Below are 72,089 nucleotides of genomic sequence, written 5' to 3'. Positions count from 1 at the left end.
CCCTCAAGTTCAAGTTTTCAAGTTTCTAGTTTCTTTATTAGTTTAGTTGTCACACAAAAATACAGAATACTTTTATATGAAATTCTTCTTTCTCTTTTGCTCCTGAGAGTGTGCTAGATAAAAATAGATAAGTATAAAATAGAAAGTCAAAAGTACATAAACGAGTGTAAACAAAAGTGTTCAATATACATATATACAATATGCAATGCAGAGTAGAGAAAGGGTAACTGAGTTACAATACATTATACAACGGCATGCAAATTTCTCGATTCTGATTGGCCATTTACACGTCTTTATTGGCAACAATCCACGGTCCTGGGCTCAGGACCCGCCCACAACCGAATCACATAATCACTCCGCCGGCTCACTCCGGGAGAATGTTGATAGCGCCAGAATGTTGATAGCGCCATAAGCCCATAACGACTAAATATGAAGCGATTCTGTCAAGGGGAATGTGTTAGTCCTTTAAACAATGTTGGATGATGTAATTGATGGGTCTTGAGTCAATCTAGAACAAAAGAAAAATCGCGGATTGATTGATAGATTAATTGATTGATTTAAATTTCTACTTCCTTCCCACTGACTGCAGCGTTCACTCTCACACTGTCCGACGCTGGCGTACCCACAAACACACACACACACACACACACACACACACACACACACACACGCACACACACGCACACACACACACACACACACACTCCTGTCTGCAACAGCGGGGGAGTCAGACTGAGAGAGAAGCAGCGCTGTTTTAAGTGAGCATGGTCTATTGAATTGATTGATTGGTTGATTGCTAATTTTATTACTGTACCCCTGGTTTCCAACTGGTTAAGTTTAGGCTAAAAGAAATAAATAAAAAAATAGGGCGAAGAAAACGTTTTTTTTCCTATAGGGCAAAGAAAACCTTTTAATTTGTTTTACCTACTTTATATAGAAGCATCTAAGAATGAAGTTCTATGGAAAGTAGGTCTGCATTCCCTTAACAATTGTGTGTATTGAGCCGTACTGTATTGTACCCATTCTGCATCTGGTAATAAAATTTTCAATCAATCATTCCAATAATACACAGTTGGATGTGTTAGTTGGTTGGATGCACTTCAAGCTGCTTCCACATGAGGCAACTTCTCTAAATCATTCCAATAATACACAGTTGGATGTGTTAGTTTGGTTGGATGCACTTCAAGCTGCTTCCACATGGAGGCAACTTGTCTTTTTTGTAGTTGTGGGAACTACTTTTTCTGGCGGATGGTTTTTTCAATAAATCTTCGATTAATGTGTGTTTATTGTATAGAAATAAGGTTGGATGAATCTGGCAGTTGTATAAAAGCTTTACACCACGTGCAGTCGTGATTTGTGACCAATAAACCATGCCTAGGGGGGTCTAACGACCACCCCTAGGCATGGTTTATTGGTCACAAACCACTCCTGCGCGTGATGTAATGCTTAAATATACAGTACAATCCCCCAAGCTGCTATGATGCCCGGATTTCCCCCAGGGGATCATCAATAAAGGAATATCTTATCTCATCTTATCTTATCTTAACATTCTGGTTGTCCAACACCTTGACATCATTCATTCTAATGAGCCCTGTAGGGTTTCTAAACCTCTCCTGCACCTTTCCACTCACTCCGTTAATTTGTACTTGCTGTAAATCTATATATTTTCTTTGTGTGCAGAAATGCATCTCGTATAATGCTCTGGAACCCTTTTGGAATGTTGGGATAGGCCAAATCTGGCCTGTGGGCCAAAAAACTAAAATACGGGTCTAGACGTGGTTGTTTCTTGGACAACAATACGGTAATTCGGTGCCCAGAGGACAGTGCTGGGACAGAGGACGGTGCCGTGACAGCACTGGCACCAGGATTCTATTTAAGTCAATGAAAGAATTAGATTAGAACGCTGGAGCCAGTCAGGGTGCCGGTGGTTGTTTACTTCCGTATCAGTGACCAGAACCTCGTTACATAGAAACCCAGCCCTGTTATAAGCCCTGCTTTCGAAAAACACCAACTCTATGATTCAACAAGCTTGTTTGATGTTTCTGGAAAATTAACTGGTGTTTTAAATCACAGTTTGACTGTGAACACCCCTGTAATTAAGTTTACTGCTCGAATTCCTCCTCGAGGTCGTTCTGCTTTTTTTTTTGGTCTTCAAAGCACAGTGCTTTTCAAGCCAACTCTCGATTCTCTCGGTTGGATCGGTGACGCCGATAACACACCTCTTCTCTTGGATGGCGTTTAGTGTTCGGTGACGTGTGGAGACGGCCAGCAGTCCCGGGAGGTGTTCTGCAAGGGATCCAGAGGGGAGCGCCTGGCCGAACACGCCTGCAGCGGCCTGGCGCGTCCCGCTTCGGTCCGGGACTGCCGTAGGCCTGCCTGCCAAACACACATCACCTGGCATGTGACCGAATATGGCCTGGTAAGTGTCGGGAAGAGAGAGAGAGAGGGCGATATGGGATGAGAGAGAGACTATGAGAAATGATGAGAAAAATAAAGTTGAAATCTCCATATCCCTTTCTTTATTTATACCTCATAGACTGGCAATGTCACTAAACTCACTCATTCAGACAATCAGTCGCTCACGTTTAGCTACTCTGACTGCAACCCAGTGTAGTGTACCTACACACTGTGATCATAGTAATCATAATAATCCTAACTACCCACCCCACTATGATAGCATGTACAACTGTGCTGTACCGCATATATACATTATATATTTATTTTACAGCATATATATATACATATCCATATCCGTCTGCATAATCCTCCTATACATCTGTTGTTTATACTGTATAATATGCATTTATTCTTACTGTATATATACCTATCCACCTGTCTGTAAATACCTGCACACAATCCTTTTGCATATCTGTGTAGATACTATATATATCTGTACATATCTCTTACCTACTCTTACTAGTTACGCTGACGGCCAGTATGACTACGACCATACCTGTATCACTGTACATATTGGTATTACAACTCTGTACATACATCTGATTAGCACTACACCCAGAAGTACTAATTCATATATTTTATACCCAGTTTAATCACCAGTACATTGTATATTACTATTGCACTTTGCTGTTACATTTGCACTCTTGTTGGATGCCAAACCTATTGTCGTTGTACTGTACTTGTGCAGGCTGAAAATGTACTTGAATCTAATCTAATCTAATCATATTTAATGCGAAGCACCTCATAGACCGACAATGTCACTAAACTCACTGATTCACACACCAGTCAGGTCGATCAGTCGCTCACGTTTAGCTACTCTGCACCCCAGTGGCGTTTCACATGCATTGCACTTCATGTAGGACCGGATCACTTTCTCTATTGAGACCGTACCCTTCATGTGTATTCCTCTTCTCTCCTCCGTGCAGTGCACCAGGAGCTGCGGGGGAGGGGTGAGGGAGAGGAGGGTTTCCTGTATGGACACAGATCTGAACCTCTACACGGAGGACCGGTGTGGACCCCAGACAAGACCTCTCAGCGTGGAGACGTGCAACCAACAGCACTGCCCCGGGGCGCAAAGTGAGACCAATCACACATCTGTACTCGCACGCACTCATAAACCTTTATTTACATACAGTGTACTCAGTGGCGCCTTTCAATACTGTTGAGTAAAGTGTGTGTGTGAGAGTGAGTGAGTGAGTGAGTGAGTGAGTGAGTGAGTGAGTGAGTGAGTGAGTGAGTGAGTGAGTGATTGTATGTAGTATGAGTGAGTGAGTGAATGAGTGTGTGATTGTATGTATGAGTGAGTGAGTGAGTGAGTGAGTGAGTGAGTGAGTGAATGAGTGAGTGATTGTATGTATGAGTGAGTGATTGTATGAATGAGTGAGTGAGTGAGTGAGTGAATGAGTGAGTGAGTAATTGTATGAGTGAGTGAGTGAGTGAGTGAGTGATTGTATGAGTGAGTGAGTGAGTGAGTGAGTGAGTGAGTGAGTGAGTGAGTGCGTGAGTGAGTGAGTGAGTGAGTGAGTGAGTGAGTGAGTGAGTGAGTGAGTGAGTGAGTGATTGTATGTAGTATGAGTGAGTGAGTGAATGAGTGTGTGATTGTATGTATGAGTGAGTGAGTGAGTGAGTGAGTGAATGAGTGAGTGATTGTATGTATGAGTGAGTGATTGTATGAATGAGTGAGTGAGTGAGTGAGTGAATGAGTGAGTGAGTAATTGTATGAGTGAGTGAGTGAGTGAGTGATTGTATGAGTGAGTGAGTGAGTGAGTGAGTGAGTGAGTGAGTGAGTGAGTGAGTGAGTGAGTGAGTGAGTGCGTGAGTGAGTGAGTGAGTGAGTGAGTGAGTGAGTGAGTGATTGTATGTAGTATGAGTGAGTGAGTGAATGAGTGTGTGATTGTATGTATGAGTGAGTGAGTGAGTGAGTGAATGAGTGAGTGATAGTATGTATGAGTGAGTGATTGTATGAATGAGTGAGTGAGTAATTGTATGAGTGAGTGAGTGAGTGAGTGATTGTATGAGTGAGTGAGTGAGTGAGTGAGTGAGTGAGTGAGTGAGTGCGTGAGTGAGTGAGTGAGTGAGTGAGTGAGTGAGTGAGTGCGTGAGTGAGTGAGTCATAGAGTTATAAATAAGACATACACGTTTCCATTCACTTGACCGTGTCTCTTTCCAGGCGTCCCAAGCGCGCAAGACCCCAGAGGACACGAACTCACCACGAGAATATACATACCCTACGTCCCGGGACCGGCACCAGGTACGAGACACCAGGCAACGTTCACATGAGGGGACGTTTACTCCATTCGCATGTTTGAACCTGCATCGCCGTGCGTGTGCAATCATACATGTGTGTGTGTAATCAATCATACATGTGTGTCTAGTCATACATGTGTGTTTAATCATACATGTGTGTGTGTAATCATACATGCGTGTCTAGTCATACATGTGTGTAATCCTACATGTGTGTAGTCATACATGTGTGTGTAATCATACATGTGTGTGTAGTCATACATGCGTGTCTAGTCATACATGTGTGTGTAATCCTACATGCGTGTGCGTGTTCTGCTGAGTCGGCAGAGTCGCAGGATTGAAAACACGAGGAAACAAACACAGAGCTAAGAATTTGAGAAATTAAATGTACTAGTTGCACCTCTATAGCGCAAACTAACGAGGAGGTTTTGACAGGATCCGTCCTCAGGCTAAGAGACAGGCAGCATGTGTTCTAATTTTCACGGTCTAGACTCTAGACCATGATTACACGGATTTAAGCGCTTTGAGTGTCTAGAAAAACAGAAAAGCGCTATATAAATGCAATTAATTATTATTATTATTATTATTATTACCCCCACCGTCGTGATCTATCGTTTACAGACGAGCCCCAACACTGCCTCTTTTACCCTATATGTGAATAAATAGTTATATCCAAACATAACCGCCAAATACGATCCCAGATAAACACATAAAAAGCTAAGCTAAACATACATGTATGTCTATGGTAAGTAGCCTATGTATGTATATATAGTAGCTTACAGTATGTACAGCACCAGTAGTCTGACCGTGTCTCTGTCTATGTTTGCTCTGACCAGCCCCCTACGACCCGTACCCGGCGGTGACTGGTTCCCTGTGTGTACAGTCGTACTACGGCTGCTGTCCTGACGGGCAGACCTCCTCCGGTGGGCCCAGGAATGAAGGGTGCCCGCAGGAAGACTGTGTTCGCTCCAGGTATGACAACAGTCTGGTCTCCCTCGCAGCATCTCATATGATCAAGGATGGCCTGGAAGTGTCTTCTTCACTGATGATACCGATTCAGAGTTTAATTTAATTAAGGTGTTGTAAGTGATATATTTTTTGTTGAAATATATGTTACGGTGCTATAGATCAGGGGTTCCCAAACTTTTTAGGCCGCGACCCAAAAATAACGGGGTCAGAGAGCTGCGACCCCCACTATTATACGAGTAAAAAAAAAACGTGTTTACATTTTATTTTTATTTTTTTTAAATGGAAATGTATGGTTGAAACATGCACACATTCAAACGCACACACACTAATAAGCATTGGAGGCTTTTAACCAGGGCCGGACTGGGGAAATCATTCAGGCCAGGAAATATAGTGCAAAATATAGCCCCAGTCAGTGAGTTGCAGTGATCTCCTGGTTGTTCCCCACCTAGGTTATCTAACTATTGCGCTGCTGCAACTAGAAACACTGTCCTGGCCTGCTTCTAAGTTCAGTGGCCGCTCGCGACCCTCCTGTGGGTCGCGACCCCGACTTTGGGAACCCCTGCCGATAACATACTACTAGATCCCTACTTCCCACTAGATGTCGCACTAGAGCACCAGCATGCCATTTATCCAATCAGGTGCATTCCACATGGGGAAATGGGAAGTAGGGAGGGGATACATGCATGTAACATGTAAACAACAACATACATTTTGGACCTGCCAAAATCTTTTAAATTATAAATTAATTATTCAATCATATTAGTGTGGGGGAAAGCAATACTTATTCTGCACCTTTCTGAAAGCTTTATTTTTTTAATAATGACTCTACATAGAACATTTTATCTATATAGCACCTTTAAGTAGCTCTACATTCTGACAGCCATCGCTGATATAGAGTGTCTGGTCAGTAACATGGGTCTCCCAGTCCCTCCGCTCCGCAGTAAACAGAAGATAAATGTTCTGATATCCCATTACAACTTTATCCAATCAGGAAAGAGAACTTCACCAAATGGGGGCGTGGGTAGCACGGAAAACATGGCGGCCTGCTCCACATCAATACTGCCTGAAGTGAACTGAAACTGAGGGGAATAAAGGGAGTAGGGGCAGATTGTGATTGGAGAACTAAGAAGGTGAGAGTGGTTAGTACTCTGGGGGTGTGAATCTCTGGAAAGAGGGCGTGGTCGTGGTCGTGGGTGTGACAACTAAAACATGTTCCTGACAACATTTCAGACGGAGAAATAGAATATGCAATTGCTGGATCTTAATTCATATTTGATCTGCAACGCCCAGTTTGACAGGAAGTTAGCCAAAATGATGATATCACTTACTGCACCTTTAAGTATTTTCTGATAATAAAAAAAATAAATGACTTAAATAGAATAGAAAGTCAATTTAAAGGAAGGAGGTATAGTTTAGATACATTAACACTTTCAGTGCCCACCACATGATAACACGTGTTAAGATAAGATAAGATATTCCTTTATTGATCCCCTTGGGGAAATTCAGGAATCAGCCCAATGCCTGAATGCCCACCACGACAATTAGCGTTTAATTTTTTTATTAGCGATCTGAATTCATATTTAATCAACCGAGTCTCCCGTTGGTATGCAGCCCCTGTAGGAGCTCAGATGTGGAAAATACCGCCCCCTATCGTCTCCCAGATGGTAATGCACCCTTTTGGAATGGACTCAATGAAAATGGAATCCACATTTTACTTCTCAGGCATGTAACCCGAGCCGATCGGATTCATTGTGGCCCATCAGAAGAGCGTGGAATACATATGTACAGTATGTAGCGTTGGATCAATAAAAGCGATCGATTTTTGGAATGGCGATCAGGAATTGGAATGATCTTTTTGGAGAACATCTGATCTGAGGTAAGGAATCTATTTTACAAGTCTTGGGATAATCAGAGTTGTATTCGCTGAGATCTCAGCGTTTGCCCTATGTGCGATGTGGCTGTTTGTGTGCGATCGCTTTGAGGAAATCAGAGAATAGTTTTTTCAGATTGCCTATATAGCGCGCATACGTACACATATACTATCGATAATCTAGCGTTTATTTGAAAACGATTCATAAATAGGCCGAAAAATTACAACGTTTTTATGTATTCTAGAATATTCCAGAAAAGAGCGATTATCATGGAATATTTATATTTTCCTTGAAAACGAGGGCTTTTCAAAATGCTATAAAACAAAAATGAACCGATAAAAAAACAATCCGCTTCGACAATGTTGACTGGAAAACGAGTCATTGATAAGCGACGGGCAGATTAGACACATAGCCATAATTTAAAACATAGATTAGGCGTTATTAACGCTAACATTGAAGTGGATGGTGGGCATTCAAGCACTAAATCGTGCGCCCCCTGCTGGCACTGAAAGTGTTAAGAGTTAAAATTGTAAATTGTATATTGTATAGTAGTGTATATAATTAGGAACCAGTTTCTCAGGAACTTAGCATGTCTTTTTTACCATGCATAATCTTGTTTCTTATCTATTTTATTTATTTCTATGCCTATTTTTATTATTGTATTTTGCACAATCAATGCAGGCATGACCACCCGCATTTCACTGTATGCCCTGGTATGTATGTGACAAATAAACCCCTTGATGCTTGATTCTGATTCTTGATACAGAGTATAGATCTGATCCATTCTTTTTACTGAACAGAATACTTAGACCATTGGTTTGGGGGTCATTGATTGACATGTAAGTTCCATAAGTCAATTAGTTCATTGTTCATCCACGTCTATGTTTCAGATATGCAGAAAGTCCAGTAGGCTACCACGTGGCTCTTGGTATTGGTTATTAATATTTAGGGAAAATCTCTTGATTCCAAAACCATCTTTTAGACTGGCATCAGCTCGATATCACACACCAATATCAGATATAAGATAAGATAAGATAGGGAAGGTCCAGGTATGGGCAGGGTAATAGTAAAAATACATAAATATAGGCAATAAAATATCAAAATAAACAGTGTAAAGAATTAACTCTGAATATAAGAATATGAGAAAGTATCAGACACCAATATTGGTATCATCAGCACATCCCTATGTATAACAATGCAGTTGCAGTTCCTCTTGATCACCTCAGTCTGGGGCCTTTGTTTGCCACTTGATTCAGTCTGAGGGGTTTCTGTTCAACAGGTTCGGCTGCTGTCTGGACGGGGAGACGTCAGCCCCAGGCTTTGGGAGAGCAGGGTGTCCTGAATATGTAACACCTGCCATAACGGTAAGAATCGCATGGCAGTACTCCATGGCATAATCCGTGGCGGTCATCTTGATGGTGGGCAAACAAAAGGTGACCGTAATCAAACCGCTTATTATCATCAAATGACGACCCCGGGCCAATGAGCTGTGGCCATATCGGTATAGGCGTGACAACGTGTCGTCAGTGGTGGAAAGTAAATACGTATTTTTTTTTACTCAAGTACTGTACTTAAGTACAATTTCTAGCTACTTTACGTGAGTATTTTCAATTTAGGGAACTTTATACTTTTACTCCACCACATTTCAAAATAAATATTGTACTTTTTACTCCACTACATTTATCTGAACCAATCGGTTATCTACTTTGAAGAAATATATTTTGCATAGAAAACATGGCAGAAATGTATGAAGATTAGAGCAGGATAACTAAATGACTACCACTTTAACATAACATTAATCAGAGCACTATAACTGGACCACATACCACTTTAACATAACATTAATCAGAGCAGCATAACTGGACCACATACCACTTTAACATAACCTTTAATCAGAGCAGCATAACTGGACCACATACCACTTTAACATAACCTATAATCAGAGCAACATAACTGGACCACATACCACTTTAACATAACCTTTAATTAGAGCAGCATAACTGGACCACATACCACTTTAACATAACCTTTAATCAGAGCAGCATAACTGGACCACATACCACTTTAACATAACCTTTAATCAAAGCAGCATAACTGGACCACATACCACTTTAACACAACCTTTAATCAGAACAGCATAACTGGACCACATACCACTTTAACATAACCTTTAATCAGAGCAGCATAACTGGACCACATACCACTTTAACATAACCTTTAACCAGAGCAGCATAACTGGACCACATACCACTTTAATATAACCTATAATCAGAGCAGCATAACTGGACTACATACCACTTTAACATAACATTTAATCATAGCAACATAACTGGACCATATACCACTTTAATATAACCTATAATCAGAGCAACATAACTGGAAAACATACCACTTTAACATAACCTTTAACCAGAGCAACATAACTGGACCACATACCACTTTAACATAACCTTTCATCAGAGCAACATAACTGGACCATATTCCACTTTAATATAACCTATAATCAGAGCAACATAACTGGAAAACATACCACTTTAACATAACATTTAATCAGAGCAACATAACTGGACCACATACCACTTTAACATAACATTTAATCATAGCAACATAACTGGACCATATACCACTTTAATATAACCTTTAATCAGAGCAACATAACTGGAAAACATACCACTTTAACATAACCTTTAATCAGAGCAGCATAACTGGACCACATACCACTTTAACATAACCATTAATCAGAGCAGCATAACTGGACCACATACCACTTTCATATAACCTATAATCAGAGCAACATAACTGGACCACATACCACTTTAACATTTAATCAGAGCAGCATAACTGGACCACATACCACTTTAACGTAACATGTAGAGGTAAATGGGCAGAGGCTCCCACGCACTGGAATACAGAAACCTCATGTAGAATGCATACTTTTACTTTAGATACTTACGTACATTCAATGGCAAATACTTCTCTACTTTTACTTAAGTAGAATTAGAATGGAGGACTTTTACTTTTACCAGAGTACTCATTTATCTGGGTATTTCTACTTGTACTTAAGTAAAGGAATTGTGTACTTCTTCCACCACTGCATGTCATAAGAATACTATGAATTCCCAGTGGAATTTCCATCTCTCTCAAACTCTGTCCACATTTCTCTCTCTCTCTTTTTTTTTCTCTCTCTCTCTCTCTCTCTCTCTCTCTCTCTCTCTCTCTCTCTCTCTCTCTCTCTCTCTCTCTCTCTCTCTCTCTCTCTGTCCCTCTGCAGGACCCAGCACCCACAGATTATCCACAGTCTCTTGACGTGTGCTCGATGCCCCGCGACGACGGTCCTTGCGACACCTGGAAGGTCCGCTTCTACTACAACTCGGCCACCGCCAAATGTACCGAGTACTGGTACGGGGGTTGCCAGGGCAACGGCAACAACTTTATGTCCCTGGAGGCGTGCCAGCAGGAGTGTGTGAATGTGGTGAGAGGGTCAACCCCCGCACGAAGGGGGTCCCCAAGGAGAGGGGATACACCCAGAAGAGTTCAAGAGAGGTCAAGGGCCTAACCGTACTAACTGTTACAATACCTCGTTCAATGAGCCATAATACCTTTTCGCACGCACACACACAAACAAAAACACACCGAATGGATAAATAAAAAGAAAATATACCTGTATCTCCATCTATGTACTTTCTTAAATGATGTCTGTAGTTTTTCTAAAAGTTGTATTGTTTTAATAATCGTCTTATATTGTTGTCTTGTGTTGTTCTATGTTTTTCATTCTTGGCCTGTAACTTGGAGTGCAGGTATACTGTCATCTTGGTCAACAACAAAAGATAAATATATGTGGCTACCGCTGTATGGTAAACAAAACAAATGGAATCAATAAAGTGAACTCAATAACACAGCCTGCTATGAGCAACTGTTTCTTTTTGGATGATTAAATGTCCAGTCCAAGATTTCTAAGGTATTCCAAATAAATGTATTTACATTATGTGTGGTTTATAATCAGACGTAACCATGAAGTCCAAGGGTCGCAAATAATGGAACAGTGTTAGGAGAGTGGTGGACAGGGACGCGGAAAGTCAGTCAGAGTTGGGGGTGCGGAGAGAAGTCTTATATAGAAGATTCTCCACTACAACAGACAGCAAACATGAACACCAACATGTGGACAGTTCACACACGAAATACAGCAGGTTTTTTCCTAATCAGAAGACGCAGCCGGGTAGCAACAAGGCACTTGAAATTTATAGCGTGCACAGTGCACAGGATCGTAGAACAGATGGACTTACTAAATGGTAGTAAGTGGTATAATCAATCATATAATAAGATTAATTGATTTAACCATGCAATTGTCTCAGAAAGACTGCCTCATGGCTTCTTTTGACCAACACACAGGCAAATACTGCGGCATGGCCATGATGGACCTCCAAAAGGCCTCAATCACTCCATTCTGATTGAAAAGCTAAAAGCAATTGGTTTTGAGTTTATCAGTGAGCTGGATGCAATCCTACCTGGAGGGGAGAGAACAGATGGTGGAGGTAAACGGTACACTACCCCCCCCTCCCAGTGAGCTGTGGTGTTCCAAATGTAAATGTATGTAAATGTAATGTAATGTAAATGTAAAAAGAAGGCATACTAGGACCGTTACTGTTCCTAATTCATGCAAATGGTATGTCATCAGCTTGTGACTGCAACTTGTTCCTGTTCGCGGACAACTCAGCCCTGCTGGTCTCTGACAGGAACAAGTTGCAGGTTTGAAAAAGCCCTCAGCTCTGAACTCGGCAGAATCTGCACCTGGCTCGCTGATAACAAACTCTTTGGATCAAATATGTCCAGACTAAAACGATTTTGATCTGTTTCGTTTTCGTTTCGTTTTAAGGTTTCCGTAAAAACGAAAACGTCTCAAGATAATAAGTGCATGCCACAAATTTACAAAATAAATGTCTTTCCTGTTTCTTTTATTTTGAAAACCCCCGACCGGAAGTGTTATAGTGTCTGTTGCTAGCTTAACTTGTGTCGGCCGGTTCTGTGCTTTTCGAGCTAACGTAATGTCATTAGTTTGCAAAGGAGAGGAGAGAAAGACCGCGGCTCACATGCAGCTCAAACTACCTGTTGGAATAAATAAATTGATTGATGTTTAACTTGTCCCTGTGTGTGTCCAGTCATTTCGACTGAATTGATTGATTGATTGATTGAAAACTTTATTAACAGATTGCAGAATGGGTACAATACAGTACAGCTCAATACACACAATTGTTAAGGGGATGCAGAAAGACTTTCGTCTTGTTTACATCAGGGTCCCCCATTTTCAATTCATCAGACGCAAACGTTGTCTGTATTTAGCGTTACCTCAGGATGCCACTGTCTATTGTATTTAGTTGGTTAGCTATTTAGCTAATGAGTGTGTGTACAGCAGAACCCCGCTCTGCTTCAGACAGATAGAGAGAGCACAGCGCGTGTGTGAGCATGTGTGTGCGCCTCGTCGGGATTGTGTGTAAAGCACAGCAGAGCCCCACTCCGCTTCAGACAGATAGAGAGAGCACAGGCCGGACTGGGGAAATAATTCATACCGGGAGATATAGCGCGAAATATAGCCCCAATCAGGCCACTTTTTAAGCGGGGGGTCTGGGGGTCCCCCACCAGGATTTTTTTTTGTTACAAAGACTTAATTTCCTGCATTCTGGTGAATTTTAATGCATGTGAATCACAAACTAATGAGCCAACAATTGCTTAGTACAATGTACTGTTATGGACCTCAAATAAAACTGTTGTGGAACTAGCAATGCTACTCTCTCCACCTTCAAAAAGAAAAAAGCAAGAGCACAACATATTTTTCTATTTACTATTATAATACAGTTAGCCACTCTCTCCTGTAAGGGCCTTTCTTTTTCTTTGTTTTATCCCTCTCTCCTCCACCCTTTCTCTTTCTTCCACTGTCCATCTTGACATCAACGTTAATTGACTTTCGCTCTACTGTATCTCTCCCGAGTCCCTCACTACCTGGCTCATTGCCTGGCTGTTATTCTGCATCTGAGTGCCGTCTGCCATTCCATTCGCCGCCTCCGCTGTCAATCAGTTGTATTGCCTGGTCCCGCCTCCACCAATCACAAGCGGCAGCACGGCTCCATTGTGTGTGTGTGGGAGAGAGTCAGATAGTTCTCCAACTCTGTTGAAATCCTGGTTGTTCCCCACCCACCTAGGTTATCTAACTATCGCGCCGCGCCGCCGCCACAACTAGAAACAATGGCCTGGCAAAAAAAAAATATAATAATAATATATATATATATATATATTTTTTTTTTATATAATATTTTTTTTTTAATCTGTGCAGGCCAGGCCACCGGGAAAACTCCCGGTGCTCCCGATGGCCAGTCCGGGCCTGAGCACAGCATATGTAAAGCTGTAAAAGCCCGATCAAGCTCAATAGCTGTACATGCCATTGTTGTGATGTTTTCACACGCGGGGTAAGGGAGAGGTCGGCTATCGCGTCATCGGTTCAGGAGAAGACGCGTATCGCTTGTAAAGATGGTGACGCAACGGGGGGCATCTTCAGGCGTCTTCAGAATTGCGTACTCTGGGAGCTGGTATCAGAAAATATCGTCTTCAGGCTGCCAGAACGCAGTTCCGTGTGGCAGAACGGTGCAAACGATCAAATACTTTGCCTAAAACGACCAAAATCGTTTTAGTCTGGACATGGCCTCAGCAAGACCAACGGCTTCTCTGTTACAGTGGGTGACAATATTGTCACAAGGAAAGATGAAATTACATAGTTCCATCCTAGAGGCAAATCTTTCCTGTGACAAAATGGCAACCAATGTAATCAAAAATGTCAACCAACGAACAAGATTCTTGTACCGGATCTTAGGGCTGGGCAATAAAACGATAACGATAATTATCGCAATATATTTTAATAATCGATATCGATTGATAATTAAAAAAATATCAATAATAATTTTTTATTTTTTTGACCTGCAACAGGGAAGCTTTAAAACCAGAGACAGTGGACAGACTTGTCTTTCCTTGCCTGCAACTTAAAGTAATGGCTTTGCTTGTCCAAATGACAATACTGACCAAATTGAGATTTATTTTTCTCTTTCCATTTATTTTGTTTGCTTTCTAATTTAATACAGTTTGAAACCGTCTGTATACACAGTAGGCTATGTGTGCTAGCAGAGCTAGTCTCCAGTCACAACGAGTCACGGTGCATGTGTTTATCCACCAAAAAAACGCCAAAAGATAGAAAAGAAACTAGCAGAGCCAGAACTGTTCAACTCCCCTGGAGCCACAGCCAGCAGAGAAGCCTGTTTACTTTCGCTTTCAAACCAGCTGCAGCCTGAGAACTGGAGTGTGAGGGGCTGTAACACTAAAAATGGCGGCAATGACAAATAATTGCATTTGTTGTATTTCAGTGCCCACAACGACAAATATCGCTTTATTTTTTTATTAGCAATCTGAATTCATATTTCATCAACCGAGTCTCCCGTTGGTACACCAGCCCCTACAGGAGCTCAGATTGGAAGAAAGCGCCCCCTATCGTCTATCCCTGTGTAACTGCAGGTCAGTCGCTTAGACTGACCTGGGATCTGTAGATCTCTGGGGGGGAGCCAACTCGCTCCTTGTGCTTGCGAGCAGTCTGCTCAAGAGGGTTCTGCTCGCGGGATGGAAATCAGCCTGGAATATATATTTACAGCAGCCAATAATCAATCAATAAGCATGATCGATATTTGGAATGGCGATCAGGAATTGGAATATTTTTTGGACAACATCTGATCTCAGGTAAGGAATCTATTTTACCAGTCTTAGGATAATCAGACCTGTTTTCACGGAGATATAAGCTTTTGCCCTATGTGTGATGTGGCTGTTTCAATCAATCGTTCAATCAAATTTATTTATATAGCACATTTAAACATGACACTTGTCAACCAAAGTGCTTCACAAAGGATGCTTGGTTCATACACATACAGCTCATTATAGTAATATTCCACAATTATTACATTGATTGTAATAATGGCACACAGTCATAAATTCACCAACATGCGCATTTGTTATACATGCAGGACTCTTTGAGACAGACGTATGCGTATTACCGCTGCCATGTTTGGCGCGGAGCACCCGGGGGGGGGGGGGTTGACGAGACAGCCTTAGCTCCCCCCTCCTGCACGCATATGAGTTAGCTGCCATCACCAACGTGAGGTGCTGGGCCATACACGTAGGAAGGGGGGTGGGGGGGAGGGGGGTGGGGGGGAGGGGGGTGGGGGGGAGGGGGGTGGGGGGGCCGCATGCCACTCTTATCTCCAAGAGGGCCTTCGACTCCAGCAGCTCTCAGTTCGACCTTGGAGTCGTCTGGGAATTTGTTTTGGCTGACTGACTGGCAACATTTCCCCAGTCACGTCGATTTAAATTTGATTTTGAGTAGAGTGAATTATAACTCTATTGGTTTGAGTGGAGTGAGTTTTAACAACTCCGTCCAAATGACTGAATGCATTAGTCCAAGTGTCCAAGTGTCTTAATCAGTTAATTTTGGTAGGTCCTGTGCGCGGTAAACAGATCCAAAATCTTCTTATTGCAATCCCAAAAGCGTCAATAATCCAAATGTCCACGACTTCAAGTTGGTAGCCCGATTGAAATGTCGCAGAGGCAGAGAGGGTTAGCCTTATTCTGCTTCCTTGACAAAATTTGCAGTCCACTGATTAGATCCATTTCGAGTTGATTTGAGTATAGTCCGACAACCGGCACAAAGCACACAGCACAGCAGCGTCAGGCTTCATGGAGGCAGTAGAGGCGGCGGTAGGAACGGCCTTGAGGAGCCTGGGGAGAGGAGAGAAATGCGACTGTCTCTGGGAAGGCTGGGAACATAATGTTTGGCTGTGATCGCTGATGAGGAAATAAGAGAATCGATTTTTCAGCTCACGTCTATAGCGTGCATACGTACACATATACTATCGATAATCTAGCGTTTATTTGAAAACGATTCATAAATAGGCCGAAAAATTACAACGTTTTTGTGTATTCTAGAATATTCCAGTAAATGTCTTTTATCATGGAATCTTTATATTTTCCTTGAAAACGAGGGCTTTTCAAAATGCTATAAAAAGAAAATGAACCGATAAAAAAACAATCCGTTTCGACAATGTTGACTGCAAACGAGTCATTGATAAGCGACGGGCAGATTAGACACATAGCCATAATTTAAAACATAGATTAGGCGTTTTTAACGCTAACATTGAAGTGGATGGTGGCATTCAACGGGGTAAATCAACGTTAATCAAAGGCACTGAAAGTGTTAAAAATGTGTTGTTAAAAAAAAAAAAAAATTTAATACTGATCAATATCGATAATTATCGATATCGAGTGATATGATTATGCCAGATCAATGTGGAACGCCCTACCCACAGCCGTGGGCTAAGAACTTCACAGACCGAAAGGCTCCAAAATAGTCTGTGCAGTATTTTGGTGTTTGCCAACAGCTTGTGAGAGCGGCGCATAAATCGTGTTAGTTTTAATGCTTCCAGTTTGTTGATGGTCTCTGTGTGTTGATGGGAACATTTCCCCCTGCCTTTCATCAGTTGTTGAAGCCTCCTTTCACAAAACTCCCATCCCTGGTTCTGTCTGCACTGATGAGCTTATTCTCTATAGCAGAGCAACACAAGAAGCACACTGCCTTATCACTCTCTCTTAGATAGTGGAGCCATCAACCATGTTCACTGACTAAACCAGCCTGAGTTGATGGATCGGGTGAATGATTCCTTTCCAAACCGCCTGGCAGGAAATGTAAACTCCTTGGGCTGGAAAGGCTCTTCACCAACGCCAACAGAGTTGTTGTTAGCTGCTTCCATAGAAGCACCATCCGGATGGGGGCGAAATCATTGACAACATTGACCTTATTAGCTAGCTGCTGGTGCTGAGCCTTTGATGTAATCGTAATGATTATGTAAAACCGTAATCATGAAAAGTACATTCCCTTAACTCATTAATTCGACATGCTTCCCCCCCCCCCCCCCCCCCCACCTACCCAACCTCCTCCAATGTCAATCTATGTCATATAATTATGTTATGATGAATTGAAAATGGGGGACCCTGATGTAAACAAGACGAAAGACTTTCTCTGGTCTGCATCCCCTTAACAATTGTGTGTATTGAGCCGTACTGTATTGTACCCATTCTGCAATCTGTTAATAAAATGTTCAATCAATCAATCATGTTCTCACAAATTCTTTTCTGAGACATTTTTGATATATTCTTATCTGAGACACAAGTAGCAGTAGGCCTACCATTACTGGTCTGATTGATTGATTGATTGATTTAAAATGTTATTAACAGATTGCAGAATGGGTACAATACAGTATCGGCTCAATACACACAATTGTTAAGGGGATGCAGACCAGAGAAAGACTTTCGTCTTGTTTACATCAGGGTATGTTGGAGGGGGTTGGGCGGGGGGGGGGGGGTATTTACAGGGGCCAGTTTCGAATTGCAGCCTCCCGTCGGTCAACCTCAACCGTGGTCTTTCGTGCCCAGTGCACTGCGTTTGTGTGTCAGGTCAGATATCATATATCAAATATAATTAAAAACAAACCAGAGGGTGGATTTCAACCATTTAAAAAGAACAGTGTTCACTGCTTAACTAGGCATTGCAGTTACAACTACCCGCTAATAGGGGGGGGGGGTGCTGCAGCTCCTTCAGCACCCCCCCTTCCTGTGTCCCTGGTGGTGGAGAGGGTGTGTTGAGCTGGGATATTCTGAGGGAGGATGTGTATTGTAGTTTGACTCTTTCTTATCTGTGACCTTGAATAAAGTCTGAGAGTAGAGTGAAACTCGTCTGTACTCTTGCATCTGCTTTCACTTGAATAATGTTGCCGGGCTCCTCCCATTCTTAGACAGAAAGGGTTGGAAGTGGAACAAACCAATCATTCTGCTGTTGCCTTCTGATGTCAGAGGCGATCTCACTTTATCTGGTCACCCTGTCTGCCTTTTATTTAGAACTTGCTTTTTGTGCTCAATAAAAAAAAAAGAACATCCTAACAGTCTTTGTAGTCAGGGAGCTTTTTATTTTGGAGGCGTGCATTTATTTTGAAATAGGCTCTACTCGCCCACCGGGGAAATAACGATAATGACTTCACTTCCTTTGTGTTTTCCATCAAGAACAGCTGCGTCGCAAGTAAAGCATCCGAACCACAGCGATTACACACAGTTTGCATCTAACTACGAAAAGATCACATCTCTCGTCAGCACAAATATGGTGAGTGTGATTTGTTTGACGCATTAACCAAGAGAAAGTTGCTTTTATCCAGCTCTGGTTTGGTTTAGCTGCTAAGCGAATCGTGCTAAGCTAAGCTACCGAGGCTCGTTTACTAAGTCAAACCAGTATCTCTTGACCCATTTCTGTAACGTTACAGGGATCATAGCTCTGATCTCTGGACATTACATTGTATGAAATACTTGTAATAATGATGGTAGTGTTAGTAGTCGATGCAAAGGATTTGGCTTTGAGGTACAGGGGGTCCCGTGGTGGTCTGGAAATAGGTTTTCCCCAGCGAACCGGAAAGCAAACGGGTGTCTTGCAACCAAAAAGTTTGAACCCAGATCACAACATGCAGGTGAAATGGTCCCTGTTTCTAACACACAGCCAACGTCCTCCAGCTCTTTGGGTTCTGCGATCATCATCACACGGCACTGTTTTCTCTTTTTCAGAGAAAAGCCGTTGTAATGACGCGCTGGGGCCGTTTCACAGACAACGCGGCCTGTCCGCCGTGGGATGGCGATGGTTGTGTTTAGAATTTTTTATTTTATTTTATTTAGCCTTTATTTAGGTTTGTCCCAATTGAGATCCAGGATCTCTTTTACAAGCGAGACCTGGCCAAGAAACAGCAGCAACACAAAGTTTCAACATACACACATTGACATTACAGATTTGAATTGAAAATGGGGGACCCTGATGTAAACAAGACGAAAGTCTTTCTCTGGTCTGCATCCCCTTAACAATTGTGTGTATTGAGCCGTACTGTATTGTACCCATTCTGCAATCTGTTAATAAAGTTTTCATTCATTCACAGATAAAAAATAACATTACAAAATGGTCAAACAAAAATTCTGCACACAGAAAACCTGGTTACAATAGGCTTCACCATCAGCCTTAAATACATTTAGTGTTACCAAGCTTTGGATCTTCAGATCGGATTGTTCCATGCAGACAGTAGGTGCGGAAAACCTAAACGCTTTCTTTCCCATTTCTGTTCGGACATTGGGAACAGCAAAGTGCATACAATAATTGGTTGATTACTTTATTAACGGATTGCAGAATGGGTACAGTTACAGTACAGTACAGCTCAAAACATACAATTGTTAAGGTGATGCAGACCAGAGAAAGACTTTAGTCTTGTTTACATCAGGGTCCCCCATTTTCAATTAATCATAACATATATGACATACAGATAGACAGTACTGCTACATCTATACATTTATGACATACCAGATTTGCAAATACAGTACTGTTTGTGATACGAAAAGAGTCCAGAAAATGTTATGCTTTTTGGGGGTTTTTGGTGATCAAATATTGAACTATAATAATCAGCTCACTTATCCTTGAAAGACACTTTTATCACTGACTTAAAAGGCCCATACATCTCCATAAATGTTGAGGGCGGAGGGAATAAGTGCTTACCCTACAGACTCCAAGAAGTGCTGTATATTCTCCTGTATTGTTTAATATAAATGCATTTTTTATTCCAATCCCGATTTGTATTTGAGATTCCCAAATCTCATCGGACTTGACTTCTTCGTGTCCCTCAATGAGTGTAATACCAGCATTCAACTGTATGCGCCACAGCGGTTTCTATCATCATCATCATCACCACCCACGCTATGCATAAAATATATAGGTCCGCGAAGAGGCACGCTGAGGAGGCCGTGCAAACTGCAATGGAATATGGAGCATCTCTCTCTTTACCCAATATTTTTTTCTATCCTGACATTTTTCAGTTGGAAGGGCAGTCTATATGCATAACGGCATTATTTTCAAAAAGGGCACTTTTTTTATGAGGCTTAAAAAGGCAGACCTGTGCTCAAGCACCCCTTGGGCTCTGTGTGCACGTGCCTGACAATGATACAGTCCCTTCTACGACCATTGAAGAAAAAAATAAACACAATAAAGTCTGTTGCGCTGTACGGCAACTAAACGCTCGTCGTACAACAACTACAAGTCCCCCACAGAAATAGCAAAAGGCACTCGCAGTTGCACGAGGGTTTCGGACAGACAGACGCCAGGGTTTGAAAGCTCGGCGTTGCTAATAAACATTTTAATAAACTTGTCAACACTGCTCAAAACGGCATTACTTCCAGCGTTGCCTGGTGCGCCTGTGCTGTGACCTTTGCCGTTTCTGTGCGAGACTTGTACGACGGACTTTAACTCTCCCATAGAAATAGACACAATTCCATATCTGTGAGCTCTCCTTATCACAACTGTGGTTAGGTTAACAATAGGCAATAAAGGGGCTAATTGTGATCTAGGCATTTGGATTTTGTTATGTCGTAGCTAGCCAAAATAGGTAACATGCTTGGGCTTCTAATTTCAGCTCAGTAAAATATCCCCCAGGAGAAAGGCAATGATGGGGAAATGGCTTGACATTAAACTTGCGTGCCTTTGAGCAAGGCAGATGGTGTATATAGGCTGCACCGTGCCTAGTGCCTACTTATGGTATATTCATATCCATAGTATTAACAGTCTGGCTTTAGCCATCAAGGACATTTACTATTATTAACTGGTATGTTATTATCTTATATCGAGGGCAGTTAGGCTATATTAACTGGTATTTGTTGTCATTGTGTTCATAGTCTCACACCATTCTGCTGGTCCAGCCAACCAAGAGACCGGAGGGCCGGACATATGCCGACTATGAGTCGGTGAATGAATGCATGGAGGGTGAGTCTTCTTCCTTTGTCCTTTGCTTGCATTTCTCTGCTTTATTGATCACTACATTCTAGTGGGAGAGTGACCGGTAGCCATGTAGCTGGTGAAAATGCCATCTGAGGCCAGAAAACAAATGCTTGTCAAGTGGGCTCAACGTAATGTAAAAGAAGACGTGAAATTACGTTGTTGGCTTTGTTATTGCACTACCTTGTTCGGGCCGCAAAGTTTGGGCATTTAAGTCCGGTTCTTTACAGGGCAGCGGTCAAAACGGGTCCAAATGTTTTCGTTTTTTTATATAATAATTATATAAGTCATATGCACAATTGACTTCATACAGTTGAACCTGTAAGTTATTGCATACAGTTTAATTTGGTTTCTGTTATTAATTATTCAATAATAAATCTATCCCCCCCCTATTTACTGTACGTTGTTATAACTGCAACAAACATAACGTTACTGTAGGTCAGGGTGGTGGGTACCTACCTAGCTTAGCTCTCTTCTTACGTTTGCTTACCTAAATATCGGTGCTTCAGCATTCTAAGGGATTTAGCCTTTTCACCACATAATCTGAGTTTTCTGTGACACTCCTCTACTTTCTCAGCTGACATCTTTCCTTTGCCTCTAAGGTGAATGGAGTGTCATCATGCCGTTGGGTCACTCGCTTAGCAGTAGGCTGGCTACTATAGCATTACTAACAATCTTCAGACATTCATCTACAAAATAATACATTACAGTATTTGCATTCAACAGTTTTGAATAATTCAGTCAAGTATAACATATTTGCTGTTGAGGATTAGACTAACGTTATTTCATTTTCACTTAAACCGGTGCCACGTGTCAAACACGGTAACGTACACTCTGGTTTGTACACCATGCAGGTGAAGGTGTTTAGTCATGTTAGTGGATCCTCTCTTGCACAAAATGAGTTTGGCACAGCCAAACAAAATAAAAATAATAAATAATAATAAATCAAATTTATATAGCGCCTTTCATAGAACCCAAGGTCGCTTTACAATCAGGACAAAAAATAGGGCAAGGAAAGTAGGGGGGGAGGGGGAAGAGGGGATGAGGGAAAGTAGGGGATAATGGACCTAATTTAATCTAAAACTAACTGATGGGGAAAGCCTTGGTGAAGAGGTGTGTTTTTAGAGCGGATTTGAAGGTGTCCAGGGTTGGGGCGTTGCGGATTTCAAAGTATTCAAAGTATTTTGAGCGCTGCTTGTTGTGGTCCAAGATGGAGCACTCTAACCATTCAATTCATGCAGGCAGAAACGATGGTGGCCGCCTCGGAAACTGAAACTAGCACGAGTAAAATTTGTTCTTTTGGAAACGGTTACAATTTGGAACTGATTTTCGGTGCCCAACCCTAGCGAAGTTGCAATAGTCAGTCTATCCCAGCACTGTTTGCGCAGCTCCGTTTTAGGAACTGGAATATGCAATCTGACATGTTATTGCATTTGCAGGTGACTGGCAATGAAAAAATTAAGTGACCTGGCAGGTAACTTCAATTAGGGGAAACTCTAATTTTGGCCTGGCAGGTCACTTGAAAATGCAATCGCGTGTCGGATTGCATAGCTCAGTTTGAGTAAAAAAAATTATAAACATTGCACTTTACAAACGATCAACTGAATATTGCAACTTTATGCCATCGGCACGACCAAGGTAGTCTCATAACAAAGCCAACAACATAATTGTGTGTCTCTATATCACGTCGCGCCCCAATTGGCGAGCATTTGTTTTCTGGCCTATGGTATTTCCACCAGCTAGTAGCCCTGGTGACTGAATTCTAAATTCTGCAGCATCTCCGTCATGGTGGAGGACCATTTCAATCGTCAACTCGAGATTTTAACTCTACTTTCTCCTATTATACGTTTATAAGTACTAACTTGTTACTTACCACAGATTTTCCTTGATTTGTTTATCCTCTGAACGTATTCCAATAAGTATTTTATGATGCCATCTCAAGTTCAAGTTTCTTTATTAGTTGTCATTAGGGGTTCAAGAAACTTGAACTTGAAACTAGTTGTCATTAGGGGTGCACCGATATATCGGTCGGGTATCAGTATCGGCCGATAAGTGCCTTGTTGACTGCTATCGGCCGATAAAATGTGCCGATAGCAGTCGCCGATAAATACCCATCAATTTGTGTAGCGTCAAAAGGCAAAAAAAAAAAAAGTTCACTCGCGACCTACCTGCACAACGCCCGCCGTCCCCCACACACACACACAAGCTACTGCATCAAAGTAACTACTTATGATTAACAAGGCATTCGTTTTGTGGCATTAACGTTATATAGTTAGTGTTACACGGACAATAACATCAGCATATTATTATTACCCATAGCAGCAAGGCATTACTCCGAGTCCGTTCATTAGCTACCGGGAGATGCAAGACTAACGTTACTGGTGAAAATGTGATTTGCGTTGGAATACTCCTTTGCCAACTTGCTGTACTTTGCTTGCAGGTCTGCAGCCATTATTGCTGCATTATGAATAGCCCCAACTTTAGCCAAGGTAACGTTATGGCTAAACCTTTAACAATAGTTAACGCTAGCTTTCGGTTAGCTGTTCAATGCTATTAATAACACAACTCCCCGTCAACACCCTCTCTCGGGAAGATGGCATTTAAGAAAGTATCTGCTGTTAAAATGACACAAACATTCGTTTTGTGGCATTAACGTTATATAGTTAGTGTTACACGTTCAATAACAAGCATATTATTTACCCGAAGATAGCAGTAAACAAGGCATTACTCCGTTAGTCCGTTCATAGCTCGGTTCCATTCCGTTGCTCATTCCGTACCCAACTACACATTCTGCAATCTGTTAATAAAGTTTTCAACCAGACAAATGTATAGAAAGGCTTTGTTTTATTATAACATTTGTTGCAGTAAAATCATTATGTCTCATTTGGTCATGCTGTGGAGCGCCGGTCGGCGGGCCGGGCAGCTAACGTAGCTACGTTAAGTGTGTTCTGCTCTCGCAAACAGAACAATGGCGGCATGCCCGAAAGTAGAAAAATTAATAAACGCTTGCCGATTGGTGGTAAGGACAGCAGGAGGTGGGTGCTAGCGGTGTGGCGTAATTGGCCGAATCGACTGTCAATCAAAATGGTTCCATTGCATTGGTTGAAAGCTCTGGTTGAGAAAATAGTATCCCGCTGCAGGCCGCAAGAATGGTTCCATTGCATTGGTTGAAAGCTCTGGTTGAGAAAATAGTATCCCTCTGCAGGCCGCAAGACGATACTGGGAGAGAGATAGTGATACCATAAACATATTTCTTGATGTTTCCTTTTTTTAAGTAAGTAAAGAGGCCTACAAATACAAACATACACATACAAATATACAGTAGTTTCATTAAAAAAAAAATAAAAAAAATTACAAATACTTATATACAAATATCGGTATCGGCCGATAGTGTTAGTTGAACAATCGGTATCGGCGGCCAATTTTCATATCGGTGCATCCCTAGTTGTCATACAGAAGTACAGAATACTTTCTATCTTGCTACTTGTCACCATGGAAACCATATATGTGTTATCCCCTTTTGTGCCGAACAAGCGCAAATGTGCATTAGCTTCACCACATCTATGCGCGCATGCATTCACACACCCACCCTCACACATGGTTGACCTCCATGCCAAATTTCAGCCTCCTAGGGTGGGGGACACTTTTCTGGACAAACCAAGCAACCAATAGAGCTGCTGGTCACAGCCTAAAATACTTATTGGAATACTTTCAGATGACAAAAATTGGAGTTACAATCTTGATTGACAAATGAATTTCCCCCTGCCATCTCTGGGACTCAGCAGATCCACATAGACCAGTCACCATGGCTGGAAAGATGGAATAGAGTCGGACATAACATCTTGGATCATGAGCTGGACTCAAACCCATGATCTCTTAAGTACATGCAATGGTAAATTACACCAGCCACGGGCATACAATTAGCACAAAATTGGCAGATCAAGAGCAATGCAGACATAAAATAAGTTTACCTCCCAGCCCTACTGAATAAAGTTGGTTTCCTGCCCTGAGTACACCGTATATATTTATGTAGAGTTCCCCCTTAATCCTTTTGGCCCATTTGATTAGCCTATTTTGGTCGAAGGCGTTGTCAATAGACTATTATTTGATGCATATAGCATTATTTTCCCTTTATATTGAACATACCCCCTCCCGTTTCTCATTCAGGTGTCTGCAAGATGTACGAGGAGCATCTGAAGAGGATGAACCCCAACAGTCCCTCAATCACTTATGACATCAGTCAGTTGTTTGACTTCATTGACGACCTGGCAGACCTGAGCTGTCTTGTGTGAGTATAATATTCTATTATCCATTTCCATGGAAATTATTTTATCCGAGGTCGAGGTCAGCATGCAAATAACATGAGACAACGCACACACATGCATTAAACAAAGACACCAATGATGAATATTCATCTATATAAAAGAGGGATGGGGGGGAAAGAAATGGAGATGGGAGAGAGACTTTTTCCTTGCTCATTCTATATGGTGTTCCGTCTGGCGCCTAACTTCTGTGTTTACATGGCACATGCTAAAGATTCAGATTCAAGAGATTTTTTTGTCACATACATGTAGTGAAATGAAGGTGGCCATGCCCGCCTTGATTATGCAAAAATACAAATAATAAAATAGACGTGATAAAAAGTAATACGAATAAAATACAATGCTGAGCTTAAGAATTAAAGGTAATGAGTATACAAATACAGTTATGTTTTTTTAAAGTGACCTTTTCTGGTGTGTGTGTGTGAGAGAGTGCAAGTGAGGGTGTGTGTGTGTGGAACAGTTTGCTCCTGTTTAAATACTCTATCCTGTAACTAAGGTTTGTTTTGAAAATGGACATGGTGTGTTTGAATAGAAGCCCTTCGCTTGACGGCAGCAGTAAACGCCTGCTTATTTCTTTCATCCTCTTCAGGTACAGGGCCGACACTCAGACATACCAGCCATACAACAAAGACTGGATCAAGGAGAAGATCTATGTACTGCTGCGTCGTCAGGCCCAGCAGGCCGGAAAGTAAAAACATGGGGGCGGTCAAGGTTGTCCCTTCTGCGCAGACCTGGGATCAGTTCATCCTGCACTAATCCAAACTAAAACAACTCGATGGTAAATTTTCCAAACTGATTTTAGATCTCTACGTAGGGACAGCGTTGTCCGAGGGCAAGGGAAGGGGGTCTGATGAACTGATCGGGACGGTGGTTCTCAAACTTTTGCAGTCCGGCCCCCCTTGGGTAATTGGAAACATTTAGACCTTGTCCGCACGTATACGGATGTTATTGAAAATGTAGGATTTTCTCTGTTTTGGCTTTGTGTCCACACAAAAACGACAGTTTGAGTTTTAGGTCACTCAAAATCAACGCTCAAAATAGTTTTTTCGAAAACTCCTTCCAGGGTGGAGCTCTGTTTTGCATGTATACGTGTGAAACTGAGCTAAAACTGAGCTTTTGGAGAACGTTGACATCATGACCAATGGCACCTGCCCACACTTATATGGATATTGTTTTTGCTATCGGGACCACGGAGAGCTCCCACAGCGTGCCGTCAGGTCAGTTCACCATTTGTGCGTTGTTGTTGATAGATTTTCTAAAATACGGTTTGTATGGACTGGTCATTTTTTTGGAAGACGGGTTTAGAAATGCGTTTAGAAATATCCGTGTACATGTAGACATGCGCCTTAGGCACCACCACAAATAAAAAAAAAATTATATTGGTCTTTTCCTTCGAACATTAAAGGAACACGCCAGCATTATGGGAAATGTGCTTACCGTCTTCTCCAGAGTCGGACAAGCAGATCCGGCCACACGCTAACCTAGCTTAGCACAATGAATGGAAGTGGACTGTACTGGGAGCCTAGCTTAAAAACGACATAAGAGGTGTTCGTTGGCCTGGGCTAACCGGTACTGTCCGCTTGCATTCATTGTGTCCATTCATAAGCTAGGCTAACGTGCAGCCTGATTAGTTTCTACTGAAAGTAGAGATGAAACCGGTATCTTATCTTGTCTCACTCTGAAGAAGACGGTAAGTGAATTTCCCATAATGTTGGCATGTTCCTCTTAGTGTTCTTGTGCATTTATTAGGTTTCATAGTTGGATAACTGCTTTAAATGTTATTTAAAAAAACAAAACGTTCTCGTGCTTTTTATTTTTGATTATATCACAGGTGATATAACAGATTGTTGTGTGTGAGAGCAACCTAACGACGGTGTTTTCAGCTCTCGTGTGCAACACATTGTATTTCAATCTGAATATATTTCGTTCCGCTCTGATTATAATTTTTTTGTTCCACCAGTAGTCTCTCCTCTCTACACTGTGTTAGAGCTGTGCCTGCATTCCATTAGACAAGTAGCCCTGCAAGCCAGAACAATCTTGCAAGACATTGGTTTCGCAACGTAAGATTGGTCTGGCCTCCATGCTCCATCCCTTTTTCGTTGGCTTGGTCCGGCCAGAATTGGTTTGGCTTTGGCTGGCGATCGAGTTTACGGAGGCGCAGGGTATTAGGCGATCGTTGCTAGAGGCAACGTGCATCAAAATAATATTTTTTTTTAGTCGAATGGCATAACGAGGCAAGCTTGCAGAGTTGGAAATGATTTGTCTAGTCCCATTTTATATTATATGACTATCGTTGATCTATAAATCAGCCTGGCATCGATTTCTGACTAACCTTAAATGTTATCTGTCCACAATGCGTAAAGCAACACAACTACAGTCGTATCGGATACATTTAATCGCAATGAAGACTAAACAAAATACAGGGCTAGCTAAATCTAAAGAAAATACAAAAAGCCATACAACACACAGTACAGACTACCAGCCAGGGGTGGTATTTCCACGGTAATGCTGAAAAAGCTTTCAAGTGGTGCACAGTGCTCGAAGCTATCGTCACATCGGTGTTCTGATTGGTTCCGCGGTAGCCATGATTTGTAATTGGTTTCAATTAATAGGAGGCCAGACTATTGTGTTGTGAAATCATGCAGGATTATTGTGGCTTGCAAGGCTACTAGACAAGTGGAATAACCAGAGAACTACACGAGGGAATGCCTTTTTTTCCCCCTCACTTCACCCCCCCCAGCATTTCGCCCGGACCCCCCCAAGGGGGGCGCACCCCACAGTTTGAGAACCACTGGAGTATGATGGTGGGCTATCGGAATGGTTGCAGTTGTGCTCTGCAGAATACATTATCCTGTGAATTTTTTTTTTTTTTTTTTTTTTTTTTTTACAATCTTATCTTGAAGTTGGGCCTAATGGAAGGACTTATTTATTGATAAAGGGTAGGGGGTATATTTGGCTGGGGAGAAAAGGTCCACAGGATAAATAAGAGGGATTTTTTTTTCTTTTATTCCATTTTCATATTCTGATTTCTTCCATTTGTTGTTTTCAGTTTATACTTTATAGTAGCGAAAAATGTGACCCGTTTTCTTTCCTTTTTATATAGACCATACTGGAAAGTTGGGATTTGAGCATGATGTCGACCGTGTGATTTATTCCTTTTTAAACTAGCTGAATGTCCACACAATTACATAACGATTGTGTTATTTCAATGATGCCAGAATACTTATTTTCCATATTGAACCACTTGTTACTGTACCATTGTTTGAAATGCCAGTTTTGTAAAGTTCCTCTGGTCCCCCCCCCCCCCCCCTGAGATATTATTTCAGTGTTACACCTGATACTTTTGTGTTTTCTTTCCCTGATGTAAAACAAATAAAACTATTGTTTTCTGACCCGTTGTCTCTGTTGAATCAATGAGTAATCATCTGTCCTGGTAGATTAGAGGATTGCAATAATAGGACAACAACAACATGCCTTCAACTCTGACCACAAAGGGAAAAGGGCTAATGATGCAGAAATTGATGTACTTGTGCTGCTAGACACAGAATGTCAGTGATGACGCGTTCAGCTGCAGTTGAAACTAAAGATGTTACTGTCTCTTTAAATGTGGCGCGCTGCCCTGTTGTTGCCGCGTCGGAAACCCCGTACCGACTCTCTGAAGGGACCCAAGATGGCGGAATACTCACGGGGGGGTAGTTAGCAATTATCTAAAGCAAGACGTCGCTGCTGATGAATGGCAAATAGTAGTAGTATGTAAAGTAAAAACGTCGAAGCAGCTACTCTACTTACAGCCGGTTGATTTGCGTGTTTTTTTGTTGGAACGCGAGGATAACCAGTAAGAAGAAGGGGGAGACGGACGGGTCTCCGCGGGGCCCAGAGCCAGAACATGGCGGAACACTTGCGGAAGAAACAGCAGCAGTAGCTCAGCTAACGTGTAGCGTGTTATTGAAGAAACACACACTTAAGATATATGGTGAAGAACAACACACACAGGTTCGAGGCCCGCGAAGGCGAAAGTATGTTATTGTCGACGTATGGGCCACGTCGTTGTGGTGCAAACTGCTCAGTGTTGTTGATGATGTTGAGCGTTAGTGGGTTAGCGGACTAGCTTGACGCTAAGCTAACGTCAGCTAACAAGCTAGCAGCGTACACACTGTACCGTAGCAGACTACACACCTGGGCACAGGGACACGACACACTCGATACTATTGTAAACGTTGACCCCGTTCAAACATCTGCATCACAGATTGAATAATGTTGCTACTAACTGACGTTAGCTAATGTACTAATAAATGAACCCTCCTGGGTTATAGATTATAATGCTAGCTGGCTGTTAGCTCGAATGTTCAACACACTACTGTCTTCTGTGGCGCGTCGCCTCCTGTAGTTTGAGACTAGGGCGCTTTTCTGATGATCAGATTGTAGTTTTTAATAATAATAACCACACATTATCAGAAGACTCTGGCACCGACGCTACGTGTGTTATTGGTTGAAGGAACAATTGGGGCCCTGGGGTAGAGGAGTGCACACAGGTGTGACTGAATAAGTTAAAGTGAGTTGGGAGGTGATCATCATCCAGACCCGGGTCCGAGCAGCACCCCCACCACCCCCTGGCCGGCTGCAGGATGACGGACACCCGGCGCCGGGTGAAGGTGTACACCCTGAACGAGGACCGGCAGTGGGACGACCGCGGCACCGGGCACGTCTCCTCCGGCTACGTGGAGAGGCTGAAGGGCACCTCTCTGCTGGTGCGAGCAGAGAGCGACGGTGAGTTTATTATTATTATTAAACATGATTATTATTTGCCTCAAATTGAACCGCCGAGAACAATTTGTTCCTGTTGGCCGCACGTTTATGATGATGTCACTCACACACCATTGTGTACTACTACAGCTCCCGTTCAGAACGATGATTGTACTACATTATGAAATGTGACTACTTTGATAGCAGCACCCAGGGTTTAAACAGAGCTTTACAAAGGCAGCTTCTTCTTCGTTCATTGTCCCAACAGAGCAGGTCCAGGCTTACATCCACATGCACGTGTTGTCAGATTAAAGTAGCTTTCTAACTGAAAGATGGGATGTTTTAAAACTTTTAGGTTCACGGATGGTGATTAATAAACTGTCCTAGGCCAGAGGAGGAATAGAGATTGAGTTGGTGTTCTCCTTTTAATTGTGTGTCCACTGTGACTGGGGTACCAGTCCTCCAGCAGCTCAGAGTAGTAACGGTAGGGCATCAACAATCTGTCACGTAGGCATATTGGCTGTAGACACAATAGAGGTGGGGGGGGGGGGGGGGGGGGGGGTGACAATTCGAGATTCTATCTTCTAATATTAAAAACTCATTCACAAATACAAAAAAACAGTCTACATGATGTGTAGAAGCATAAATTGTTAGCTCACAAAATCAGACGGATTACAAAGGTTAAGCCAAGCAGAAAGACTTGTACAATATGCAAGCTTTGTGAAATAAATTTTTATAACAAACGTCTACTATCTAATCTTTTTTTTAATACTGTGGTGATGAATCGATCTGTTTTTAAATCGAATTGCGACCCTAGAATTGAAATCGACTTGTGAGATTCCCGAATATTCGGAGACACAAGGACCTACTAGGTTTGGGGATTACCAGATGAGTTCCTTTTGATCATGACGTGATACAGTACTATTGGGATTCTTAATTCTTTGCTATGCCATTCAGTACTGATATATACTGCAACATTGCATGTCATCATCACCCCGTTTCTATTTTATTTGACTAGAGTAAAAAGCTGAAACAAGATTAATCTCTGTAAAGAAAAGTGTAAATTCACTTAAAAAAAATCCATTAAACAATTACTAGATGAAACCATAGGCTTTCAGACTTACAAGCAGTCTTTTTGATGTCAAAATCTTTTCCCTCTATTTTTAACATTCATCAAAAAATCTAATTATAAGGTATCTCTTTAGAAGAACTGTGGAAAATGCCACGATGCATTAAGTTGAACCTAGAGACGGGGAGAACGTTTTGTAATATCAAACTATCAATACCACCCGACCCCTATACACAAATAGGGGTATAATCGTCATCCACGTCTAACTGTAAAGCTAACATACTCGTCGGCAGGCACTCTCTCATCACTGATGCACACCTGTTTGACCTGGTCTGGGTTCCTTGCTCAAACTGTCATTGCCTCTTGTTTTATTATTTTTTTTAGTCTACTTTTTCCTCCCCATTTTCTATTTTTCTCCCATCCCAATTTTCGTATTATCCAATTCTTCCCTCCCCTGTCTTGAACGTTGCTAGACTATGCCTCCCACTGGTCGGCTGTAGTGAGGATAGAAGCCTTGCATCACGTAGGCGCTCGCCACGAAATCTGGAGACGCTGGGCTCGCCTGTTCGAGCCCAGCGCTCCACATTTGCTTTCAGTTTAGCTGGTCGTCCGTACTAATACTCATTGGCCGTATTAGGGGGTGGGAAACTGATGGGTGGGGATCGGGCGTTGTGGACAGCGACTCCTACAGGTCGGTTGGTGCGCCTGCGCAGTAGAATCAGGAAGTGTCGGGGGCAGCGTGAGCCTCCCACGCGTTACTCCTCGCCACTGAGAGATCGAGCTGCGCAGGTGAAAAGATGCGACTGCTGTTACCTCAAGTACCGGAGGGGACTTGTGCTATGTATGACTTAGTCCACATTGCAGCCGGCTTGTGGGAGGCAAGAAACAGCGTTCGTGACAGGGGAGGGTTGAATTGGATGATACGAAATTGGGATGGGAGAAAATATAGAAAATGGGAGAAAAAGTGGATAAAAAAAAAGAAGCCTTGCATCACGTGTCCCCTCCGGTACACGAGGAGGCAGCCTGTCGCATCTTTTCACAGCAGCAGCTCGAACTCTCAGTGGCGAGGAGTAACGCGTGGGAGGCTCACGCTGCCCCCGCTACTTCCTGCTTCCGTCGCACCCCAGCGTCACCCAACCGACCTGTAGGAGTCGCTGTTCCTACCGACCTGTAGGAATCCCCACCCACCGGCTTTCCCACCCTCTTAACACTTGCCAATTGTGTTAGTATGAACGACCGGCCAGCCGGTAGCAACGCCGAGAGCTGGGCTCGAACCCAGCGTCTCCTGCGTTAGTGGCGAGTGCCTTGCCCACTGCGCCAATCAGCCGCTCATTGCCTCTTGTTTATACATGACCCACTACCGCAACGTCCATGGCTTCAGTAGAGGCCTTAGATACATTAACTACCAATTCAGCTACGTGACCTTTTGTTTTGAGCTGCTCTGCAGGTTGATTTTGAGTCGTGGTTACGAGCGCCCTGTTCTGTCGTTCTGCAGGTTCCCTACTGCTGGAGTCCAAAATCAACCCAAACACAGCCTACCAGAAACAACAGGTTGGTCCAAAAGCTATTGTATAGTATTTGTTTTTAAAAGAACATGGTTCTTGACACTCATTTTCCATTGATTTGTTGGTAAATTGTTTCTTGTTTTGTTCACAGGACACGTTGATAGTGTGGTCGGAGACCGAGAACTATGATCTTGCACTCAGCTTCCAGGAGAAGGCCGGCTGTGATGAGATTTGGGAGAAGATATGTCAGGTGATTTTGTTTTGCTGTGTGTCTGCTGTGAAACCTCTTCAATGATTAGTCTCCTACTCTCCTTACAAAGTGCAAATGTAATTTTCTGCCCCGTTCCTCCACGTCGCTCCGCTGTCCCGTCCAGGTACAAGGGAAAGACCCGTCGGTGGACATCACCCAGGAGCTGGTGGACGAGTCCGAGGAGGAGCGCTTCGACGACATGTCGTCGCCGGGCTTGGAGCTGCCACCCTGCGAGCTGAACCGCCTGGAGGACCTGGCGGAGCTGGTGGCCTCCTCGCTCCCGTCGCCGCTGCGCCGCGAGAAGCTGGCGCTGGCCGTGGAGAACGAGGGCTATATCCGCAAGCTGCTGGAGCTCTTCCGCGTCTGCGAGGACCTGGAGAATCGGGAGGGACTGCACCATCTCTACGAGATCATCAAGGGCATCTTCCTGCTCAACCGCACCGCCCTCTTCGAGGTCATGTTCTCGGAGGAGTGCATCATGGACGTCATCGGCTGCCTGGAGTTCGACCCGGCGCTCCCGCAGCCGCGCTGCCACCGGGAGTTCCTCACCAAGACGGCCCGCTTCAAGGAGGTGATCCCCATCTCGGACCCCGAGCTGCGGCAAAAGATCCACCAGACGTACCGCGTGCAGTACATTCAGGACATGGTGCTGCCCACACCCTCGGTGTTCGAGGAGAACATGCTGTCCACCCTGCACTCCTTCATCTTCTTCAATAAGGTGGAGATTGTCGGCATGCTTCAGGTGAGACGGAAGCATCCCAAGTGTTTATAGTCGTTGTGTTTGAGATTGTTTTTAGAATAACATTTGTGAGAGTGGTGGTTGTTGCTGCTGCTGCTGTATGCATTTCTAATAGGTTTTGGCAATTTATAAATAAATATACACGATGAACAGGGATTTCCTTTCACACAACACGCATGTTAGTCATGAAGTTTGTAATTTTAGGTTAAAATGCGTACGTACACAGTTGCTGCTGTATGCATTATGATTTCTAGTAGGGTTGGGTGATATGAGGACATTTCTTTTTTTACCTTCTATATTTGATTTATCTGGGAAAAATTAGGGATGCCCCCGATCGATCGGCCACCGATCGTTATCGGCCGATAATCAGTATAAATATGCGATCGGGGAATTCCGATAATTAGTCATATTCGCCGATCGCGGAAACTGATCAAGTGGATATCTCACTCGCTGGTCTCAGACGCACAGGACCTGCAAACTGCTCCTCCTCCCTAGCCCCGCCCGTACCCGTGTAGAGTTTGTAAACACAGAGGAGGCGGACCTCCTCTGCTGAGTCTAGATAGTGCATTCGACCTGAGCTAACGTTAGCTACCTAGCTATCGTTACTGTTTAAACAAAATTACCCAGTCAACTATTCACTTTTAGTAGGCATTGTCTAATGGTATTTAGCCGGCTAGCTACTGATAGCTCCGGATATCAACAAATGCCCCAGGAAGTCTAGTAGCCCATGTTGATATCTCCGTTAGCTTGCGTTAGCTTGCGTCAGCTGACGTTAGTTCACGGTTCAAAACAAAATGTCCGATTGAACTAAATAGTTGTCTTAACGTCATCTAGCCGGCTAGCAGTAGCTACAGATAGCTCCTGATATCAATGTCTTATAACATTGATTGAATGCGTATTCGAGCTGAGGGCTTGCTGAATGTGAAATGACCAAAGCATAACGTTACCAATAGGGTCCCGCTGCAGCGCCGGAGAATCCTTTTTCCTAGGGCTACTAGAGTACACACAGACAGTGGAGCTGTTTGCAGATAGCGAGCATTTTGACTTGTTGCGTGGTGGCGATGTCTCGCAGATAATACAAGTACAAGTCTAATTATATAATATATATATTTTATAAAAAAAAAAAAAAAAAAACTTTTTATATAAAATAATTTTTAATTTCTTTTTAATCAAAAACGATCGGTATCGGATCGGTATCGGCCGATATGGCTCACGACGATCGGTGATCGGTATCGGTGGCAAAAAACGTGATCGGGGCATCCCTAGGAAAAATCACATGTAATACAATAGATGTGTATACAGATTTTCATGAAATAGACATATCGACTTGGAGAATAACGTTAAAAAAGAAGGAAACAATGAAGACTAATGAATGTTATTGTCGCCGGATGTGTGGGACGAGTGAAGTGTTTCGTCTTGGCGCCGATTGCCACTTTATTATTCCTGTCTTGAGTCCGCCTGCTAGACATTTATGGTCATGTGACCTTTGTTTTTGTACTGTGTCAACTCAGCAATGTTTATGTATGGCCGTCGCCATGGCGGCGGAGAAGTGTTGTGCAAAACGGGCAACGCTGCGGTGTTCACCGCGTGGCACGCCGTGTTTGTGATAGTCCAAACACCACAGATTACACGGACCGGTCGGTCCGTCACCTAGGAATCGGCAAGCAAACGTCTCAGGAAGATCAACAAACGCCTACCGCACGGCGTTCCACTGATTTAAACCCAACAACTAAACCACTGATAGATTTGTGGAACGAACCACATAAAGGTGCTGTAAGTGGTATGTTGTTGTTAAAACATGTGTTAAATAGCTCTACATACTGACAAACATTCACTGATATAGAGTGTCTGGACAGTAACATGGGTCTCCCAGTCCCTCCGCTCTGCAGTTAATGGAAAATAAATGTTCTGGTATCCTTTCCCACTTTATCCAATCAGGAGAGAGAACTCTAGATATCTTTTACTTATTTCAAGAAATGTTGCCAAGCCAAATTTGCTTACTGCACTGGTAGACTGTACTTGTTTCAAGTACATATTTCCTTAAAACTAGTTTTTATTTCTTATTTTTGTCGGACCATTGGATAAAGTGGGAAGGGATACCAGAAAATGAATACCATGAATACCGACAATATGCATTTTGAGTTTTAGCTCTAGCTTCTGTATAGCCGAAACGCCATTCGATTTAATGTTATTAGCTTAGCGCCCTGTATCTCGCCTTCCAGGAAATATACTAGACCAAATCCCATATAACGCTTATATTCAAGACGCTATAAAATGGGAACGTATTGATGAAAAAATTATTTCTTTAAGCCATTTTGAAGGGACTGTTTATACTGTCAATTGACAATGAGAATGGACAGATAGCAATAATATAAAGTATAGATTTAGATTTAGCTCTACAAACAGCCTCACGCACAATGCAAGTTTGTTTTGAAATGCTGGCCGTATAGCGTGAGATTAGACGGCCCCCAATGGCCGGGAATGTGTTAACATGTAGACCACTTATTTTAACAAACAAAAAAAATACCACTTGCAGCACCTTTTTAATCTCTGACCTTTTAGACTGGTGTGAAGGTCAAGGGTCATAGTCCTCTTCAACCATTTTCTTTGACACTTATCTCATTCTAATGTATTACTTCCCTTTTGCCTTCTTTCATGTCAGGACGATGAGAAGTTTCTGACCGACCTATTTGCACAGCTCACAGACGAGGCTACAGACGAGGATAAAAGACACGAACTGGTATGCCAGGGAGCACATCGGAGATTAATTAAGTGTCTCATCTACATGATTTGTTCAATTTAAATGTACCCATTTTCTTCTGGGGGTGAAACAAACAAATCATTTTGGATCCATTTTGTTTATTGGAAAGGCAATAATCCAATACAATCAATGCAATATAGGCTACATAGATTCAGATCATTAATATGGTTTAACGAAATAAGCAGTTGAGAATGCTGGTTTCTTTTAACTACATTCAAAGCATAGTGCTTCAGAATTTCCAATTAAGCAGAGCATAACCCTTTCACTGCCGCACTACCAAAACGGTTAACCCTTTCACTGTGACAATACACAGAAGGTTAACCCTTTCACTGCCACACGGCAGCCGGTTAACCCTTTCACTGCCACACGACAGAAGGTTAACCTTCTGTCGTGTGGCAGTGAAAGGGTTAATGAATTGCTCTATGAATACAATTTTGGTTTTCTGTGTCATTTGATAGAATCTTGCCCAATGTCAAATTCTTTGTGCAACATAATGTGGCAATATATCATTAGGCAATGTGCCTGTCATTGGGAAATTTAAAGGGGGACACCACCTGCATTAAGAATTCCAGTGTGTTAATTTCATGGGCAAGGGAAGCACAATCAATATCTGTGAACATGAGCTACTCTCCCAAAGCCAGACACCTCAGAAATAAGACTCAGGCTTGTGATGTCATCCGGTATAAAGTCTGAAGCTCCTCCATTGACAATACATGGAAGACCTTGTGGACCTACAGAATGTTTTGAGTTTTTATACCTAGATGAGCATTATTCACATGTAGTGTTTGCAGTTCTGAATCAGAAACTGTACCTGTATACTCTTATTACATCATCATACCACAATCATTATACTCGATAACAAATGTTAGTTTTAGCACTAGTTTAGTTTTGGGATTTGAGAGAGAGTTGCTCATGTTCATTCAGGAGTGTCCCAAGACTGTAGGAATAACATGTAGGAATCCTTAAATTGGGCGTAGTTCCCCTTTTTTTAAGTGAGACGGATTAATATACAGTATTTTGTCCCGGGCAACTTGTCCAACGTTGCCCAGAAAATTGCCCCGCGCATCTAAACGGTCTGGTATTGTGGTGAAGCCTCGCGGTTTACACCCGTGCTTTCTGCTTTCTGCCTGGTCTCACCGAGCCGTCTCTCTTCTCGCCCTCCCAGGTAAACTTTCTAAAAGAGTTCTGTGCATTCTCACAAACGTTACAACCTCAAAACAGAGACGCCTTCTTCAAGACCTTGTCGAACATGGGCATCCTACCCGCACTAGAGGTCATATTGGTGAGTGCCGTTACACAAGAGGAGACTAAGCTTTTGTTAGAGAGCGCTACTGTACACCTTTTACGTTTCATTCCCTTTTCACTTATTCACTTTTATAATAACAGTTGTGAGAGTAGTAGTAGTTGTTGCTGCTGCTGTATGCATTTCTATTAGGTTTGGACGATATAGAAAGAAATATACATGGGCGGCTGATTGGCGCAGTGGGCAAGGCGCTCGCCACTAACGCAGGAGACGCTGTGTTCGAGCCCAGCTCTCGGTGTTGCTACCGGCTGGCCGGTCGTTCATACTAACACAATTGGCAAGTGTTAGAGGGTGGGAAAGCCGGTGGGTGGGGATTGGACGTTGTGGACAGCGAGGGAAGAATTGGATAATACGAAATTGGGATGGGAGAAAAATAGAAAACGGGGAGAGAAAAAAGCGGATAAAAAAAATATACATGATGAACAGGGACTTCCTCTCGCACAACACATGCATGAAGTGTTAGTCATGAAGTTTGTGATTCTAGGTTAAAATGTGTGTACGCAGTATGCATCGCATGCATAGGACTGGGTGATATATATTCTGATGGAATTTTTTTCAGTATGTATCACTTTATCTACTTGGGTATGGATAATCTCATTAACCCTTTCACTACCAACGGGTTAACCCTTTCACTGCGATTATACAGAAGGTTAACCCTTTCACTGCTACACAACAAAGGGTTAACCCTTTCCCCACCACACTACACGGTTAATTTATACAACAAGTAGTGCCGACCACGCATTGTGATTGGTCGAGAGCATTCTAAGCTAAGAGTATATTCATGATGCACTCACGTTTAAATCACCATGAATATACCCACTGCGCTGGCTTTAGAATGTTGTAGGAAGTTTCAACTGCCAACTGCCTGGTTGATAGCCTACTCCATTTGAAATTCCATAGCAAAAATACATCTTTAGGAACAATTTTTCTATGCCAAGTTCACTGAAATCAATATAAAAGACCTTAGAATTGTCTGTATTCATCCTATATTTTTCCAGACGGTGCAACTTGCTGTATAAAAGCATTAGTGCACTCTAACCAGTGGAATATCAGGACTATTGCCACTCTGTGATGCCTACGCCACTCTAGCTTTGCTCTCATGGCTGCGGGCACATCACAGCTGTGGCAATATTGCTGATATTCCACTGGTTCTCATGTAATATTGCTTAAATGTCCATCACATTAGACTGCATGGCAATGGGAAGTGTGATGGTGTCTATGTTGTACCTCCGGCTATGGCATGGCTTCATTCTCGCATTTTGGGGCGATTCTGTTTTGCTGTTCTTGCGTCTAATGTTTCCTTGTTTTTGGCGTGTCAGGGGATGGACGACGTGATGGTGCGCGGGGCAGCCACAGATATCTTCTCATATCTGGTGGAGTACAACCCCTCTATGGTACGAGAGTTCGTCATGCAGGAGTCGCAGCAGAACGACGACGTGAGTATCGGGAACTGAACTTTCCACACACAACCCTGTTGTTCCTTTTTGTAGAATTAATAGTAGCAAGATCTAGAATTTATTAGGGCCGCTCGATTATGGCAAAAATCATAATCGTGATTATTTTTGATTGATATTGAAATCACGATTATTAAACACAATTACTCGTTGATTTGAGAACGTTGTATGGCGACGACTGCAGTTGTTTGACCCATCTTGACTGAAGGCTGCCTTTCTGTCAATTCATTCCCACAGTTTGCACACCTAGGTAGGAAAACTAATCTTGAATTTGAAAGGAATACTTGAGGTACCCCGCTGGTATTCGTGCCACTTCACTTTATGTAGGAATACGTTTTAGGTCAACGGACCTTCTTCAGGGTAATTGGTAAAAAGTCTGCTCTAGTATTCCTTTCAAATTCAAGATCTTCAACAAGTTACCGAAGACGTTTTGAAATAAGGCGCCGTGGCTCCCTCCTCCCTCTCAACAACACCAGCTGAAACCTCTGTTTTGGCTTGAGGGGGGAAGGGTGGAGCGCACCACTGTGAAGCAAGGGGGCGCTGCATTTACAACACAAGACAAGAGAAAATGCGAGCAACATGGCATGCGGTATAATAATATCCCGATTATCTTGTTTTCACGATCATGGGCAGCCCAAGTTATTGATTGATTGAAAACTTTATTAACTGATTGCAGAATGGGTACAATACAGTACAGCTCAATACAAAACAACTGCTAAGAGGATGCAGACCAGAAAAAGACTTTCGTCTTGTTTCCATCGGGTCCCCCATTTTCAATTCATCAGGACATTTATGACATACAAGACATACAGATATACAGAACTGTGTAGTAAAAAGAGATCATAAAAAATATATATATCCGAAGGGTAAGTGAAACTTGAGTAATCGCCTAGCCCTAGAATTTTGCACAATCTTTCATGTATCGGTATTCTAGGGTTGCTCTTTATTAGCTATCTGTCATGACTTTTTTATGTTGATGTATTCTGCTGCATGAATAATTTGCTGGGTGATGATAAGCAATTACTGTTACATTAAAGCTGAGGATAGCACTGCTAGCGCCCAAGGCCACAGCGGTCTTATGTGCTGTAAGTGGGCGTCTGCAACAACGTGTAGGTATGATGGTCGGAGAAAGGAGCCGCGACAGCCCGTGCAGGAGTGTAATTCAGTCTTAACCCTTTCACTGCCACACGACAAAGGGTTAACCCTTTCACAACTACACTACAGAAGGTTAACCATTTCACTACCACACTACAGACTGTCTGTAGTGTGGTAGTGAAAGGTTAACCTTTTGTAGTGTGGTAGTGAAAGGGTTAAGAGGCCATTCTGCATTATTGTATTCATTTGCAGGAGGACAATAATGTAGGAGACACAATTCTACAGATTTGTTGATTTTAAATGGACTATTACACCAATAAAGGATGATCTTAATACTTTCCATCTGTGGCTTGAATCTCTTGATTCCTATTTCTTCACCTGTGCTAATTCCATGCACCTTGTGAGTAGGGGAAGTTGTGCCAGAACACATCATCAGCTACTAGTGTAATTGCTCATCCACCGACAGCCCTGCAATACTGATCCGAAAGCTTGGCTCATAGTGCCATCTTAACACTTTCAGTGCCGGGCCGGCCTCCGTTTCCTATTTACCCCGTTGAATCCTGCCACCCACTTCAATGATAGAGCTCTCATATTTGTGAACGCATAAACTATATCTTAAATTATGGCTATGTGTCTAATGTGGCCGTCGCTTATCAATGACTTGTTTGCAGTCAACATTGTCGAAACGGATTGTTTTTTAATCGGTGAATTTCCGTTTTATACCATTTTGAAAAACGCTAGTTTCTTGAAACTTCCAGAAGATTTCTGAAGATTCTGTGATAAATGGCCTTTACTGGAATACACTGGAATACACAAAACACGTTGTCACTTTTCGGCCTATTTATGAATCGTTTTCAAATAAACGCTAGATTATCGATAGTATATGTGTACTTATGCACGCTATAGAAGCAGGCTGAAAAATGTATTCTCATTTCCTGATCGCACATACACACATATGGCACACGCTGATATATAGGTGAAAATATCTCTGATTATCCAAATACTGGTAAAATAGATAACTTACATCAGATCAGATGTTCTCCAAAAAGATTATTCCAATTCCTGATCGCCATTCCAAATATCGATTGCATTTATTGATCCAACGCTGGGTACTGGAAATATATATTCCACGCTGTTCTGAGGGACCACAATGAGTCCGATCGGATCGGGTTACTTGCCTGAGAAATAAAATGTGGATTCCGGATTTTTCTTTTCTCATCCATTTTCATTGAGTCCATTCCAATGCGTGCATTACCATCCGGGAGACGATAGGCGGCGGTATTTTCCCAATTCGAGTTCCGACAGATCCCCACTTGTAACATGAGGCTAGATTGATGAAATATGAATGGAAATCGCTAATAAAAAAAATAACAATTAAAAACGAGATCTCGTCGGCTGGCACTCAACGGTTGGCATGAACTAACAAATTATGCCGTGGCTGGCACTCAAAGTGTTAAAGTGAACTGTATGCAGGAAGGCCTGGATTGATGATGTTGTTGTTTGTTTCCCTCTCAGGACATCCTGCTCATCAACTTGATCATAGAACATATGATCTGTGACAACGACCCGGAGCTGGGCGGGGCAGTGCAGCTGATGGGCCTACTACGGACCCTGGTGGACCCTGAGAACATGCTGGCTACAGCTAACGTGAGTTACCATGACACTACCACCACTCATCACTTAGCTGTAGTGATGGACCCTGAGAACATGCTGGCTACAGCTAACGTGAGTTACCATGACACTACCACCACTGATCACTTAGCTGTAGTGATGGACCCTGAGAACATGCTGGCTACAGCTAACGTGAGTTACCATGACACTACCACTCATCACTTAGCTGTAGTGATGGACCCTGAGAACATGCTGGCTACAGCTAACGTGAGTTACCATGACACTACCACCACTCATCACTTAGCTGTAGTGATGGACCCTGAGAACATGCTGGCTACAGCTAACGTGAGTTACCATGACACTACCACTCATCACTTAGCTGTAGTGATAGACCCTGAGAACATGCTGGCTACAGCTAACGTGAGTTACCATGACACTACCACTCATCACTTAGCTGTAGTGATGGGCCCTGAGAACATGCTGGCTACAGCTAACGTGAGTTACCATGACACTACCACTCATCACTTAGCTGTAGTGATGGACCCTGAGAACATGCTGGCTACAGCTAACGTGAGTTACCATGACACTATCACTTAGCTGTAGTGATGGACCCTGAGAACATGCTGGCTACAGCTAACGTGAGTTACCATGACACTACCACTTAGCTGTAGTGATGGACCCTGAGAACATGCTGGCTACAGATCAAATCAAATCAAATCAAATTTATTTATAGGGCCCGACAACACACGTTAATGTCCCCATGGGCCGTACAGGTCTTCTTTAAACAAGTCAAGAAGACAACATAACAATAAGTCAAGAACAGAACAAGAACACCATAGGGTCCAAACATTTTTTAGATGAATGCAAATAAATGAAAGAATGCAAGCACTCCCAGACATACCCCACGCGAAGGTAAGGAAAAACTCACTAAAACCTAACAATAGGGAAAAAAAGCTCCACAGGCAATGTGGAGGAGAGAAACCTTAGAAGGGCCGTTCAAGGGGGGATCTCCCTTCTTAGATGTCGGTGATAGTAGTGTTGCAGACGGACAGTTGGTAAGCATGCACTCATGTGTGTGGTGAAACACAGATGAGTGCATGCAATAGCAACTGTACATTTTAAAAAATTAAAGATAGAGCTAATAGCGATAGCAACTGAACATTTTGAAAGATTAAAGATAGAGTTGATAGCGGATCTATTTGAGGCACAGGGGCGGCGCAAGAGGGTCACGTCCTCCCCGTCTTAGTCACGGGACATTCAACACTCCGGTCGTTGCTCAGGGACAGCCGGAGACAGGGGGAAGGGGGGTGGCGCAGAGAGGGTCGCGAACTCCCCGACATCATCGCGGGACATCCGGCACTCCGGTCACCACTACGAGACCTCATGGTAACTCACAGCTAACGTGAGTTACCATGACACTACCACTCATCACTTAGCTGTAGTGATGGACCCTGAGAACATGCTGGCTACAGCTAACGTGAGTTACCATGACACTACCACTCATCACTTAGCTGTAGTGATGGACCCTGAGAACATGCTGGCTACAGCTAACGTGAGTTACCATGACACTACCACTCATCACTTAGCTGTAGTGATGGACCCTGAGAACATGCTGGCTACAGCTAACCATGACACTCATCACTTAAGTCTAGTGACTGATAGACCCTTAGACCATAATGATTATGAGTTTTAACTCGATACTAATTTGTCATCCATTCATCTTAAGCAAACCATGGACACTGTAGAAAGAGTAGAAACAAACTAAACTTTGATGTTTTATTTTTCATTGATACTGTGTTTTGAGGCAAGTGCTCAAGTGTTGTGTACAATAAACCAACAACTGAATTTCTATCATCTGCCTCGAGTTCTTCTCCGCTTGATGTAGTTCTTGTCAACGCAAGGCGTTCTTTATGTTGTGATCATTCTGTTTATTTTATTTTTTTAACTCTTTGGCCTCTCTGCAGAAAACGGAGAAGACGGAGTTCCTGAGCTTCTTCTACAAGCACTGTATGCACGTCCTCTCTGCGCCGCTGCTGGCCAACACCACAGACGACAAGCCCAGCAAAGGTTAGGAAGGCTCTGCATGTGTGCATGTTAGGGGTTTGTGGGATTGATCTATTAACGTTGCTATGTAAACCGAACGCATACCACTGTCAAGTGAGGGTGGTTTTATTTTGCCACCAGCTCTCATTGAAAACAACTACTGTGTTGACTTTGCTTCTGTTTGTAAATGGTCAAACACTAAAACACACTTCAATCAATATCTGAAATGAAGGAAAAATATTCTATCCTTTGTACTATCTTTTACTAGTATACACTCTGCTACTAAGGCATCTACCGTGCCTATATTACTACCTAGTTGCTAATATGTCTTTACTACTATGCACTCAATTGTAGCACTTAAGTTTGACACTGTTTGACAAACTGTACCCTTCCTGCTGACTTGTTGTTGTACAGATCTTGTAAGTCACTTTGGATAAAAGCGTCAGCTAAAAGACTTAATGTAAATGTTAAATGGATAAATGGCATATGTAAGCATTGTATTTTAGTTTACAAAACAGTCACTGCCATAGGTAAAAAATAACGCCAAAATAACAAACTCATAATTGTTTTACTAGCTTACCCCCCTTCATGAGATGTTCTGTTTACATAGCAACATAATAGTGAAATATACCAATTGTAATTCTGGCCTTACACTGAATGTATGTGTAGTTCTCTTTTCATCCAGTATGGCTGCCTGTAACCACTTTCAAAAGATTTTCTATTTCTAATTTCTATAATAATAATAATAACAACTTTGTTTTATATAGCGCCTTTCAGAAGACCCAAGGTCGCTTTACAGAGAGGGGGGGGGGTTAACAAAAGTAACAAACATAGTGGACAGACACAACATACAAAGTGAGAAAGTAGGGGTTAAAGGCCAAGTTGAATGCGGTGGTAGAGTAGGTACAACACCGGAGAAGCATGATATTACTGTTTCCACTGTGACTTGTTTACAAGATCCAGTAATAAGACACCAAATGATCACGTTTTTGTTGATTTATTTCTCATATATCAACACATGGCAACTGCTGTTTTGTGCATAGCAACCGTTAACTGTTGCCATGTACAAAACAATGTACTATGCTACAGGCAGCCATTCTGGAAGAACTACACAAACATTCAGTGCAAGGCCTCTATTCTGCATTAATAACCAACAATTTTCTTAGTGGTTGTCTGACCTTAATGTGTTTTTAATCTCTTTTTGTTTGCCTTGCATGAGTCGGTATAAGCCTTGTTTATGCCCATGCTAGCTGAAGTAGTTGTGTTGTGCTCCTCAGGCAGAGGCAGCCCTTGCTGTAGGAAAATCAAATTACTGGACAAAATTAAGATTTCATGATATTGAATGAAAGAAGGAGCTTGATAAGAGGACCACGTGTGTATCAAGTCGAGTGATGGTTAGATAACGAAACCATCGCCCTGCTAAAATAAATCAAATTATGAGATCCCTGCTGATTCACACCCCTAGTAAATGATGTTGGATGGTGCAAGCGTAAATTATTTTGGGGTTAATTGTTTTGGTGTATAGACCTTCTTTAACCCTTTCACTACCACACTACCAAATAATTAACCCTTTCACTGTGACGATACGGAATGTTAACCCTTTCACTGCCACACTACCAAATGGTTAACCCTTTCACTGCTACAATACGGAAGGTTAATTCTTTCACTGTCGCTCAACAAAGGGTCAACAGACGGTTAACCGTCTGTAGTGTGGTAGTGAAAGGGTTAATGGAATTGTATTGCTTGGGAATGCTTGGGCCCTTAACACTTTGAGTGCCAACGACGAGAAATCTCGTTAGTTCATGCCATGCGTTGAGTGCCAAGATCGAGAAATCTCGTTATTTAATCGTTATTTTTTTTATTATCGATTTCCATTAATTTTTCATCAATCTAGCCTCATGTTACCAGTGGGGATCTGTCTGATCTCGAACAGGGAAAATACTGCCCCCTATCGTCTCCGGATGGTATTGCACCCATTGGATTGGACTGAATGAAATGGATGGGAAAAAAAGAGTCCGGATTCCACATGTGGCATGTAACCGGAGACGATCCCACTCATTGGCCATCCTCAGAACAGCGTGGAATCAGTATTTACAGTACCCAGCGTTGGATCAATAAACGCAATCGATATTTGGAATGGCGATCAGTAATTGGAATAATCTTTTTGGAGAACATCTGATCTGAGGTAAGGAATCTATTTTACCAGTATTGGGATAATCGGAGCTCTTTTCACCTATATATCAGCGTGTCCCGTGTGTGTGTGGCTGTGAGTGTGTGTGCTGATCAGGATATAAGATAATCCATTTTTCAGCCCGCTTCTCTAGCGTGCATAAGTACACATATACTATCGATAATCTAGCGTTTATTTGAAAACTATTCATAAAAAGGCCGAAAAATTACGTGTTTTGTGTATTACAGTAAAGCGCGATTCCTGCAGATTCTTTTTTGGAAGTTTCAAAAAACAAGCGTTTTTCAAAATGGTATAAAACGAAAATGAACGGATTAAAAAAAACGATCCGTTTCGACAATGTTGACTGCAAACAAGTCATTGATAAGCGACAGGCGTATTAGACGCATAGCCATAATTTAAGATTTAGTTTATGCGTTCACAAATGTGCTTGCTCTCTCATTGAATAGAGCGTTGGCAATCCAGAGCCAACCCGTGCGCCCCCTGCTGGCACTCAAAAGTGTTAAGGTATTTCCCTGTCGGGTCTTTGATTTAGCAAAGACTGCGACAGAAAGTACACCTATTTAGAATGTGTCCAAATATTTTAGCTGCCTTGAGGACACTAATCGATTAAACGCTGACGACCGCCTTCTCCTCCTCCTCCTCCTCCTTCTCCCTCAGATGATTTCCAGACGTCCCAGTTGCTGGCGCTGATCCTGGAGCTGTTGACGTTCTGCGTGGAGCATCACACCTACCACATCAAGAACTACATCATCAACAAGGACATCCTCCGGAGGGTGCTGGTGCTCACCGCCTCCCAGCACGCCTTCCTCGCTCTATGTGAGTCACTCACACGCACACACACACACACACGCACACACACACACTCGCACACACACACTCACACAGGCAAAATAGTTGGAAGACTAGTTAGTGACGTCTTGCCACGACATACAGGGATTTAACTTTTCCCCCGCTGTTCTTCATTACTCTCCACTGCTCCTTGCTGCTCAACACTACTCCTGTGTTGTTGCTTGGTATCCCTGTATGTGTTTGTGAAGAAAGATGAGACAAAAAGAAATGAAAAGAAATCCAATAAAATACTATCACCAATTTGAACCCTCTTGAAACCCTCTAGATGCCACATAGAAGTGGTATACATCTCAACATTATCATGTCTATTCTACTTATTGTATTACTATTGTATTTTTGCACAATCGTAGCGGGCATGGCCAACCGCATTTCACTGTATGCCCTGGTATGTATGGGATGAATAAACTCTTGAATCTTGAATATATCATGTCAAAATATTGGATCCGAAATCTTAAAAAAATAAAATGCATTTTAAAAGTACTTGAAAGTCATTGAATTTCATTTTGCAATGTCTGGGAACCCTGAACGGACCTACAACCATCGCAATTGCCGGGCGAGGAGGATAATGGAGAGCGCCTTTGCTATCCCGGCATCACGCTGGGAGGGTGTTCCGTTGTCCAATCCTGCAGCCCAGAGAGCACTGTGCACCTAATGAAGGCTTGCGTTGCTCTACACCACTTTCCTGACATGTACTGACACAGCAGATTCAGCTGTGTGTGTCCCTGCCGACCACACAGACGGTACGACCCCGCCCTGGAGACAGGGAGCCAGGGGACGTGTGGAAGGAGACGACGACCTTCTCCGTCCCAGGCAGCCGTCCACAGCATGAGCAGCACACACTGCACTCTTAAAGGGACACGCCAACATTCTGGGAATTAGCTTACCGTCTTCTCCATGGGATGTGTTAAGTTGGACAATGCCTAGGCTACCCGACATTGTCCGCTGCTAAATGTTGGCGTGTTATTAACACCTGGCACCGCTATATTTCAGACACCTGTGCAGAGACGCAAACATGTCCCCACAAACGTCACTTGTGTGATTTGTGTAGATCCATCCGCATCATACAAACGTATTGGTCCTTAACAACAAAGTGAAGATCATCGCCATCACTCTATTTCACCACTACCTTTTAGGAAGTCAAACGCACTCTGAATGCCATGTTGTTGGGTCTTCAACCCGTTAACCCTCTCTGTCTCTCTCTCTCTCTCTCTCTCTCTCCGTCTGCAGGCGCCCTGCGTTTCATGCGGAGGATCATCGGGTTGAAGGACGAGTTCTACAATCGCTACATCATGAGGAACTTCCTGTTCGAGCCGGTGGTCAAGGCCTTCCTCAACAACGGCTCGCGCTACAACCTCATGAACTCGGCCATCATTGAGATGTTTGAGTATGTCCGTGTGGTGAGTATAGGAGGTTTCTTCTCATACACAAAGTGCCGTGCCCGTGAGCCGCCACTAGGGGCAGAGTGGCTACCTGTGAGTGAGTGAGTGAATGGGTCATATTCCTGTGTGTGGGAAGTTGGCAATCTATTAGGTGCATTGCATCTAAAAGCACACAAACATGTACACCCCTCTTTCCTTCCTTCAACCTAGGCCTGTGTGTGTGTGTGTTTGTTTGTTGGTTTTATTAGGATCCGCATTAGCTGTCAAATTAATGACCGCTAGTCTTCATGGGGTCCTCGCAAGACAACAATACAACAGAACAAATACAGAATGTAATTAGCAATACAATAAAGAAAGGGGAAAATACAGTCAAATAAAAACATGAAATAGTTAATCACATCTTACTACATCATACTTTTACACGCCTTGATTGAAATGAATTTAAAGAGATGTTAATTATTTATTGCTTCATGCTAAACTAGTCTGGTATGTTCTCTGTCTTCCTCTCCTGCATTGCCCTCTTGTCTCCCCCTCCTTCTCGTCTGGGTCCACCTCTATGCCCTCCCGTTGGCCCCAGGAGGATGTGAAGTCTCTGACGGCTCATATAGTAGAGAACTACTGGAAGGCCCTGGAGGACGTGGACTACGTCCAGACCTTCAAGGGCCTCAAGCTGCGCTACGAGCAGCAGAGGGAGCGGCAGGACAACCCCAAGCTGGACAGGTGAGGAAGGCGGGAGGGAGGACGGCAGGACGTTTAGTTGGGTATTTACTAGGGACGGGCATGAGTACTGTTTTACCAGACCAAGTACTTGCATGAATTACTCAAGTAGTGCTTGAGTAAATGTATTTTTAGAAGAACCTTCTTTAGAAGAACCTTCAAGGCCCTCAAGCTGCACTACAAGCAGCGGAGAGAGCGGCGGGACAACCCCAGGCTGGACAGGTGAGGAAGAGGGAGGGAGGACGGCAGAGGGGGGCGTTCAGTTGGGTGTTTACTAGGGCTGACCCCGAATAGTCGACTAATCGATCGAAAGGAGCCGTAGTCGACTGCCAACCTCTTAGTCGAATGCAAACACAAAAATAATATTTTTTTATCATTCTTTCCAAAAGCAAAGAGGCCTAGAAGCGTGGCTAACGCTAATGGCACGCATACCAGCAAGGCTAACTGCCTAAGAAAACAGGCACAGAGGCACTGAAAGAGGATTTCATCCATCTAATGAACACACTAGTGTAGACAAATAACAAGATGTATCCATCAGTGGACCAATTGCATGCTTTCACAGAGGACAAGAAGCCTTCAGTCGACTCCTTCAGACATTTGCATTGGGGGCGTAGTCGACTATCTGCAAATTTCGGCCAATCAAAGTCCACTATACAAATCCTTAGTCGAGGTCAGCCCTAGTATTTACTAGGGACGGGCACGAGTACGGTTTTACCAGGCCGAGTACTTGCATGAATTACTCAAGTAGTGCTTGAGTAAATCTATTTTTAGAACGCATCTTAACACTTTGAGTGCCGTTCACGTAGATCTACGGTTCTGTCATCCGATCGTTGAGTGCCGGAAACGTAGATCTACGTTTCTGTCACTGTATTTCTTTTATTATCTATATCCATTCATAATTCAGCGGGACACCTTGTGCATACTGTTCCGAGTGTGTCTAAGCTGGCAGACGGTATTATACTGCCTTCTAACGCCGGTCTAAACCACATTGCATGCATGCACCACAAAGGATAATAGTGATGATCTAGCGTTGATTTCAGGAAGATCCGATAATCGGGCGAAAAATGACAACGTGTTTATTGAATTACACAAAAACGCTGTTTTCGTGTCAGAAGTGGCCGGACTATGTTCATATTCAAAACGGTATCAAACCGAAATGTACGGATGAAAAAAATAATCAGTTTTTTGCACGTTGACCAGAAGCAGCTCAATGAGACTCGAGGGCGTTATTAGACCCATAGCGATACTATAAAATATAGGTTTAGTTCTACAAACTACAACTACGTTTATATGGGTTTAATGGGCGGCACGGAAGTGGTCACTTCCCGGAAGGGGCGTGGCACTCAATGTGTTAAAGTGCATAGCAGCAGTAATAACAAGATATTGCGCGGACCGCAACCGATTTTTATTATGTCTCACTCCGCAGACATAACAATACACAGCAATATACCCAATGCTTAATGTGTATTGTCAGTCAAAACAGTCAGTTACCATTTCTAATAATTACATTACCGCCACTCTATCTGCAGCAGGTCTTTCTGCTCAAGGCATATCCGTATCAATAGTATATGAACGCTACGTGAAGTGGGTGACATTTGCAAGTGCTTTTAGATAAAGCTAAGCTAGCTGTATCCCAACGCAACACACTTTTCTCGGTACGCTCTTCATGCTCCACAGCTTCCAGCATTGTCTTGCTGCAACAACTCGCGCTTTGCAGGATTTCAGAGGGAGATTTCTGTTTCAGAGGCACAAGCGAGCACATTTGGTGGACATATTTGGTGTCACCAAATACAACATTTTTATCAAACACCCTAAACAAAAAATTATTGCGATCTGCGGGGTATTAAAAAGTATTAAATTCATAATTCTCAATTTAAGACCTTAAAGGCCCACTTGCATGTTGTATTTTTGTTCAATAAACAATGTGACTAGGCCAACAGTGACTTTCATGAAGAGGGACATTTTTTAAATCGAAATTGACCCAGTTTTCGCGTTTTTATCAAACATTTTGTCCGCCACCCACGTGCATATTTTAATCCATGTTTTATAGCGTGCGTGTGTCATCTTAATGATGACGTCACACAAGGTACAGGGCAGCAGGGGGCCTGAGAATCACAGGCAGGTAGTGGCAGGAAGCAAGGAGCCTTCTTGTTACTACTACTAGCCGAGGATCTAGTATCTGTTTCACCTAACACTATTGCTCCGTGATCATAGCCATTTATCGCTAAAGCTAACCACTATTTGTAAAATCCACAACCACGTTACCATATTTGTAAATACTCATGTAAATCATTGTGTCGTTGTACATATTGTGTATAGTTTATAACGCGGGTAGCTAGCTTGCTAGCCGGCATTCTCGAAACTCCTAACTCCTGTATACGTTTGTCCTCACAAACAAAGTATTCTGCCAGGGAACTTATGGACATGACAGTAGTAGTACTAGTAGTTATAACTTATAAGGTGTTTGAGCTTGTAACGTTAACGTTAGTTAGCTAACGTGGTAGCCCCTTTCGTGACCGAGTGCATCACAGTCATGAAAGGGGCTACCATCGTGCTATCAACATGCTGTGACATGTAGCTTGCTAGCCGGCATGATGCGTGCAGTGCTTTGCCCCACAGCTCTAAGAAGAGGACCTGCACATTTTACTCGTTCCCGAAACTCTTATACATGCCCCGATTTAAAATGGTTCACGACAGTAGTGGTAACGTTAACGTTAGCTAGCCAGCTTGGTACTATGACCCGTGACGGGGATAAGGCGACAGCCTAACAGACCAATAGCGCTGCTGTACTGAACAACAGGCTGCCTAGTGGTAAATGTAGTTATTTTTTTACGACATTTAAAAACCTTATAACTACCTTGTTTCAACCAAAAATGCAGTTGTAGCTGGTCCATCAAAGTCTCTCCGACGATTAACCCCATTTTCGTCTTGTACGGCGTCCATTTGGATCAAGGAAATGGCTTTCCATGCTCGTCAAACTCCATTGTAGTGGATGAGAAGTAGGGGAAAGTTACCTGCAGTGACGTCACGGCACTGATGGCGTCTGATAAGCTTTTTGATTGGCTCCATACATGTTATTCGTGCGTGGACATTTTTAACCCTTTCTGAGTAGAATTTCCGGCGTCAAATGGAAACAAATAAATAATGAAATTAGATACCAATGATGTAAACTACCCATAATTGAAGAGTAGGGTTTAACCTGCAAGTGGGCCTTTAAAAGGTATTAAAAAGTCTTACATTTCATTTGCACAGGCTGCCCGGCTGTCGGGAGATGAAATACTGTAAAATATATCAAATGTTTTTGTATTGAAGTAATTTTTTGTGGGGCTATCGGGAGCTTGGTGCGTCTGGCAAGCGCTTATATGGAATGCGTGAGAATTTTAATTGGCATTTAAGTGCAGCTGCCAGTTCAGTGTCTTTTTTGGCGGGGGGGCTAGTATGGTCATGAAATTGGTATTTCATTTAGCTCCAAATAGTAAAAAGGTCTTAAAAAATCTTAAATGTAACTTGTTGAAACCTGCAGAATATGATTCACAATATTAGAGGGAATGATATGTTTTATATTTTATTGAAATAATCATCTCTGCAGGGATCTGTACCAAACAAAGAAAGTCTTAAGAATCTTAGAATAGCATTTTGACAGGTTATTGCACCCCCTGCGATGAATATTGCACTAGTCCATATTGCGATTTCGACAACATTTAGGTGAATTGTTCAGATCTAGGGTGAAGGTTCTGATACTTGGATATGCGGAAGGCATCACTCTGTATGTGCCGGTCGACCGAAGGACAGGCCTATTAATGCATTGGTTCAAATCTGAAAAGTTATTCAGGCAAGTCATGCTACACATAGAAGAAGAGCGACAGCATTGAGTCAAATAGGTTTATCATAAAGTCAATAGGTTTATCATAACTGCTCCTACCCGGTCCACAGCCTGGCACAGAGTGTACGAAGATGATGTGCCCTCTCTCTCTCTCTCTCTCTCTCTCTCTCTCTCTCTCTCTAGTAATGTTCCATCCTGTTTTACTATTTTTCTTTATTTCCCACTAGACGCATCTCAATGCTTCCTTTTTCTTTCCATGTTTATTAAGAGTTTGTCTGATCAGTGATGACTCTTACTCAGTCACGCGCTCGCTCTTTTCATTCCCCCCAGCTGCTTCCTCTGTGTCGTTAACGGAGTCGCTGTAAACGTCCTCATGCGTGACAGAATCTCGGGAGTAAATTATTTTTGCCATAAACCGCTCTACTACGAAGCTGTATGCCGTATGAGCTCAGACATTAGTCCTCTCGCCTCCTGAGTGAAACTAATGTCAAAATGTAACGTTTATTTGTTATTTATTTTCACAACATTTTAATGGTTCATTTCTGTAAATGTGTTTCTATTTAATTGTATGATTGATTGATTTTCATATAGCGGTTTCCACCAGTCATGCTGGCCAGCGGGATATTAATTGCATGCGTATTTGAATAATATTTAACCAGTCAGAGTGCGGTAATAACCAGCTACAGGAAGCCCTGCCGCCCGCGCCTCTCTAGGGAGTTCCACGTGTCAAGTATTTGCTTTAGGGCTCCTGCTGTAGCCGGTTGTATTTGGGACGTGTGATATTTCAATCCGTTGCTGTTAAAAACGCTGCTGGTTATACGGGTCGGGGGTGGGGGTGAGGATGGCGCTAATCTGCCGTTTAATTAATTTGAACAGTTCATTAACCTTTCTTCAGCATGTTTTTTATTCATGGTCATAAATCTTGAGTACTGAGACCTGTCCCGTGTTATTTTGAGTGCTGGTCGGAGCCACTACCTATGCTACACTACAGATCTGTTATAAATCATAGAATAACATTCTATTCTATACATTGTATGAAATTTTTTTTTTTTTTCCTTTTTTAGAATATGCTATTAATTCAATTGTAAAAAAAAATTATAATAAAAAAAGACAGGATCCTATCCGGACGGTCCACAGTACAGGCCGTACTATGTACTCCAAATGACGCATATTATCTTTAAACGGGCATAAATACCACGTCAAATATATCTACAAAATGCAACCGTTTTACAGCTCTTGTCTGTAATCCAACAGTTTTGAGTAAAACAGCCATGACAAGTGCTTCCTAGACCGATAGAGAAGTGTAAACGCCTTTTATTAGAATGGCTAAATCTTTACCATTGACCCGTCATCAGTCAGACGACTAGGCCTTCAGGGTCATCGAGTACTTTTGAAATATGCAACCATTAAAAAGCTATATTGAGTTATATTGAAGGCTCTCATTTTTCATAATTCTTGTCATCTGTCCAATGAAAGAACTCTTCAGTTTCAAAGCCCCCCCCCCCCCCCTCCCCCCAATTTCATTACCATATCGTACATGTTAACATGTGACCCGCTGACGCCGTGTGTGTCACCCTCCGCAGCATGCGCTCCATCCTGAGGAACCACCGCTTCCGCCGGGACGCGCGGACGCTGGAGGACGAGGAGGAGATGTGGTTCAACACGGACGAGGACGACCTGGAGGACGGCGAGGCGGTAGTGCCGCCGTCTGACAAGACGAAGAGCGAGGAAGACCTCATGGACCCCATAAGCAAGTTCATGGAGAGGAAGAAATGTGAGTCTGGGAAGAGAGCGGCAGCCTAATAAAGTCTGGTCTAATTAGAGGCCTTTGGCGGGCAATTAAACCCACTAGCTGGTTGATGCACATGTGTTTTATTGGCAGAGCTATTGCCAGTCTCTCCCTCTCTAATGCCTACCTCTCCGTATGAGATCACACCCTCCAGCTGGTGCACCACTGTCTGGTTGCCTGTGGAAGGTTCCTGTCTTGGCCTCTTCCGCTGTGTTTCTGCTGCCAGTGTGTGGCCTTTCCATCACTCATTAACCCCAGTGTTTGTCTCGCAGACTCGCTTTCCCAATTTACACTCCATTTAAAGTTCTATGGTTCTAACCAGGTTTATGCCCTCGTTGACCTCTCCCTCCACTGCTAACGAATGCTAATGTTTTCTGCCAATTTCTCCAAAACAAAAACTCTGTTCTCTTAGGGCGCTTTCACATATAGTTTTGGTGGACTCGGTGCGGTTCGGGGGTGAAGTTGCAACATTGTTGCATTCTTCATTTGGGTTTGTCTGCATTCACACTGCAATTTGTCAAGTGCACCAAACTTTCTGAACAATGTCACGCGGTCGAAAAGGGCGCTCGTCTATTGGATATATATATAGAATCCCAAAAACAAGCTTCGGGGACAGCTCTACAATTATCAGGAGCAGCGCAGTCAGTGCAATTAAATTAGCCAACTTGGTAACACATTAGTCATAGCAGCATAGGCATAGCCTTATTAATGTTTTGTGTGGCGTCGCCGTCGTCTACAACGATACTTACGTTTTTTAGGTGATTTGACAAAGTTGTTGTAGAGTTGTGATATGCCATTTTCTTCTGGCATATCTGGCACTCGGCTTTTTGGGCATTGTCTTTGCATATTTTAAAGTGTAACCACACGTCTGATGACTTCTTCGTCGACATGTCTGCTGCACATGTCCTTGTTGTTTTCAACACAGATAATCTCCACGTGCTTGTTGTAGAGAGGTGGAGTCGAGGCGTCTCTTACTTTCGTTTCATTGGAATGGAGATTTTGGAGGCAAAAAATTAATAAAAATTATGTTCGAAGCTTGTGCCATCGAACGAAGCTTCGAAGTATTTAAGACAGCCCTAGGCTAGCACACACACACCACATTCGAACAAGTCGAAAAGGGCGCTCGTCTATTGGACACAATAGAGAGTGGAAATCCCTCCCCTTCAGGAGTGAAATCCACGAAACACAAACATGCAGCAACATCCACTCGCGTGACTCGCGTCTCTCTCTCTCACACAAACACACGCGCACACAGCACACTCCGCTGACAGCAGGGACTCTCTCTCTGTCTGTTTCACAGTGAAGTAGAGCAGGCGGAACAGCGCCACAGTGTTTGTTTTGTTTCCTTCTTATCAAGATGCACAGTTTATCAGGTCACTTCCTATATTTGGTCCGTGTTTGGTCCGATGAAGCAAACCGAGACCTACGTTTTCAGACCAGAGTTCGCGTGTTTGGTCCGCACCAGAGTTCGACTGAGCATTCACACCACCCCAAAAAAAGCGCAGACTATCCGAGAAAACGAACTCTGGTCCGATAGTCCGGACCAAACAGCTCTGGTGTGAAAGCACCCTTAGTGCTTTTCTGGAGGGACTGATTGGACCTTCCCTTAAGTCTCTCTGGACAGAATCCTCATTGAAATGAAGGTTCCGACATCACTGTGATCGATGTACTTCTTTGGTGGCTTAAGAAGAGCGAGTTGGCTTGTGTTGAAAGGCACTTGCTTTGATGCATCCCAGTTGAACCTCCGTCCCTTCCTCCCCAGTGAAAGACTCCGACGACAAGGAGGTCCTGGGGAAGTCCAGCTTGTCCGGCCGCCAGAGCCCCAGCTTCAAGCTCGCCTTCTCCGGCTCCACTAAGACCGGCCTGTCCAGCCCTCCCTCCTCCGCCTCCTCCGCCTCCTTGCACCCCGGCTCCCCAGGCTCTCCAGGCTCCCCGGGCTCTGTGGGCTCCCCGGGCTCTGTGGGCTCCCCGGGCTCAGCTGGGTCCCCCGGCTCAGCGGGTTCCCCGGGCTCAGGGGCACGGAACTCTCCTCCTCCTCCCGCCACCGCCGTCACCACCAAGGTGGGTACAGTTAGAGGGAGGTGCTGTCATGGGCTGGATGTCGAAGGGTGTCCCCATGGGAGAGTTTTGTATATCTGGTGTATGGGCATGATGTGGCAGAGATTGACCTTTTTTTTAGGGGTGAAAGGTTAGTTAAGGCTTAGCGATATGGAAAAGAAAATGTATATCATAATTAGAGATGCATCGATCGGACAGTTTTCCGCTTGATTGGCCATGACCAGTCGTTAAAGGCCCTCCCATAGTCGAGCAGACTGTACACAGAGCAGATTCCGTGGAGGTCCGCGCGGACTCTTTGAGCTTTTGATCTCAGCGGACGTCCGCGCGTCAGAAAATAGGAGCTTCACACTTTGCACTCTGCTGTGGGTCTGCTTTGACTCCCTTTGAGTCCGCGCGGACCTCCGCGGAGTCTGCTCTGTGTACAGTCTGCTCGACTATGGGAGGGCCTTAAGTCTTCGTATATCTTCGTGTCTCAGATTCTCCGATTTACATGCATGTGCTGCAAGATGGTTCACGTTAGGGCTTGGCAATTAATCGAAAAGAAATTGCGATCTCGATTCATAGACCTATGCAATCTCATTTCTAAGTTATGACGATTTTTCTTTTTATTTAAAAAAAAAAACGTTATTAATTATTTCTTTTTTTTTTACTTTACCTTTTAAATGATTTTATTGAAATCGTGATCTCAATTCTTAGAGAGAAAAATCGTGATTCACATTTTAGCAAGACTCGCCCAGCCCTAGTTCATGTACAAAAAAGCTCTGTCCCGTAACCTGGAGAAGATTTAGAAAAGTTTATAAAACATACATGAATTTTCCATTAAAGAAAAGTTACAAAAAGGTTTTGTATGGTGTAAGCGCCTGCCTACCACCGCGGAGACACTGGTATCGAATCCAGCGGTCAGCGGTACCTCTGGCTTGGTCGGTCGTCCATACTAACCAATTGGCAGTGTTAGCAGGTGGGAAGCCGGCGGGGTGTGTAACCTGGTCGTTGTAAACAGCGACTCCTACAGGTCCGTCGGGGCGCCTGCTTAGCGAGGGAGGGAACTGGGGGAAGTAGTGTGAGCCTCCCACGCGTTACGCTCCCCCAGTGAGATTCCTCGCTGTCAGGTGAAAAGAAGCGGCTGGCTGACTCCACATGTATCGCAGGAAGGCATATGGTAGTCTTCACCCTCCCCAGGCCCACAGTAGGGGGCAAAAGCGTGCAACGACCAGGAAGGGAATTGGCATAACGACTAAATTGGGATGGGAAGCAAAATACGGAATAAAAAAATTGGAATCAGACAAAATTGGAATTGGCAGGTCAGACTTTTAAAATAATCTGAAATTGGCGAAGACAAATTGCAATCGGCACATCTCTATAATGGTCATAGTGAATGTTTTTCAATATTGATATGAATTGTGATATCTGCTTACTTGTCTGAAAATTCATTTTGAATAATCCAGTTGAGATTGACTCGTTGAGGTTTTTACAGTATCAAACAAATTGTCTCACCCTGCCTTTCTTTTCTTAATCCTCCAATCACAACTGTTGCTTCCCTCTGACAAACTCGGGGAAGCAACAGTTTCAAGAAAAGAGGGCAGTGTTTCAGATGGCTCAATTAACATTCATATTTGAACTAATTATGTGAGAAATCCTCCCTTTTTCTCAACAAAATTGTGTATCACAATGTCTAATATGAAAAAGTCCCACGATGCATTTACACTGATACATTGTGAATCATAATATCTATACATATTGCCCAGTTTTAATTGAGATTGTTTACCAAAGAAACCAGGTTAACTCAAATTGTGTGTCTCGTCTCCACAGGGGGGGTTGGTGGGGCTAGTGGACTATCCCGACGACGATGAGGAGGAGGAGGAGGAGGAGGAGGAAGGGGAGAGTAAAGAGGACACTCTTCCACCTTCGAAGAAATCCAAACTGAGTTCCTAGATGAAAGAGCCTGTCGCGTCCCGGTTCTTATCGCTCCGATCCCCCAGAACTACTTCAACCAAACTCATTGACTGTACACAGGAATGAGCACATTTGTAAACAAATGAATGAATTTACAGCCTCCGCTCTCTTTCAGAGAGGAGGCTCTATTGAGGAGCAGGCTGTGATGAGAGGAGGCTCTATTGAGGAGCGGACTGTGAATGAAATCTAAGCCTCCTCCGAACTGTCCCCCCCCCCCCAGTTTATACAAGTGCCAATCGAGAGACGGGAGTGGAGGAACCAAGCAAATAAGTGGAACTGACGTGAGAGCAGCAGCAGGAGGAGAAGAGACTTATTTCAGCATCGCAGTCCGATAATAACGGGACTGATTGGAGAATCTTTTATTTTAAAATGTTTTCAACAAACTGGAGGAAAAGACCACGTGCGTTCACACAGACTGAACCCCCTGCCCAAAGAGCCCACAAGCTCGGACCATGACCCACTGCCCCCTCCCAGCTCACACCCCCACTCAGGGAAGGACATCAAAACGACCCAGGCGGGCCGGCCAAAACCAGACCCAGAACCACCACTCAACCCTCTTCTCAAACTCCACCCACCTCCCCTCGCTTATGTTTCTCTCTCTCCCTCTCTCCCTCTCTCTCCCTCTGCTGCGTTTTCCCATGTTCTCTCTCTTTCTCTGTCCTCTCCCTCTCTCTCTCTCTCTCTCTCTCTCTCTTCCTTTTTGTTATTTTACATTGTTTTGTTTTTTTAAGTTAGTCTTTAGGACCAGACGGAGACAGCGCGGGGCAAGGAGCTGTCGTTGTTGTCGTTTGATGATGTCATCGGTGTTGTTGTCGTCGCTCAGCGGACGTTCGTTCTCTTAAGAGAAAAACAAGCCAGCAGTTTCTTAATTTTTCTCTCTCTCTCTCTCTCTCTCTCTCTCTCTCTCTCTCTCTCTCTCTCTCTTTAGTTCTCTATTTGACTTTTATCGCTCGCTCTTCTGTTTTTCTAAATGACAAAAGAGACCTGCCTTTAAATGTTCAGGACGTTTTCAGTCGCACTTGAACAGGTTTTTAAAGACCTCAGTTAGATGAGCTAGTTTTACCCTTTTTTGCCCTTTGAAACTGCAGATTTTTTGGAGAATTTGTAATCCCGTCTTGATTTAAAGATTGAGTGGAATTCTAGATGTGATGGATTTTGTCATATCTTCTCTTTTTTTTTTCTTTTACATGAGTGTACACTTAGTTCAGAATATTTGGGACCATTAAAAATGATCTTTGCTGTAAGACGTCCTACTACCGTTTGTCTCGGTGCCTGAAATGTCTCCTTTCTGCACTACTGGGGGGTCGGGGGTCAACTGGATATCTCCTGATAATCTGAGTTTTTTTTTTTCTTGACATCTTGGAGAATGTTGTTAAATTGTGATTTGGCAAATTTTATATTTCATAACCCCCCCCCCCCCCCCCTAATTTCTTTTTTTTATATATATATACTTGATTTGACATTTGAATGAATTAAGATTGAGGCCTCAGTCACTGTAGCTCCTCTGTTCCACTAGGTGGCACCGTTGCTCTATACAAGACCAGCTAAACATGTGTGCGCCCTCCCTCTCCCGAGTACCTGGACTGCACTTTTTGTGGTTCTCTTAGCACACGGAGCCTGGAATGGTCATGGCGGAGGCTGAAGGTGGGGGCGTCGCCGGTACCACTTAGTCCTAAACGTAAAGCGAAGAGGGTTCAGTGAAGGAAGAGGGCAAATCGGCAAGAAAAATGAATGGGAGGCGACATCCTCGCTGAGAATCGACACACTGTTCACGGAACTATCATGTGTGTGTGTGAGCACCTACAATTGTCTGTGGAATAGCAATCAACTGCTTCAATATCAGGAATGTCAATTTCAATATTGTAAATAAAATATTTTCTCATTTTGATGTCAAAACTATCCCAATCGTTATCCCAGCCAAGAGATGGGGGGGGGGGGGGGGGGGGGGGGGTGTGACATACGTCATCGATATGCACCCAAAATATAAGATTGGTTGTTTTTATTTTATTTTATTTTAAAGATCCCTGAATAATATCAGTACGTTTCTAAGACCCTACTACTACTACTACTTCACAGATCCCAGGTCAGTATCTTGTTCCAGAGCTAATGGCTGAAGTAACCAGGGAGCCTCAACATCCAGCTTCTTCCAGTCTCTCCTTTAAAGTATCCTCCAATACAGATAACAGTCCACTCCCTGTATCCTCCAATACAGATAACAGTCCACTCCCTGTATCCTCCAATACAGATAACAGTCCACTCCCTGTATGGACTTGCACCCTTCGCTTGGGGTCACTGGACAAAAATGATTAAAATAGAATTCTCCATGATCTAGGTCTTAACCCTATGCTTTGATTTCATCTATTTATTACATCTAACTTATGGTTTTGTAATGGATTTCATTTCAGAACACTGTCTTAGCTTGGTATCAGTCACGGTGCCCATGCTTGTAATTGTCCTGGCATTCTTTATGCAATCTTTATACATACGAGTCATGTGTGGATATTTGTCTTTATGCAGTCTGGCCAAGAATAAGCCTTCAGGCCAAAGAGGAATTTCAATAGCTTTTGCAAGCCGGAAGATTTTCGGAAGAATGATTTAATTCTGTCCTTGAAATTAGATTAGATCTCTGTACGGCTGCTCGATGTCCACTTAGAACAAATATCAAAGTAACATTTTATTACTAATTTTCGAGACTTAAAAGTATCTGATCCTAAATTAACCCTGCTTTCTGGGAAGCCGGGTTGTGTTTTAACAAAGGGCTAGGCTTTGGTATAACTGCTCATACATCATGATGCTATTGTGATGGTTATGTACATACTTCACATATTTTGGTAACTGCTGTTACAATAATGGGTTCTAACAAAGTAGATTCAACAGTGAGTTGTAAAGCCTGAGATACCACAGATAATATGATGGACCTGTGTTACCTCAAATAATAATCTGGTTGATTTGAGTTACCCCAAATAATCTCGGTGACCGGAGTTACCTCAAATAATAATCTGGTTGACCTGAGTTACCTCAAATAATAATCTGGTTGACCTGAGTTACCTCAAATAATAATCTGGTTGACCTGAGTTACCCCAAATAATCTGGTTGACCTGAGTTACCCCAAAGATGGAAATTAGTAAAGTAATGCCATTTAAAAAGGTTGAGCCCTTATTCAACCAGGTTTGTACCATTGAGATCCAAGATCTCTCTTACAAGGTAGACCTGGCCAAGAATAGCAGCAACATAGTTTCAGAATAAACAGACATAGATAATAAAAAAAAAAAAAATTACAAAATGATCAGATAAAACATTTGCACACAGAAAACCTTGTTACAACAGGCTTCACCATTGGCCTTAAAAATACATTCAGGGTTACCAAGCTTTGAATTTTAAGACCAGACCCCGGAGATTGTTCCAAGCAGTAGGAGGACGTGCAGCGGGAAAACCTAAAAGTCATCAGCGGTCATCATCTCTGTGGGTGTTTGAGTGAGACTCCAAGACCAACAGCATCAGAGGCCACCGGGGAGCTACTGTGTTGTCCTGTTGATAAGCAATGTGGCCTTCAAACGTTGGTTATTAATTAAAACCAACAGAAGCAGATCACTCAGACCCCAGCGTGCGACTAGAGCCACCGCACAATGCCTATTAAGACCCCCATTCACATGAAAGCCATCTGCAGACAACGGCGGCTTTTCAAGAGCATCCCTCCCTGCCAGCCCTCGGTTTGCTCCGCAGCGGGCGCACGGCCGTGTGTGTGATCTCCCTACTTGCCACTGGAGAGGCCAGTCTGCTCGCACGCTGCCAACCACTACGCTAAGCATGCCAGTCCCCGGGTCTGCCAAGACGCTCGCCCTGCGCTGCCCGCCTGTGTGTCTGCCAACCTAAGGAATCCCCACATCGGGGCCTCGGCCGTCCAGCTTCCTGCGGTGCCACTGAAAAGCCTCTCTTGACGGCTCTCTTGATTGGCATGGCTCCCCGAGCGAGCCTCCCTCGTCAACGGAGGGCACCGGCCTGCCACTTATCAGCTCTTTGTATGGATGCATCAAGTCGCATGTCGAGCCAAATGCAAAACCACTGTCAGCTAAAGTTGTGATGGACAGTGAGGTGGAATAATAATATGCAGTGTTTTGGAGTTCGTATAGAGCAGTGGTTCTCAACCTTTTTCATGTCAAACACCTGTTAGATTATGTCTTGGGGACCCCCGTCCGAGAAGATATTTATTGTTAGATGTGAACAACTGTTTTGAGTTCCATAACTGTATATGGGGAGATACCATTGAAGAGAGTGAAACCTATAGATTAGAGTGGTCACTGGTCAGTCATATTCTCATCATTGGGCTAAACTTCTAGTGAATGAAGTAATGAAATTAAAGTCAAGTCAAGTCAAGAGTTTTAATTGTCACGGCATACAGGTATACAATGAAATGCGGGTGGTCTTGCCCGCAACGATGTGCAATACAGTGGTACAGCATAATAGAATCAAAAAATTAAAAAACAACATTGTGCAGTTAACAGGTAACATGGAGTGACATCTCGGTATCTTTTGTATTTTATTTTTTTATTATTTTTTAAACAAACATATAAACAAACATGACAACACACGATAAGATATACAAGCATTAATTGTCAGGGCACATCCAATGAGATCACCTTTTAGTTAGTTGTTTTATATAAGATATACCCATAATACCTGTTATCTAAAAAAAAAACTACACACATATGCTCAGCTCGAACCCCCCCCTCCCGGACCCCACCTTGAGAAGTACCTCCACTATCCCTCGCACCTAACCAGACACTACCATTATAAGCTAGCTTTTATTCTCTCCACCACTTCTAACCACATTGACATTTTGGATTCATTGAGACCCAGAATTCTTGCTGTAGATATTTCATGGTAAATTACATCGAGATATGTAAGAAACCAAACTTTACGGCACATTTTTTCCGGTTGAAACCAGCGTGATGCGATCAGCTTTTTGGCTACTGTGATACCCGATAAAACCAATCTCTTTAGCTGTGGATTCACTGCAAACTCAAAAACATCATTCAACAGCAATACCGAGGGGTGTACAGGTATATTCCAAGATACGAGTTTTGATATTTGTTGGGTCACATCTTTCCAGAATGCCTTAACTGGTGAGCAGTCCCAATACATGTGCATAAATGTCCCTTCGTCCCCATTTGTACATTGGGTGCATTTGGAATCTTGTTTGAGCCCCATTCGGCACAGTCTTATAGGAGTCAAGTATGTCCTGTGAATATAGTTAAGATTGATTTGTTGATGATCCGGGTTCCTTGATGTAAGTCGGACATTTGCCCAGGCTCCTTGCCAATCAAAGTCATTTTCCAGGTCTGGTATATCCCTCCTCCAGACAGAGTCAAGTTGGAGGGTTTCATACGAGGACGTTAGTAATTGATGATAAAATTCTGAAACAAAACCTCTCGATGTCTCTCTTGAGTAGAAGAATTTGTGGTAACAGGTAACATGGAGTGACATCTCGGTATCTGTACATAGTTATTTACAGAGCATATGAGACATGCTAGTTAGCTTTGGTAGTGCAATACACTGTTCCTGTTATTCTAATTTAAAGTGTCCTTTCCTTTTGGCCATAAGTGTGCGTGTGTGCGACATGAGTGTGTGCCCGCTCATGTTAAAGTGTTAAGTGGCTGCTCGTGTGTGAGCGTGCACAGCGTGCGTGTCGTGTGTGTGTTCATGTGTGCTTGTGTGTGGATAGTTCAATGTTCTGAGCACTCAATGTTCATTGTTCAGGGCTCTGATGGCCTAAACTATTCCCCATTGGTCTGGAATCCCCACAAGGACCCCACGTTGAAAACCACTGTCAGCAAGAGGCACTTTGACAAAGGATGGAAAGTACCATGTCTTGGTCCAGGCTGATTGACATTGTGTTGGATGTACCCAGACGGATGCATGGGTTTGGCAGAGTTGCAAATGTTTCAGTACCATTTATTCATGATTTAAAGCAGATATTCTTTTTTTCTTGTGCCAACGTGGCTACAACAATAGCTCTGAATGTCAGCACTCATATGTTACAGTATAGGCTGCAGTGTCAGTAGTATAGCTACAGTGTGTCAGTAGTATAGGTACAGTGTGTCAGTAGTATAGCTACAGTGTGTCAGTAGTATAGCTACAGTGTGTCAGTAGTATAGACTACAGTGTGTCAGTAGTATAGACTACAGTGTAGTATAGACTACAGTGTGTCAGTAGTATAGCTACAGTGTGTCAGTAGTATAGCTACAGTGTGTCAGTAGTATAGCTACAGTGTGTCAGTAGTTTAGCTACAGTGTGTCAGTAGTATAGCTACAGTGTGTCAGTAGTATAGACTACAGTGTGTCAGTAGTATAGGCTACAGTGTGTCAGTAGTATAGCTACAGTGTGTCAGTAGTATAGCTACAGTGTGTCAGTAGTAAAGCTACAGTGTGTCAGTAGTATAGCTACAGTGTGTCAGTAGTATAGCTACAGTGTGTCAGTAGTATAGGCTACAGTGTGTCAGTAGTATAGGCTACAGTGTGTCAGTAGTATAGCTACAGTGTGTCAGTAGTATAGCTACAGTGTGTCAGTAGTAAAGCTACAGTGTGTCAGTAGTATAGACTACAGTGTGTCAGTAGTATAGACTACAGTGTGTCAGTAGTATAGCTACAGTGTGTCAGTAGTATAGCTACAGTGTGTCAGTAGTATAGACTACAGTGTGTCAGTAGTATAGCTACAGTGTGTCAGTAGTATATGCTACAGTGTGTCAGTAGTATAGACTACAGTGTGTCAGTAGTATAGGCTACAGTGTGTCAGTAGTATAGCTACAGTGTGTCAGTAGTATAGCTACAGTGTGTCAGTAGTATAGCTACAGTGTGTCAGTAGTATAGACTACAGTGTGTCAGTAGTATAGACTACAGTGTGTCAGTAGTATAGCTACAGTGTGTCAGTAGTATAGCTACAGTGTGTCAGTAGTATAGACTACAGTGTGTCAGTAGTATAGACTACAGTGTGTCAGTAGTATAGCTACAGTGTGTCAGTAGTATAGCTACAATGTGTCAGTAGTACAGCTACAGTGTCAGTAGTATAGCTACAGTGTGTCAGTAGTATAGCTACAGTGTGTCAGTAGCTACAGTGTGTCAGTAGTATAGGCTACAGTGTGTCAGTAGTATAGGCTACAGTGTGTCAGTAGTATAGCTACAGTGTGTCAGTAGTATAGCTACAGTGTGTCAGTAGTATAGGCTACAGTGTGTCAGTAGTATAGCTACAGTATGTCAGTAGTATAGCTACAGTGTGTCTGTAGTATAGCTACAGTGTGTCTGTAGTATAGGCTACAGTGTGTCTGTATGCTGCTTATAAGATGTGTTAAAATAGCACTTATGTTGTTCCTAACTAAACACATGCAGGTGTGTTAAAACAAAACCTCACAACCTGGCTTAATGTTGTGTTGTAGGTCTGGGTGATATGGCCAAAATACCATGTCATGTTTCTTTTTTGTGTGTTTTATTTTTACTTTATACTTTCATTAATCCCTTTGGGGAAATTCATCCTCTGCGTTTGACCCATCTTAACCATTAAGTAGGAGCAGTTGGCAGCCACACAGCGCGGCGCCCGGGGACCCACTCCAGCTGTAATGCCAGTACCTTGGTCAAGGGCGACGGCAGGATATACCTACTAGCAGCATGGCATGTATTTTATGATGTGGGGGAAACCGGAGTACCTGGAGGAAACCCACACAAACACGGGGAGAGAACATGCTAAACTCCACACAGAAAGGCCACCTGCTGGGGTTTGAACCCAGGACCTTCATGCTGTGAGGCAACAGTGTTAACCACTTCACCACCTTGGTATAAGTATTAGAATAGCTCATATCTAATGGTATAGAAACTACAATAAATGTTTTATTACTACTGCTGCAAATATGTTTTTTTATAATATCTATACCAATGATGTTGTTGATCGGTGAAGTGTTTTCTCAGCTCAATCCACGGTGTTTCACATACTGAATATGCAGCTTCGGTTAACACACAAACTAATGCAAAGTCAATGGGGCCAAGCTTCTGTCTGTATAAGATGATTGAAACTAACTGAAACCTGCTCTACACAGTGCACACAAAGTAGATTTCAGTTAGCTTCAGCCCGTTTGCACAGACAGGAGCTTGGCCCCATTGACTGTGCATTAGCTTGTGGCTAACTAAGGGCAGCTGCGGGTATCCGGTATGAAGAACAGCATGAACTGTGCTGAGAAAGCACACCGGTCGATGGCACCATTGGTAAGTGGGTGATTTTGAACTATCCCTTTAAATACCAGCAATAGAATGAATGAACCCTTTCACTACCAAAGGGTTAACACTTTCACTGCGACAATACAGAAGGTTAACCCTTTCACTGCCATACGACAAAGGGTTAACCCTTTCACTACCACACTACAGACGGTTAACCTTTTGTAGTGTGGTTGTGAAAGGTTAACCTTTTGTAGTGTGGTAGTGAAAGGATTAAAGAGATATATTTTACTTGTTCTAAAAAAATGCAGTGCCTCATTTAGACAGTTTTAACCTGAAGTTTAACACATTTTCACACGGTCTGAAGACCAGGTTAATAAGGGCAAACCAAAACGTAGAGGGCCCATTACAAAGAAATAAAGTCACATAATGCAACAAATGGGTATATACCTCCATGTAAGCTCATCTATAAAGCTGTGTGATATGAATATATGTCCGACTGTGGATGCATGCAGACTACATAATAACAGTTCTTGAACGTTTAATGTGAAAACATGAGAGTTATAGGCTAATCAATCACTGTGTTACTCTCCACATAGACTCCAGTTCTGACAATCCTATTTGTTTAATAGCACTCATAAGAATGCATTATTATTATACAGTTTCACTGTAATTATGCTGCCAGGGGAACAGTTTGGACCCAAACGTATTCCCAAACGTCGACTATTAGCAAACATTGCAACAGGATATGAATTGGGTTTTTAAAAGCGTTATTGTTGTCGCTTTGAAACCATCTACAGTGGGCTTATTGTAGTCTGCTCTCTGTGGGCCTACAGGGAGCAGTACCAGATGATCTGTGGGGGGCGATATAAGACCACTCGGGGAGTACGCTCAGGTTTATAAGGGCCTCCCTGGCCCACACATCTCCACATGATGTAGACCTATTGCTCGGGGGGCCGACATAATAACGCGGCAAGATATGAAATAGGAAACGCATGCTGTTGAGGAAATCCAGCCTTTGCGCGCGATGAGGTTGTCAAAACAAGCGCACAATGTCCACTTTCATGTCTCCCGCGACCGGTCCAGGCGTCGCGGCGGACAATGACCCGTGTTTCCACGGCGCACAAAGTCCTCTCTGTGTCCACCTCGGCTCCCCCGCTTTAGTGGAGGTGATTGGCCCGTGTTCAGCACAGCATGTCCGCCGGTGTGTGATTAATCACTGCGTTAAACGCTGGAGCTCTGCGCGTCCCCACGGTGGATACGGCGGCCCGACAGAAAGCCCCAAGCAGCAATGATGCCCCAGCAGCTAGGTCAGTATCCACTGATATTTATACAGGAGCTAGGTCAGTATCCACTGATATTTATACAGGAGCTAGGTCAGTATCCACTGATATTTATACAGGAGCTAGGTCAGTATCCACTGATATTTATACAGGAGCTAGGTCAGTATCCACTGATATTTATACAGGAGCTAGGTCAGTATCCACTGATATTTATACAGGAGCTAGGTCAGTATCCACTGATATTTATACAGGAGCTAGGTCAGTATCCACTGATATTTATACAGCAGCTAGGTCAGTATCCACTGATATTTATACTGGAGCTAGGTCAGTATCCACTGATATTTATAGGAGCTGGGTCAGTATCCACTGATATTTATACAGCAGCTAGGTCAGTATCCACTGATATTTATACTGGAGCTAGGTCAGTATCCACTGATATTTATACAGGAGCTAGGTCAGTATCCACTGATATTTATACAGGAGCTAGGTCAGTATCCACTGATATTTATACAGGAGCTAGGTCAGTATCCACTGATATTTATACAGGAGCTAGGTCAGTATCCACTGATATTTATACAGGAGCTAGGTCAGTATCCACTGATATTTATACAGGAGCTAGGTCAGTATCCACTGATATTTATACAGGAGCTAGGTCAGTATCCACTGATATTTATACAGGAGCTAGGTCAGTATCCACTGATATATGAGCTAGGTCAGTATCCACTGATATATAGGATAGGAGCTAGGCCACTATCCACTGATATAAAGGAGCTAGGTCAGTATCCACTGGTAGCTAATGAGAGAGCGGAGAAAAAAGTAATCATCCTGTCACATGTGTTTTAGATTACCAGAGAGAACACACACACACACACACACACAAAGAGGCCACCGCTACTTCTCATGAGAGCTTTTAGTTGGGAAGACAGAGCTCTTGACTTGATGTGTGACATAAATTAGGCTCAGAAATGTTAGCTACCAGGCCTAGGTCTACTCTAGGATTTATAAATATTTTGTTAAAACAAAGGTGGGCCTATTCTTTTATAGACCCACAAGTGAGCAGCCATGGAGACAGACTACAGTTAGTTTACCCACCGTGGCTAAGCAGCACCTCTGCTCCCACATAGGAAACCGTGCTAGCTGCGTCTGCCATATCCAGAATAGACTTGGATCTATAGTTCTATTGACGCGCTTTGTATGCATTATATATACAAAGCTCTATAACAAACCCTTTCCTCTAAGAAGCCCCCTTTCAAATCCAGCCAAGATGTTCTTCTGTGGTTTTCTGGGAAAGCTCGACCAACGCTCGGTGCTGCCACCACTGGTAATAAAACACATTACTATCACCGTTAACCTGTCAGGTCGAGGTGCTGACTTTATTGGCGACCAGTGGTGGCAGCACTGAGCGTTCGTCGACCGGAGGATTCGAAAGGTGACGTGGGAGAGAAAAGGGGTAATTTTATACTGTATTGTATTTCAGCAGCGGCTTGTGTTTTCACCCCACCAGCTGGCTTTGTCTGTTTTGTTGGACGAACAATCTTACAATCTTAGCTGCTAGAGAGTTGTACCCTTGATGCCGACCTGTTGTGCAGAACTTGTAAATCGCTTTGGTTTAAAAGTGTCAGCTAAATGTAAATGTAAATATAAATATAAACAAGACAACAACGATACGATGACGCAGATAGGCCGATAACGACACAATAAACATCGGTATAGCAGCCACTTCATGCCATAATAACCAAGAAATAAGCCTGGTACTTCCTCTTGTCTCTTTAGATAGTATAGTCTCTCCACAACACTGTCCTCTCTCTCTCTCAGACGGGTGGCCTAAGACGACGGGCTGTACGGCGAAGGAGCCGGGATGCTGAGGAACGTTGAGTGACTGTTATTATGGCTCAACTACAGGGTTGAAAGGAAACACGGATGTGAGACTAAATGGTAAATGTCAGATGATAAAAGCGCACCTCTGTACCCGGGAGTGCGTTCCTGCATAATGACTGTGTGTGTGTGTGCGTGTGCGCGTGTGTGTGTGTGCGCGTGTGTGTGTGTGTGTGTGTGTGTGTGCGTGTGTGTGTGTGTGCACTCAGTAACTGTGTTTGTGTGCACTTAGTACTGTGTGCGTGTGCATTCAGTACTGTGTGTGTGTGCACTTAGTACACTCAGGAGGGAAATTGTAAATCTTGCTCATCACGAGAAGGAGGCGGCTGGTCAGAAATACTGAAACACACACACATGCACGCACACACACACACACACACACACACACACACACACACACACACACACACACACACACACACACACACACACACACACACACACACACACACACACACACACACACACACACACACACACAGTCTTGGGCCTATTCTGGGTAACAATCTAGTTTCCAGGGGTGAGGGTTTAATGCAGTGCTGCTTATGTCAAGTCACACATTGAGATGGGGATGATAAAACTCGGCCACCGCCAGTGTGAATTTCTACGCCCATTAATGGGCGTATAAAACTCACACGGAATAAAATAAAAGGGTCCAAGCAGCCCTCCAGGGCTGTATATAAGCAGGGCTGGTCCGGGAGAGAGAGAGAGAGAGAGAGAGAGAGAGAGAGAGAGAGAGGAGAGAGAGAGAGAGAGAGAGAGAGAGAGAGAGAGAGAGAGAGAGAGAGAGAGAGAGAGAGGAGAGAGAGAGAGAGAGAGAGAGAGAGAGAGAGAGAGAGAGAGAGAGAGAGAGAGAGAGAGAGAGAGAGAGAGAGATGCAACATGTTAAAATCACCCAGGGCAAGGAGTGGAACATACCAACCATGATGCCGGAGCTATTGAATGTACCTCACGTAATGTAGCATGAAATGAAGGCCTTAAAGATATCGGTTTCCACTCAATAAACAGCGGAATCAGACGGATCGGTTCAGCGGGAGTTCAACATGTGGGACCAGTCACACACTCGTACACATGGTGAACACACACATTGCACACACACACACTCGCGCGCGGCACACACACGCGCGCGCGCACCCCACACACACACACACACACAGAAACACACACTCACTCACTCACTCACACACACACACACACACACACAGAAACACACACTCACTCACTCACTCACTCACGCACACACACACACACACACACACTCACTCACTCACGCACCCACACACACACACACACACACACACACACTCACTCACTCACTCACTCACGCACACACACACACACACACACACACACACACACACACACACACACACACACACACACACACAAAGAGGCGCACACTCACTCACTCACACACACGCACACACACACACACACACACACACACACACACAGAAACACTCACTCACTCACCACACACACACACACACACAACACACACACACACACACACACACACACACACACACACACACACACACACACACACACACACACACACACACACTCACTCACTCACTCAGTCAGGATACAACTGTGTACTTAAAGCTCAAC

The 72,089-nt window shown here is 43.2% G+C and overlaps 3 protein-coding genes across 4 annotated transcripts in view; all 3 read left to right on the top strand.

Moving 5' to 3' along the window:
- The window catches only part of paplnb (papilin b, proteoglycan-like sulfated glycoprotein), a 17,499-nt gene extending 4,819 nt beyond the window's left edge, over positions 1–12,680 (top strand). Inside the window, exons 6-11 of the mRNA XM_084313997.1 lie at positions 2,243–2,419; positions 3,384–3,534; positions 4,628–4,708; positions 5,538–5,673; positions 8,821–8,905; positions 10,813–12,680. Coding sequence (XP_084170123.1) covers positions 2,243–2,419; positions 3,384–3,534; positions 4,628–4,708; positions 5,538–5,673; positions 8,821–8,905; positions 10,813–11,097 — 915 coding nt within the window. The 3' untranslated portion in view covers positions 11,098–12,680. The remainder of the gene's footprint in view (positions 1–2,242; positions 2,420–3,383; positions 3,535–4,627; positions 4,709–5,537; positions 5,674–8,820; positions 8,906–10,812) is intronic.
- A 5,965-nt stretch (positions 12,681–18,645) lies between these two features.
- On the top strand, positions 18,646–29,180 carry LOC311228544 (enhancer of rudimentary homolog; the record flags this gene model as incomplete). The annotated part of the gene is made up of 4 exons (XM_084314442.1): positions 18,646–18,774; positions 21,366–21,453; positions 25,633–25,753; positions 26,377–29,180. The coding sequence occupies 4 exons, from the start codon at positions 18,646–18,648 to the stop codon at positions 26,477–26,479; spliced, it is 441 nt and encodes a 146-aa protein (XP_084170568.1). The 3' UTR covers positions 26,480–29,180.
- A 271-nt stretch (positions 29,181–29,451) lies between these two features.
- Positions 29,452–60,951, top strand: smek1 (SMEK homolog 1, suppressor of mek1 (Dictyostelium)). Of its 2 annotated transcripts, none has more exons than XM_084315242.1 (15): positions 29,452–30,554; positions 33,095–33,150; positions 33,256–33,354; positions 33,479–34,096; positions 36,756–36,833; positions 38,020–38,136; positions 39,477–39,593; positions 42,222–42,353; positions 44,282–44,384; positions 47,209–47,367; positions 48,628–48,797; positions 49,360–49,499; positions 54,903–55,093; positions 56,871–57,169; positions 58,976–60,951. In XM_084315242.1, exons 1-15 carry the CDS (start codon positions 30,413–30,415, stop codon positions 59,096–59,098), a joined length of 2,544 nt encoding a protein of 847 aa, XP_084171368.1. In that variant the 5' UTR covers positions 29,452–30,412; the 3' UTR covers positions 59,099–60,951. The 2 variants fall into 2 exon arrangements, with proteins under 2 accessions (XP_084171368.1, XP_084171367.1); XM_084315241.1 differs by having other exon boundaries at positions 49,357–49,499.
- The last annotated feature ends 11,138 nt before the right edge of the window (positions 60,952–72,089 follow it).

Source organism: Notolepis coatsorum (genome assembly GCF_963971535.1).
Source record: "Notolepis coatsorum genome assembly, chromosome: 5".
NCBI lineage: Eukaryota > Metazoa > Chordata > Actinopteri > Aulopiformes > Paralepididae > Notolepis > Notolepis coatsorum.
This window is presented reverse-complemented; position numbering and strand designations above follow the sequence as displayed.

Excerpts from the sequence above, each read along its gene's own strand:
- smek1 (XM_084315241.1), top strand. The coding sequence starts at position 30,413 with ATGACGGACACCCGGCGCCGGGTGAAGGTGTACACCCTGAACGAGGAC. Across the intron at positions 47,368-48,627 it reads GCACGCCTTCCTCGCTCTAT|GCGCCCTGCGTTTCATGCGG; the intron begins GTGAGTCACTCA and ends CTCCGTCTGCAG. Across the intron at positions 49,500-54,902 it reads GACAACCCCAAGCTGGACAG|CATGCGCTCCATCCTGAGGA; the intron begins GTGAGGAAGGCG and ends CACCCTCCGCAG.